This window comes from Anomaloglossus baeobatrachus, chromosome 3 (genome assembly GCF_048569485.1).
Source record: "Anomaloglossus baeobatrachus isolate aAnoBae1 chromosome 3, aAnoBae1.hap1, whole genome shotgun sequence".
Lineage (NCBI taxonomy): Eukaryota > Metazoa > Chordata > Amphibia > Anura > Aromobatidae > Anomaloglossus > Anomaloglossus baeobatrachus.
Window position 1 is genome coordinate 558809441 of NC_134355.1, and position 72089 is coordinate 558881529.

The window sequence follows — 72089 nt, forward strand, 5'->3', positions numbered from 1 at the left end:
GCTATACACCCAATTGTCTGGGTCTCCCAATTAGGAGCGACAAAGAAAAACTACATGGAAGAGTTTGTAAAAAAAAAAAAAAAAAAAAAAAAACGTTTGTGCCGCCATTTTTCTGAGAATCAATTTTTTTTTTCTATCGATTAAGTTTTGTGAGCTCTTGGGGTTTTTTTTTGTGGTGAGCTGATGGTTTTATAACAATTTGGGCTACAGATAACCATTTGATCACTTTTTATTGGATTTTTTTTAGGAAGGTATCGTACACAACTTTTTTCTTCTCAACAGAGTTCAGCTTAATTTAATATTTTAATATATCTGACATACAGATGCTATAGAAATTTTTTTATTTTTATTTCTTTAGTTTTACAGGGCAAAATGGGGTGATTTTAATTTTTATAATTTTTTTTATTTTTTAAAAACTTTTTTTTCCTTTTATTTCTCACTGTATTTGTTATTCCGTTTTGGGGAATTTACACTGCAAACCTTTGAATTGCAGTATACGAGTATAGTGTAAGCCAGCAGCCATGGGGCTTTTGCATGTGCCCTGATGCCATGATAAACCATCAGGCATCTAAATGGTTGAACAGCATTGATCTAAGTATGCTTTCTTCCCTGCAGTTACAGGTAGATGCCAGGTTTGCAACACGGCTGGCACCTGTTACATATTCACCAAGCTCAGCTCCCGGGCCTCCTTCATCCACGCATGTGGACCAAGCTCAGCTCGCAAGCCTCCTCCATGCATGCATTTGGACAAAGCTCTGCTCCTGAGCCTCCTCTATCCACGCATGTGGACCAAGCTCAGCTCCCGAGCATCCTCCGTCCACGCATGTGGACCAATCTCAGTTCCCGAGCCTTCTCTATGCATGCATGTGGACCAAGCAATTCCTGAGCCTCCTCCAGGCACGCACATGGACCAAGCTCAGCTCATGAGCCTTCTCCATGCATGCATGTGGACCAAGCAATTCCTGAGCCTCCTCCAGGCACGCACATGGACCAAGATCAGCTCCTGAGACTCCTCCAGGCATGCATGTGGATCAAGCTCAGCTCCTGAGCCTCCTCCAGGCACACATGTGGACCAAGCTCAGCTCCCGAGCCTCCTTCATCCACGCATGTGGACCAAGCTGAGCTCCCGAGCCTCCTCCGTCCACGCATGTGGACCAAGCTCAGCTCCCGAGCCTCCTCCGTCCACACATGTGGACCAAGCTTAGCTCCCGAGCCTCCTCCGTCCACGCATGTGGACCAAGCTCAGCTCCCGAGCCTCCTCCGTCCACGCATGTGGACCAAGCTCAGCTCCCGAGCCTTCTCCATGCATGCATGTGGACCAAGCAATTCCTGAGCCTTCTCCAGGCACGCACGTGGACCAAGCTCAGCTCCAGAGCCTCCTCCATTCACGTATGTGGACCAAGCTCAGCTCCCGAGCCTCCTCCGTCTATGCATGTGGACCAAGCTCAGCTCCCGAGCCTCCTCCGTCTATGCATGTGGACCAAGCTCAGCTCCCGAGCCTCCTCCGTCCACGCATGTGGATCAATCTCAGATCCCGAGCCTTCTCCATGCATGCATATGGAACAAGCAATTCCTGAGCCTCCTCCAGGCACGCATGTGGACCAAGCTCAGCTCCTGAGACTCCTCCAGGCACGCATGTGGACCAAGCTCAGCTCCTGAGCCTCCTTCTACGCACGCATGTGGACCAAAAGCTCAGCTCCCGAGCCTCCTCCATTCACGCATGTGGACCAAGCTCAGCTCCCAAGCCTCCTCCGTCCACACATGTGGACCAAGCTCAGCTCTCGAGCCTTCTCCATTCATGCATGTGGACCAAGCTCAGCTCCCGAGCCTCCTCCGTCCACACATGTGGACCAAGCTCAGCTCTCGAGCCCTCTCCATTCATGCATGTGGACCAAGCTCAGCTCCCAAGCCTCCTCCGTCCACACATGTGGACCAAGCTCAGCTCCTGAGCCTCCTCCATTCACGCATGTGGACCAAGCTCAGCTCCCAAGCCTCCTCCGTCCACACATGTGGACCAAGCTCAGCTCTCGAGCCTTCTCCATTCATGCATGTGGACCAAGCAATTCCTGAGCCTCCTCCAGGCACGCATATGGACCAAGCTCAGCTCCTGAGTCTCCTCCTCGCACGCATGTGGACCAAGCTCAGCTCCTGAGCCTCCTCCACACGTGGAAACCAACGTGCTTGTGCAGGGTTTTACAGGCTCTTCATTTTTTCTTTACTGCTTGATAGAATAACATAGAAGTCTTTATGAAAAATCTTAATAAAATTATTGTATAGTGAATCCACTAACTTAGTTTGGTCGTGAAGGGGGCAGTAGGACTCAGGGGACCCCCATGCAGAGCTCTATTTAAAATTGATCACAATTTGTAGTAATGAGGGAATCTTTCAGTATTTTATTCTGTCTGTGGTTATGGCAGCAATCTCATTTCATGTCCCTTTTCAGTTAAAGCTAGTGTCTATGTGCTATAGTCAACAATGACATAATCCCGTCAAAATAGTTATTCAAGCTTTCTATATACGTCATGTACAAAAATTAAATTTATACATTATACAAATAGATTGAAAGATTAGGAAACCGCCAATTTCATTATACCTGCTAACAAGTTCAGTGATCATGTAAATGCGGGGGGTTTGATCAGTCAGCTGGGGGGATAGTCTTGTATGGGTTCATAATGCCTTTTGGATCCAGCATTTGCTTAAGCTGCTGCATGATGTGCACCGCTCCTCTGGACTTGCTGTAATAAATATGTTCCCTCTTTTTGAATCCCAGTCCATGCTCAGCACTGATACTGCCATTGTGTTTAGAGGTCCATTCATACACAAAAGGCTCCAGTGCTGACAATAAGGCATCGGTGTGCGACTTTGCGGTAATGTTTAAATGCAAGTTTCCATCACCTGTAGAACAAACATATGAAAATTTTATCACATATCTATACGGATGGCAAATTTTACTACAAATTATAAAACCCCTTTAACTTAAAGATTTGACGCAGTTACCAAATCCCACCAAGAATAACAGATGTTGAATTATCTCCCATCCATTGTCAACACACAAAGACCCAGTATGGCCGCTGCTGACTCCTGTGTAGTGGACCATGGGCCATTAATGCCATATTTTCCTATTCTGTGAGAAGAGTGATGCAGCGACACCCAAAATAATTACCCATTCTGAGAAACAAGCCTTTCATGGATAAAACGTACAGCACTATACAAATTCATAAGGGCATAATGATAAATTTGTGTCACCCTGAGAAGTACTGCAACGAGGTCTCTCACCTAAATGTCCATATCCAATTACAGACTGAGCAGAGGACCCCACACGAGCCCTGGTTTCTTCAACAAGAGTATACAGTTTCTCTACAGGCATTGATAGGTCATACTTGAAGACATAACCATCGTGGGCTAGAGCCTCTGTGATACGTTCCCGGAGGGCCCAGAGGGACTGTGCAAGGAGGAATAAGTGAAGTATGGAGTGAGAAAAAAAGCGAGAGAGTCATTTATTTATCTTATTTTTAAATTAATCTTTGTATTAATTGAGATGGACAAAGCAGTGATGCTTCAACATTATCAGCTTTACAGTAACACCAACTCTTTACCACTAGTTATATAGCACCAGCATATCCCACCGTGGTTCCAATACCAAACAATACCTGCATCTGTCACCTCCAACGGCAGTCGGATGCACAGCACATCTCCATACACTTGGCAACGACCACTACATATTGAACAGATGTTTGCTGTTAATCTCCATACATAGTGTAAACTTGCCCCATCCAGTGGCATTGATAATAGCTGATCAATGAGGGGTGTCTGGTGTAAGACCCCCATCGGTCTGATATTGATGACCCCATACTATGAATGGGTTATCAATATCACAGTAGTGGACTGCTTTCGGTGCTTGCTGTCTGATATGGATACAATTACCGTATTTTTCGCTTTATAAGACGCACTTTTCCTCCCAAAAATTTGGGAGGAAAATGGGGGGTGCGTCTTATAATCCGAATATAGCGGTACCTGGGGGTCCTGTCTGTGCGGCCGGGTACCTGTGCTTGCGTGCAGTGGCAGCCGGGTACCTGTGCTTGCGTGCAGTGGCAGCCGGGTACCCGTGGCTGTGTGCCGGCGGCAGCCGGGTGCTGTGTGCCGGCGGCAGCCGGGTGCTGTGTGCCGGCGGCAGCCGGGTGCTGTGTGCCGGCGGCAGCCGGGTGCTGTGTGCCGGCGGCAGCCGCCCTCACACAGGCACCTGGCTGCCGCCCGCACGCAAGCACAGGTACCCTGCCGCTTGCACGCAGGGTGGGCGGGCAGCGTGCTGGCTGCCACTCTGTGCGTGCGGGGCGGGCGGCTGTGCAGCAAGTTACCCAGTTTGTCCACGGTCCAACTTTCAAATGATGGCGCCGATAAGAGCTCCATCTGCGCACGCGCTGCTCTGGGATTCAGCGCGTGCGCAGATGGAGCCCTGGGATGAGATCCATCTGCGCATGCGCCGCTCCGGGTGCCATCACTTGAATCGGTTTGCTCCACCACTGAGCCGTCGCCGCCGCTGCCACCACAGAGCCGTCGCCGCCACCTCAGAGCCCTCACCGCCGCTGCCACCACAGAGCCCTCACCGCCGCTGCCATCACAGAGCCCTCACCGCCGCTGCCACCACAGAGCCCTCACCGCCGCTGCCACCACTAAACCACCATTTGAACCGGGACCGCGGACACTCTCACTGCACCGGCCTGCTGCACGACTCACCCGCCGCCGCTGCCGCCACCACGGACCCCGCGGCTCCTGCCACCACGGACGCCACCACGGACCCCACGGCTCCTGCCACCACGGATGCCACCGCACCTGCTGCCACCACGGACCCCGCGGCTCCTGCCACCACGGACGCCACCGCGCCTGCCACCACGGACCCGCCGCGCCTGCCAGCACAACCTCCGCCTCCTGTGACCCCGCTTCACCACCACTGCTGCCCCCCTCCGGTAAGAGAACACCGGAGTATAAGACGGACCCCATTTTTCTTTTTTTTTACCTTTATGTCTAAATTTCGGGTGCGTCTTATAATCCGGTGCATCTTATAAAGCGAAAAATACGGTATATGTTTATGGCCACGTATGTGTGGCTCTTTATGTCTAGTGTAAACACACAGATTTAGTTTGGGGTCTTCCCCATCTACAGTTATACATAATATTCCCTACATCTGCCTGTCCTACCCAGCACTGGTTTGTGGCAGCCCTGCTCCCCTACAATATAAGTTCCAAATACTATACTATATATACTATACATCCATATTAACATGACACCTTAGCACCAAGAACCCATGTCTGCTAAGCCCTCTACCCTAACTACACTTCAAACACTCATATGGAACCAGATTATTCTCATTTACTCTATCACGTTACCTCTGGTTCCTATAATGAGATGTGAAGGACCAGGATTGTAGCAATTTTGTTTATGCAAGACCATGCAGCACGATATGGATAAACCATAACTAATCCATATGAAAAACAATATTATATATTTTCCCCTTTAATGCCACAGATAACATGCTATGAGATTACTACTGTACCATTATTTTAGTCTGGTCTGTTGCTACTGTCCCTGAAGTTACAAATCCAGAGTCTATTGCCTTCTCCAGAAATGTATTGAGTTTCTCTTCATCGTGCTTTCCATAGGAGCCAGAGGTTTCTACTAATACGTAGAATGCGTTATCTGCAGTCAGAATATACCAACATCAATCCAATGTCATTTACAGCAGTATCGCCACTGGTCACTAAGTTGCCATTACTGACCTGGTAGAGGGTTAATAAGTTTCAGATGTGTTTGTACCATCCTCATAGACTCCGAATCCATAAACTCACAAGCAGACAGAATCTCTCCCAGGTGATCTCTGCACAGTGTAAATACCTGCAGAACATTACTGAAATTTTCACATCCTAGAGAAGATGACGATAGCCATTACTTGAACAGCCGATTAAAAGTATAAAGCCGGTGAAAAAACAAAAAACATACAACAATGTAGTCAATTTTTTACTTTGCCTGGTCCACTTACAAAAAACAAAAATCCTAGGCCTCATTCACACGTCAGTTCTTCTCATACAAGTGTGTTTCATGGATAACCCTTTTGGCTGTTCGAATGTCTAACGTTTTGTGAAACGATCATTTCACACAAAAATGCAGAGCCATATCTGATCATGATCTGAATGTTGGGTCAATACCGGCAATGCAAGTCTATGGGTCCATGAAATCGCGTAAAAACTTTCTCCAGTTCCGCCCCCATACTATGGAACTTTCTACCACATTAGACTCTCATCTACCATGGAAACCTTCAATGGGAATCCAAAGCAAGAAAGGAACGAGCGGCTTCACTCCCACATCCGTACAAACTTGGATTTATTTCTGAGAAGGGTGTTCATAAAACTAGCAGTGGCGAAGCCGGGTGCGGGCTCCCCAGGACTATGGCTGTTTCGTGCTCAAGCCCGCATCCGGCTTCGCCACTGCTCGTTTTATGCATACCCTGCTCAGAAATAAATCCAAGTTTTTAGGGATGTGGGAGTGAAGCCACTCATTCTTTTCTTGCTTTGAATTTCCTTGGACATTGTCTACTTTTAGAGCGTGCACCTCCCTATACTTGGTGTTTCAATGTGGACCAAAGTTGCTTTTCTACCGCCACTGGAATTATGAAGATAAACCCTAGTAGAGCAGGATTATTCCTTCTTTTGAACCTTCAAAGGGAAGCTGAAGACCCACCTCTTCAGACAAGCCTACAACCTGCAGTAACCCTCAGTCCACTATACCGCTACATAACCAGCTCTGCCCTCACCTACTGTACACTCACCTACTGTACCCTCACCTATGCCTTGTAGACTGTGAGCCCTCGCGGGCAGGGTCCTCTCTCCTCCTGTACCTGTCTGTGCCTTGTATTGTTCATAATTATTGCACTAGTTTTTATTATGTACACCCCTTTTCACTTGTAAAGCGCTATAATAATAATAGTAGTAATGATAATACTACTATTGAAAAAAAAAAAAAGTGAAAAAAATAATAAAAATCATGCAGCACTGAGATGTCATAAGTGTGTGTTGCGATTTTCACAGCCTGTTAGATAGAAGGTGGAGAATTTTTTTTATTTTCATTTTATTAACATACAGGAAAAACTGATAATCAGACAAAACACTGACGACAACTCAGATATAACTGAGGAAACTCAATCAGATTTTCTCATAGATAAGAAAAAACCTGACGTGTATGAAAAAACATGGCAAAATGCAAGAGTGCATCATTACCTGGTCCCTTTTACCTATCAAAAAAAAGGTGAAGTTTCGCTAAAGTTGAAGGCAGACGTTGCCCACTTTCACCAATCCCTTTTGTTAGAGGGTCCTGTGACAATAACCAAATCATTGAGTGTCCCAATCAAAATAATCAGCTGTGATCTTTGTTCATACGGAGCTTTTTAGAAACAGTCGAACACAATTAGTGGAAACTGCATTAGGAGACACTCCTTTTCTACGGAGTTTTTGGGAGACTTTATTTTCTTGTAAAGGTTTTAAATAGTTTTTGGAGAAGTTTTATTTGCAGCCTTTTCACGTGACAGTGCCTAGTTTGGAGCCGCTTCAACAAAAGGACATTTTTATTTTTTCCATTCTCCACAAGACATTTTTCAAAATGTCAGAAAAATAAGAAGCTCAAACTCTTCATTTACACAACATGGATTTCTGATAAGAAAAATACTTGGGAATAGGAGTTTGGAGAAGATTCACATAAATGTGAACTTGGGGTCCTAAAAGTGGAAACGCCAATGTTCCTTCAGGGTAGAGTCTTGTAAATGGAGTTGCAGCCTTTATAAAGTTCAGAAATCCCTAATAGGGAATTTGAAAAAGTTTTTAAATTCTTTTAACCTGTTCACTCCAGGCTTGGTCTCTTGTGAAAGTGAACTATTCAGGATGTTTTTTAGATGAGGATATAGCAGTACAGCTCTATAGACACTTATCTCCCAATTGAATTGATACTTTTTTACATAGATCCAGATCCAATGAGCCAGTTATGAGAAAATCAGTGTAGAAGTCATATATAAATAAGCTTGGAAGTGCAGCGTGCCAGTGCACTTCCAGACAGATTTGTATATGGCTTTTTCCCTACATTTGTTCTGTAGTTATGTTCCTTTGACATGGCATGATCACAGATAACAGTGTTTTGCAGATACCCCAGTTCTATTTAAATTGATCAAAAATTTCTAGACTAAGATCAGTAAATTGATAGAAGCAAACACCTTACCTAGTAGAGCCACATTTACTGAGCTGGGTTTGCGTGGGCACAAAATGGATAAAGCAGTTATGATGCCTATAGTTCCTTCTGAGCCAATGAACAGCTGCTTCAGATCATAGCCCGTGTTGTCTTTGCGCAGAGAGTTGAGACAGTCAAGGACAGTTCCATCAGGAAGGACCTGACAACAGGTAACAAAGGACAAGGAATATAGAAACAGAAAAGAGTAAGGTACCTACTGTATGAAACTCCTCTTAAAATCTCTTACAGCTTCTAGTCCCAAGACTGTCCCTCGTAAGGATCCATATCGCAGAAGTCTGAGGCCACCAGCATTGGTTGCCAGGTTGCCCCCTATGTGACAGCTTCCCTTTGCTCCTAGGTCTAATGGCATGGTGTAACCCCGTTCTCCTAGATATTGGTTCAGTGACTCTAAAACACAGCCTGCCTGGCACACGAGGGCACCTAAAAGATAAATACACAAGACAAATGCTCCATAAATCTTCACATAACACAACCGGCTTTTATTCATACTCCTGGGCCCTTCTTATGTGACCAAGGAGCCTTTTACCCACTTCAGAAACTATGATCTGTGTGCGACGGCCAGCCCCGCTCTAGAATGCTCTACTCTCCCCTTCTCTCTGCAGCCAATATTACATTTTGCATTTTCATTATTTACTCTCCTTTTTTCAAATAGTCATAACTTTTTTGTTTGTGGTTTTGAATGACACCATTTATTTTACGATATAGAGTAAGGAATAAAGAAATAAAAAAAAAATCCACATTAGGTGAAACGGTGAATAAAAAACTCAATTCCTCCACTATTTTTGTCGTTCTATTTTTACGGCATTAATTGTGCAGGAAAAATCACCAGGAAACATGGTGGTGTAATTCAGTACGATTACAGAAATACCAAACATGTACAGTTTTTCTTTTTACTAATTTAATCCCTTAATAATTCTGAATTTTGGAGAACAAACAAAGAAAATAAAAAAAAAAACGTTGTGTGTCTCCATTTTCTAAGACTCGTAACTTCTTGGGATTTCCATCAATGGAGCTGTATGAAAGCTTGTTTTTTGCATGGTGAGTTACTGTTTTTATTTTACAATTTAGGGGTACATACTAGGTTTTGATTGCAGCAACCAAAACTAAAACAATGTTGACGTCATTTTTTCCCTCTAAACAATGTATCGCTCGGCTTCATTATTTTATATTTTGATACATTGGACTTTCCTGGATACCAAATATGTAATTTTTTTTTAACATTTCTTTATTGTTATCTGGGGAAAAAGAAGGTTTCAAATTTTAATATATTTTGTAAAACTTTTTTTTTTCTTCTAATGTTCACTTTGTTACACTTGAACCTGCAATCACTTGTACTATATATACTGCATTATATGCACTACCGCAGTTTTGCTGTTTGTCACAGTAGAGATCACATGACTGACATGGGGGGCGTTCAGCCAGCCCACATCTTTTATAGAAATCCATCAGCTCTATGTGAAGGCGTCAATGGGGGGTGGGGGGATGATCTTCCGAACTAACCCCAACTGGATCGTGGAGCTTATATGCTGCTGTCAGTGATCACTGCTGTTAGAGGCAAATGCCGGCTGTATAATACAGCCGGCATCTGCCCTATGTGGAGCTGGTTTTGTTTCTGAGCCTGCTCTAAGGTCCCTGACGCACTCCATGATGTACCGTATTTTTCGGACCATAAGACGCACTTTTTTCCCCCAAATGTTGGGGGAAAGTTGGGGGTGCGTCTTATGGTCTGACTATAGGGCTGCGGCCGGGAATGAGGGTGCTGCGGTGGAGCGGGTCATCGGGGGCACGAGCAGGCAGCAGCAGCGCCTGCCGTGACCACGTGGGCCCGCTCATTACATATGCACGCCCATCCTCCTGCCCATTTCTCAGCGCAGAAGCCAGCGCTGACAGGTGGGCGGGAGGACAAGCGGGGACGCGCGCATAGTACAGAGCCGGTCTGCATGATCACCCCTGGCAATTACAGCCTGGAGTGATCATGTGTGGCTGTATTCACTGCCCCCCGAGCGTCATCATCAGTGCAGGGTGCAGTGAATCAGTGTACTCACCCAAACCAGTGTGTGGAGCCGTCCCCCTGCAGCACGCGATGTCTTCCTGTCTGTGCTGGTTAGCTGATCTGTGCGATGCTGCAGGGGAACGGCTCCACACACACACAGGTCAGTGGCGCAGAGAGGAAGATGATCGGTGCTGCAGGGAGTGAGGAAAAGGCGAGTATAAACTTCATTTTTTTTTCTCTGTGCTATAGGATACAGGCCATATACCAGGATGGTATATGAGCAGGATGGATGGGGGGTATATGAACAGGATGGGATTATATGAGCAGGATGGATGGGGGTATAGGAACAGGATGGGGGTATAGGAACAGGATGGGGGTACAGGAACAGGATGGGGGTACAGGAACAGGATGGGGGTACAGGAACAGGATGGGGGTACAGGAGCAGGATGGGGGTACAGGAGCAGGATGGGGGTACATGAGCAGGATGGGGGTACATGAGCAGGATGGGGGTATATGAACAGGATGGGGGTATATGAACAGGATGGGGGTATATGAACAGGATGGGGGTATATGAACAGGATGGGGGCATATGAGCAGGATGGGGGTATATGAGCAGGATGGGGGTATATGAGCAGGATGGGGGTATATGATGGGGGTATATGAGCAGGATGGGGGTATATGAACAGGATGGGGGTATATGAGCAGGATGGGGGTATATGAGCAGGATGGGGGTATATGAGCAGGATGGGGGTATATGAGCAGGATGGGGGTATATGAGCAGGATGGGGGTATATGAGCAGGATGGGGGTATATGAGCAGGATGGGGGTATATGAACAGGATGGGGGTATATGAACAGGATGGGGGTATATGAACAGGATGGGGGTATATGAACAGGATGGGGGTATATGAGCAGGATGGGGGTATATGAGCAGGATGGGGGTATATGAGCAGGATGGGGGTATATGAGCAGGATGGGGGTATATGAGCAGGATGGGGGTATATGAGCAGGATGGGGGTATATGAGCAGGATGGGGGTATATGAGCAGGATGGGGGTATATGAGCAGGATGGGGGTATATGAGCAGGATGGGGGTATATGAGCAGGATGGGGGTATATGAGCAGAATGGGGGTATATGATGGGGGTATATGAGCAGGATGGGGGTATATGAGCAGGATGGGGGTATATGAGCAGGATGGGGGTATATGAGCAGGATGGGGGTATATGAGCAGGATGGGGGTATATGAGCAGGATGGGGGTATATGAGCAGGATGGGGGTATATGAGCAGGATGGGGGTATATGAGCAGGATGGGGGTATATGAACAGGATGGGGGTATATGAACAGGATGGGGGTATATGAACAGGATGGGGGTATATGAACAGGATGGGGGTATATGAGCAGGATGGGGGTATATGAGCAGGATGGGGGTATATGAGCAGGATGGGGGTATATGAGCAGGATGGGGATATATGAGCAGGATGGGGGTATATGAGCAGGATGGGGGTATATGAGCAGGATGGGGGTATATGAGCAGGATGGGGGTATATGAGCAGGATGGGGGTATATGAGCAGGATGGGGGTATATGAGCAGGATGGGGGTATATGAGCAGGATGGGGGTATATGAGCAGGATGGGGGTATATGAGCAGGATCATATACAAGGCAGGAGGATCATTACCAGGATGGGGTACCTTAGTAGAGAATTTGGGGACATTACCCCCATAACAGTGTCAGCAGCAGATCCTCGCCCCATAACAGTGTGTTATGACCACTTTTTTTGCCTAAAGTTTTATTTTCCTATTTTCCTCGTCTAAAACCAGGGTGCGTCTTATAGTTCGAAAAATACGGTAATAATACGTGAAGTGTAACGTTAATTCAATTAGATCACGTATGTAACAACCACTTCGTACAATAGAATTTACCTAACAAAATCTCTAAAAATGAAAGATAACAGATCTAAATCACAGTCCTATTTTAGGGATAGTCAAACTGACTGTTCAGAAAGGAATCACTTACCGGAAACATCATCAAAACTGATCACTTGATCCATGAGAGCAGTGGAGAGGAGAATCTCATCAAATACAGGGACACTGCCTCCAACTAAACTTGTATTTCCTCCCTGAGGCGTTACAGCAAGGCCCCTTTCATTACAATACCTGTAGATACAAAAAAAAGGAATAATAATTAGTAATATACTATAAGAAGGTGGAGAAAAAAAAAAACAGATTGCGGGTGCTCCTGTTCTCTCTAAAGAGAGATGTAATCCAAAGCGAGATTAAATTTACATAAAAATACAAACTTTTTAATATACATATGTGTTTTCAGATTACGCCCAACAGGAGACCCTCTGTTTCACCCCCCACCACTTTATCCATTTCTGCCGACACTCCCCACGAAGGAAATTCCTACAGTGTACCAGGCTGGCTGCACCCGCGGGCATCTACTATAGGGTTTTTGGAGGTTTTTTTTGCCAGGTGTGAACCACCTCTACCTTTGGATTCATATATTTTTAATTTACTAAGCTCAGAAAGCGCTCCTCCCTCTTCTTTTTTCATCCCAAGGAAACTCCATATACTATACAACGATAATGAAGTACAGATACATATCAGGCTTTGCTTACAATTCTAAACTTGCTATTTCTTTCATTGCATCACATACGTTCGGTAAAATCTTTGGTTGTACAATATGTGCTAAACACAAAGCTCCAACCTATACACCATATACAGTAGTTCAGCTGTAATTAAAGGGAACCTGTCACATTGAACATACAGTCTGATCTGTGGAGTCCAGTGGGCGGTCCTAATCAGTGATTGACAGCTATCTGCATGCACATTCATACAAGACTGTCAGTCACAGTAGGACCGCCCACGGGATTCATATACATACAGATTCCAGAGATTTCAATTAAAATAAAAATTTACTGAAACTTTACCCCCCAAAATATATATCAGTCTGACCAGCTCCTCCTGCTCTATAACATCCGCCCCACAGATCAGATCTCATTTTCAACATGACCAGTTTCTTTTAACTGGATTTAAATAAAAAGAAATGCTGGGTACGGCCGATTTCACACATCTGACATTGTCGGTCTCAGCACAGTCTGCAGGGTCCAGAGTGGCCGCAGGTCTCCTGACTAGTGATGGACGAACCCCCCCAATGTTCGTGTTTGGGAGACCCGCCCAAGCTTTTTGTAAAGTTCACGTTCGGGTTCTGATATAACGCGAACTTGCGTCCAAACCCCGAACTTGGACTTTACAGTTATGGGATGGGGCAGGGGGTCTGTAAAATAAAGAATATAGTTAATAATAAACATTGTCATTATACTTACAGGTCCCACGACGCGTCCTGCAGACCCGCTCAGCCGCTGTCTCCCGGCAGCTTTTGCTTCCAGGTCCGATCATTAACTTTCGGGAGTATTCACTGCACTGCTCGTCACTTGGCAGTCCTCGGCTGTGTTCGTGGTGACGTCAGGGTTTATTCCAGTCCATGGCTTAGCCATGGATTGAACTTTCACTGTCAGCCTGCTTCTCGCTCTGTTTAGACGCTTGTCTGTACAGAGAGATGAAGCAGAACTGACATTGCTGTACCTGTGGACTACGTCGGACAGAGGATTTTTTTATAATACACATGAAGTCTCTAATGTTTTTTTGTTTTATTTCTAATAAAAAAAATTTTTGTATGTGTTGCGTTTTTCTGTTTACTGTTTACTAGAAATTCATGGTGGCCATCTCTAATTTGGCATGACACCATAAATTTCGGGTTTAGTACCTGCTGAGAATACAAAGCTGGTATTTACCCCTTTATCACTCAGCGTGCCACCATCATCAGGGCCGCCAGACGAGCCGGGTAAAGAACCTGAAAATGGTGCTAAGAAACATTGCGCCATTTCCAGGGGTGGCTGGTTTTAACTGACAGGCGATCAAAATACGGCGGGAGCCCAAGCATTTGTTTTTAATTATTTTTTTAAATAATTAAAAAAAATGAATGGGCTTCCCTGTATTTTGATTGCCAGCCAAGGTAAAGATAGACAGATGGGGGTGGTAGCCCGTAGCCGTCCGCTTTATCTGCACTGAGAATCAAAAATACCGCAGAGCGCTATGTAATTTTTTTATTTATTTTTACACTACTATATGTATGAGGGACTCAAAAGCCAATCTCTGTCACGCAGAATGGGTGTCTGTGATTGGCTGTGGGAGTAACCTGGAATCTGCCCATATATTCTAATATATATAATTCTATGCTAGAATGTATGGGTTGGTTTCAGGTTACTCCAGCATCCAATCACAGATGTCCACTCTGTGACAGAGTCTGTGATTGTCTGTTATTTTAACAGTTAAATAAAACAACAACACAGACAAAAAAATATTTTATTAGAAATAAAACGGAAGATATTTAGGACGCCATCTTTATTACCCCTAAAAAAAACTCCAACGTAGTCCACAGGTGAGTGAGCATCTTCCGCTCTGCTACATCTGTGCGAGGAGTCAAAACACAGGTCTGCTCACGCAGACTCAGCTGAGAGCTGTCAGAGGCTTCACTTGAGTGCACAGCTGAGGTATGCGTATGACATCTGCGAGTCTCGCATCGGTATCACCCGACACGACGCACACTCTCCTGACAGGAGCCCATCAGCTGCATGGAAATACATGCAGCCGACCCGCTCCTGTCAGGAGAGTATGCGCCGTGCCGGGTGATATTGATGTGAGACTCGCACAGTGACAGTCAAAGTTCAATCGAGTCCATGGCTCATGGACTTGGGTGAACCATGACGTCACCGCGAACACAGCCGAAAACTGCGGAGTGATAAGCAGCGCAGCGAATACCACTGCAAATTAATGATTGGACCCGGAAGCAGAAGCGGCCAGGAGAATGAAGCTGAGCGGATCTGCAGGATGTGTTGCGGGACCGGTAAGTATAATCATAATGTTTTTTTTTTACTAATGTGCTTTTTTTTTTTTTTTACAGCCATTGGACCTGAACTGGACCCGAACTGTAACACAAGCTTCCCAGGAAAACTTGTGTTTGGGACCGTATACGAACACTGTGTGTTCGGAACGGACCCCGAACTTTACAGTTCGGGTTCGCCCATCACTACTCCTGACCCAAACTCAGCAGCCTCATATATGCCTAGGATGGTGTTGAAGAGACCAGCAGTCCGGACATCAAGGTACGCTCTCTGTCACAGATAAATATAAAAGACATCTTTTTTTCATATGGCAGTGAGATGCCACTGTTACTGCGAACTTTAGAAACTGAGGCATCATAAAGCTACACCATGTTGTATAAATCCACGCTAGCACCAACCTTCTTCCAGATAAGACAAGAGGAAGTCTTGCAATTCCCACACTGGCCACTAGGCCTAATCGTGTACTTTTCAGTGTACTTCATTTTCTGAATTTTGCAAATTGAGGTTCTGATCTGGCATAAATCCTAAGTCTTATGAAAAGGCTCATTAGAGGGTCACTTTTGACTTTTAGGATTGCTACTTCCAACAGGTGGCACAAGCATTTGTCTATTTCCTCCCTGAAGAGACTATTGTCATTTTCTGAAACTTTTTTTTTTTAAAGGGGATGTCCGGGCTACATTGATAAGTCTGCAGTCACTATGTGACTGCGCACTTATGAATCCTCCCAGCGGATGCAGTGTGAGCTGCGAGGATTTGCCGGCTCCTGAGCCGGGAGCGGCGGTCATGTGGCTGCAATTGTGCGATATGTGGGTTACCGGTCAGAACACGACTAGTGGGTGCTGCATTGCGTGGCAGTACAGTGGGCACGACTTTGTTCTATACATTTGTATAGAGCAAGGCTGTACCCCCTAGTCGGGTTCTGGCCAGGACCATGCATATCGCACAATTGCAGTCAGATGACTGCCATTGACAGGTCAGAAATCGGCAAATCTTCTCAGCGTACGTTGCGTCCACTGGGAGGATTCATAAATCTGCAGTCACATAGCGACTACAAACTTATCACTTTAACCCGGACAACCCCTTTTAAGACTACATTGCTATGTTACCGCAATGAAAATTTGGTGAGTTTTTGATGACGCAGATTTTCCGCAGCATTTCGTCACCTATTAAGTAAATTAGATTACTTGTGCTTTTTCACTGCGTTTTTGAAGGTGTATTTTTAGAGTTTTTGACGTTGCAATTTTTGTATCTTTTGTGTATAATATGTTTTAAATAAAGCTGATTTGTTTTAGATAATTTTTTGAATTTGGCTTTGACAAAACTTTATTGATAGTCATGTGCGGAATACATACGGTACGTTTTTGTGAGATTCCAAATTTTCGGCATCTAATGCATTACTATGGGGAACATCTGCACTAGAACGTTCTGTATCCAGAATACAAACAGACAGGACGCAGATCTGAAACACCGCAGGTCACTACACTGTGACATCAGAGGCACACACTGGGTATGAGACTTGTATAGATCCATCTACTTTGCTGAAACTGTAAGATGCTGTGTTGTTGTTTGGACACAGATAATAGGCAGCGTCAAAACCTCACCAGAAACTTATCCTGGGAACTGAACCCAACGCACAAACAAGCAGTAATGTGTAATAACAGGTAACTATGTGAAAAGCCAAAAATCGAAACACTTACTTCAGGATCTTAGAAACCTCTTGTGTAGTCCGAGGCTTCACCAGCACTTTACTATTTCCTGAAAAATGCACAAAGTATTTATTACAACATAGAAATCCTTCATTACTCACAGGGGTAACAAGCAAATTCTCTACTACAGCTATAAAAATGCTAAAAAGTTATTAACCTCTTCACCCCCTGGAGATTTTTCAATTTTTTTCCTTCCCTTCTTCCCAGAGACATAACTTGTGACGGCTTGTTTTTTTGCGGGACAAGTTGTACTTTTGAACAACACCATTCATTCTGCCCCGTATTATAATAGAAAATAGTCATAAAAAATTCAAGTGCGGTGCAATTTCACATTAGTTTTTTGGGGTTTTTATATTTACCATATTCACTATATGGTAAAACTGCATATCAATTAAAAAAGACTGCTGGAACACCATTGTAAATGTGAACAGGGTGCTAGCCAAAAAATACACAATCTATATAAAAGTGAAAGCTGCACACCAAATTCAGAGAAAAATGGACAAGCATAACTGCTTTATAATACATAAGAAATAAAAAATACAAATAGCCATATGAAAAATTGAAAAAAAATGAAAATGTGACATTGCATAACTGCTGAAGATTATTTGAAAAAGAAAAAAAAAAAAAAAAAAAAAAAGATATTTAGCTAATGTATTGATCAATTAATTACTGCCCAATGACCAACTTCACGGTAATCTCTTATTTATGGGGTCCCTAACCAAATGTTGCCTGCACACAAGCAGGTTTTAATTTGCATATAGAGGCAACATTTGATTAGGGACCCCATAAATAAGAGATTACCGTGAAGTTGGTTATGGGGCAGTAATGAATTGATTAATATATTAGCTAAATATATATTTTTATTTATTTTTTTTCAAATAATCCTCAGCAGTTATGCAATGTCACATTTTCAATTTTTCATATGGCTAATTGTATTTTTCATTCCTTATGTATTATAAAGCAGTTATGCTTGTCCATATTTCTCTGAATTTGGTGTGCAGCTTTCACTTCATATATATGGTAAAACTGACCTGGCATTATGATTCCCCAGGTCGTTACGAGTTCGTCGATAACATACATGTATAGTTTTACTTTTATCTAAGTAGTGAAAAAAAATTAGAAGTTTTTCAAGAAGAATTTACTTTTGGTGCCATTTTCTAAGACCTGAATGGTTTTCATTTTTCGGGATCTGGGGCTCAGTGACTGCTTTTTTTTGCGTCTTAAGCTGACAATCTAATGCAATGTTGCGGCGACCAAAAAAAAAAAAATGTAATCCTGCCGTTTTGATTTTTTCCTTGCTATGCCCTTTACCGATCATATTAATTGATTTCATATTTTGATAGAGCGGGCATTTCTGAACTCTGCAATACCAAATATGTGTACTTTTATTATTTATAGCTTTATTTTCAATGGGGAAAAATGGGGGTGATTTCAACTTTCAGTTTGTTTTTTTTTGTGGGGGGGGGTTCATATTCTTTTAACTTTTGTATGTAGGAAACATCTGTGGGAAGTTCCTAGAAACCTGGTCTACAGCGCCCCCCTGTGGCCAGACGCACAAGGTAACTGATTGAATTGCATACCTGTTGTAAACCATGCTTTATCTGTAACTGTACTCTGACATATGTATATTCCGTAGATTCCCTATTGTATATATTGTAGTTTCTAGTGTGCTTTAGGCTGATTAAATTATATAATTAATCTTGGGCTGTTCTGTTATCTCGATCTTGAATCCCACGTCTGTGTGTTCGGCTAATAGTTACCGTAAATCGGTTGGTGGCAGCGAATTGTGCCAAGGATTATTGTGGGGAGGCCAGTGAGATTCGGGGAGATTTTATATATTCCGCCCGCGGAGGTCGGGGGAATATATACCCTACTCTCACCGGGGACCCTTCAATAATCGGCATAAGTAGTATAGCGGCCTCCTTGCTTATTGGCGGGCAATTCCATAATTGGCCTGACTATAAGAGGGGCGCTAGAGAGCGCGTCACGTGCTCTGTCTGTCGGTCGGGAGGTATAAAAGGAGGGGTGACCCCCACTTGTTACCCCCCGATTGTGACGTACTGGTAGCCAGCGCGGGGGATTTCTGAGTGACCCCCCCGGTGGTTTGTGACATATTGGTGGCATAGCGGTGGGATCGAGATAATAGTGTGTGTGAGTGTGAGACCCATACTCCCAGACACTAAAGACTGCCTGCAGCAGCTGTGGCTGCTGGGGTCTTCAGACTAGCTCAACACTAGAGTGTCAGAGTGCAGATACTGTAAGGTGTGTGGAGGCATCAGGTGTCAGTTCTGTGTCAGTGACCAAAGTCTGCAAGAATGGCTGAGAGCACCAGGAGCAAAGCCAAAGGAATGGCCGATGCTCAGGCCAGAGACGATGAGGAGGTTGTCCACGAGCCCTCCAAGAGCCCGACGCCAGAGAACAGCTCTGCAGAGGACATCGCACAACCTGGCACTGCTGGACAAAATGAGGAGGAGCTCACCCAAGGTTCCTCAACGAGCCAGATGCCAGCCCTCCGCTCTGAAAGGGACAGTGAATCGCCTAGCTCTGCAGCGTGCCGCAGATCACCACGTGCCATTCCGCTCGGATAGCCTTCTTCAAATGGCTATGGCCCTTCTCCAGGCTGGAGACCAGAAGGGCTACAAGGAACTCCTGGCAGAGCGCAGGGCAGAGCGGCAGGCAGCGCGTGACGCTGAGGCTGCGGAGCGGCACGCAGAGCGTGAGGCTGCGGAGCGAGAGCGGCAGGCAGCGCGTGAAGAGCGAGAGCGACAGGCAGACCGTGACTACCAGCTGCAGCTAGCTCAGCTCCGGCCCTCATCAGCCACATGTGACCTTCGAGACACCAAACTTCCAAAGGTCCGTGTTGAGGACTTCCCAGTGCTGGAGAAGGATGGAGACTTGGACTCTTTCTTGACTGCTTTTGAACGGACTTGCTTGCAGCACCATCTGGACAAGGACCAGTGGGCCAAATACCTGACCCCCCGTTTAAGGGGTAAGGCCCTGGATATCCTTGGGGACTTGCCTGCTGAGGCAGATCAGGGCTACGACACCATCAAGCGGGCCCTGATCCAACAGTACAACCTCACTCCAGAGTCCTACCGCAAGAAGTTCCGGAGCCTACAGAAGGGACCAAAGGACTCCTGGGCTGACCACCGGCGGGCACTTGCCCGAGCTGCCGACCACTGGACCCAAGGCCTGCAGCTTTCCACCGGACCGGAGATCCTGGACTTGTTCATCATGGAGCAACTCTTGTGGAACTGCCCTGAGGATCTCCGCCAGTTCATCCGAGACCAGAAGCCAAAGGGGTCCACGGCTACAGCTGCCCTTGCCGATGACTACACCAACAACCGGGCCCCTGAGGCCAGGAGAGCGGCCACCAGCAGCACCTGGAGAGGGGGTAAGATGAATTCTGCGACTGCCCCACCTGCCCCTAGACTGCAGGGGGTGTCCCCCTCAACTCCCCTCTCCAGGCCCGTGGCGGAACCAAGACGGTGCCACCAGTGCAACCTACCTGGACACTTCAAGGCCATGTGCCCTCAGCGTCCCAAGGCCCCGGCTCCGTCCCCGTCCCAAGGGCCGCCCAAGGTGTATTGTGTGGGTGGGGGTGGTGGTAGGTCCCTGGACAGCTTCCAACCTGTCACCGTCGGCCGGTCTGTGACCATAGGACTGCGAGACAGCGCCTCGGAGGTGACTCTGGTGCGGCCTGAGATGGTGTCCCCCCAAGACTTGATCCCTGGAAAAACCCTCGCTGTCTCCGGGATTGGAGGCATTGACCCGGCGCTGCCTGTTGCTGACATTTATGTGGACTGGGGCGCAGGGCGGGGGGTGAGGGAGGTGGGGGTAACTGATCGGATCCCTGCAAACGTGCTACTTGGGACAGATTTGGGGCAGATAACCTCCCAGTTTGGGCCCCAACCAAGGGCTGAACCTTCAGCCAGTACTGACGTGCCTCCGGACAATGTTAATGTGTTATCTATGAATGATGTAAGGGAGGAGGGAGTGAACTCTGATATTTCTGCTTGCATAGACACCATAGACACACACTCAGCTGCAGCTGTGACAGGGGAGGGGGTCAGAGAAAGGTGTGACAATGCCTCTACAAGTAACCAGCCTGTGAGCTGGGATCTGTTGCCCTCTGCAGGGATAAGCAGAGAGCAGGGTGCTGCAGGGGGAGGACCAGTGTGTGGGGTGGGGGCTACCACAGCAAATGTGGGGTCCCCAGAGATTTCACAGCGGGGTTCTGTTGCTGCAGGAGGGGAACAGGCAGGTGAGATTGGGGCCGGTCCAGGAGCGGAAGTGCTCCCAGGTAAGATCTCGGTGCATGGTTCCCCCACAACCGGGGTGTCAGGAAGCCAGGTAGGTCTGCCTGAACCGGCGACTTGGTCAGGAACGGAGGAGGAGCAGGCACGACCCACGGTCGCAGCGGCTGTGGCCGCTGTCACCCGCAGTGGGAGTGCTGGAAGCCAAGGGGCCTCCCAGAGGTCCGATAGCTCTTCCCCTTCTGACCCAGTGGCAGCCGAGTCAGGTGGAGGCCAGGACACAGGTCCCGGGGTACTGACCGAAGATGTGACAGTCTCGTCGATTCTGGCCACATCTAGTCAGGGGTTTCAGGCAGCGTTAGAAGCTGACGACAGCCTGAAAGCTCTTAAGGAGCAGGCGGCACAGCCTCCCTCGGACTCGGACCCGGAGCGAGTGGTCTGGGACCAAGGACGGCTGTACCGGGCCACGGTCCAGCAGGGTTCACCGGAGGCGTGGCCCAGGGACCGACAGTTGGTGGTACCCTATCCGTTCCGGACGGAGTTGTTGCGGATCGCACATGAGATTCCGATGGCCGGACACCTAGGGATCGCTAAGACCAAGGCCAGGTTAAACCAGCATTTCTACTGGCCAAAAATGGGGGCCGATGTGGCTGCCTACTGCCGTTCGTGTGAAACCTGTCAGAGAGTGGGGAAGGCGGGGCCACACCCCAAAGCCCCACTGGTATCTCTGCCAATCATCGATGAGCCTTTCAGGAGGGTGGCTGTGGATCTGGTCGGCCCGCTGGCCATCCCCAGCAGCTCCGGGAAACGCTTCATACTGACGGTAGTGGACTATGCCACCCGGTACCCGGAAGCAGTGGCCTTGTCGTCCATTCGGGCTGACAAGGTGGCCACCGCATTGCTGGAGATTTTCTCCCGAGTGGGTTTTCCCCAGGAAATGCTCACTGACCGGGGGACCCAATTCATGTCCCAGCTGATGGAGGCCCTCTGCAAGCAAGTCCAGGTGCGACATCTGGTGGCCAGCCCGTACCATCCACAGACTAATGGCCTGTGCGAGCGGTTTAATGGCACCTTAAAGCAGATGCTTAAGATGTTGGTCGACTCCCATGGGCGTGACTGGGAGCGGTATCTCCCACACCTGTTATTTGCTTACCGGGAGGTTCCACAGGCCTCAACAGGATTCTCACCGTTTGAGCTCCTGTACGGGCGACGTGTGCGGGGCCCCCTGGCTCTGGTGAAAGAGGCTTGGGAAGGGGATTTGGCCACCCCTGGAGTGTCGGTTATCGAGTATGTCATGCGCTTCCGGGACAAAATGCAGGCCTTGACGCAACTGGTACACGACAATATGGCTCAAGCCCAGGCCGATCAGAAGCGTTGGTACGACCAGAACGCTTGTGAGAGGACCTACCAAGTGGGTCAAGAGGTGTGGGTACTGGTCCCCGTACCACAGGACAAGCTTCAGGCAGCCTGGGAAGGCCCATACCTCGTGTACCAGCAGCTCAACCCTGTAACGTACCTGGTCACCCTGGACCCTGCCCGTGGAAGGCGGAAGCCCTTCCATGTGAACATGATGAAGGCACATCATGAGCGGGAGGCATGTGCGCTCCCCGTGTGCAACCTGCCCGAGGAGGGAGAAGCGGAAACCCTCTTGGATATGCTAGCCCAGGTTAGGGCAGGCGGATCCATTGAGGATGTGGAGGTTGGCCACCAGCTCTTGGAGGACCAACGGTCCCAGCTGTGGGCCACCCTACACCCCTTCCGGGGGTTGTTTACCAACCAGCCCGGAAGGACTGACTTGGCTGTCCATCACGTGGACACTGGGGATCATCCCCCGATCCGGCGTTCAGCATATCGGGTCTCCCTGGAGGTGCAGCAGCACATGCGCCAGGAGATTGACGAGATGCTGAAGCTGGGGGTGATCCAGGCATCCAACAGCGCTTGGGCCTCGCCTGTAGTCCTCGTCCCTAAGAAGGACCGAACCACTCGGTTCTGCGTGGACTACAGGGGGCTCAATGCGGTCACGGTCGCCGATGCGTACCCAATGCCACGCATCGATGACCTGCTCGATCAGTTGGCCGGGGCTCAGTACCTGACCATCATGGATCTGAGCCGGGGATATTGGCAGATCCCCCTGACTCGCAAGGCCAGGGAACGCTCTGCCTTTATTACCCCATTTGGACTGTACGAGTCCACGGTGATGCCATTCGGGATGAGGAATGCCCCTGCCACTTTCCAGCGGATGGTCAACACCCTGCTCAAGGGACTTGAAGGGTACGCGGCCGCGTACCTGGATGACATTGCCGTCTTCAGTCCCACCTGGGAGGACCACCTAGAGCATCTAGCACAGGTGCTCAGGCGGATCCACCGGGCAGGTTTGACCATCAAGCCGGGAAAGTGTCAGCTGGCCATGAGCGAGGTCCAGTACCTCGGTCACCGGGTAGGTGGGAGAACACTGAAGCCCGAGCCTGAGAAAGTGGAAGCCATCGCATCCTGGCCCACCCCCAGGACCAAGAAGCAGGTGATGTCCTTCTTGGGGACCGCTGGGTACTATAGGAGGTTTGTTCCATGCTATAGTAGCCTGGCAAAGCCCTTGACGGACCTCACCAAGAAGAAGCTGCCCTCTGCAGTCGATTGGACAATGGACTGCGAGACAGCCTTCCGGGCCCTAAAGGACGCCCTGTCCAGCCCGCCCGTGCTACAGGCAGCCGACTTCACGCGGCCGTTTGTAGTACAGACCGACGCCAGTGACTTCGGCCTCGGTGCGGTGCTCAGCCAGGTGGACTCTGCGAGCCAAGAGCACCCAGTCTTGTACCTGAGCAGGAAGCTGTTACCAAGGGAAGTTGCCTATTCCACGATGGAGAAGGAGTGCCTGGCCATAGTGTGGGCCCTGCAGCGTCTGCAACCCTATCTATACGGGCGCCACTTCATCGTGGAGACGGACCACAATCCCCTCAGCTGGTTGCACACCGTCTCTGGGACGAATGGGCGATTGTTGCGATGGAGCCTTGCGCTCCAGCAATACAACTTCACCATTCGCCACAAAAGGGGCCGTGACCACGGTAACGCAGACGGGCTGTCCCGACAAGGAGAGGTCGTGGACGGGCGCACGGGGGAACACCGGAGTGTGCTGCCCCCTAGCGCCCTCAAAAGGGGGGAGGTGTGAGGCAAATCCCGGGATATGAAGATGAATTATGACTCCAGTCATAATCCCTCATCACTCCCTGGCAGTGCCCCCTCCCTTCTTGTTCTCAGTGTTCCACTTACACCTCCATGGCCATGTCCTGTGATATGGAAATTAGGTGGCTTGGGGACAATGGACACAGGATGACTCCCTGCCGTGACCCTGTAGTGGGGGCTGCTAGCTAGTTAGCAAGGCTATGGAAATAGCCAGACAGAACGACTCCAGTAAAAAATGGTTCATATCTCGCAAGCCATATTTCCGATAAATATGGCAACCATAAAAATGGTGTCTCCGCATGCGGACGATGCCGGCACACCCTTTTTATGGGAGCAGGACATTGGGAAATGCCCCAGGCGTGATATCAGCCAATGGGGAACTGGCAGACAGGTCATGAGTCCCCTCGTTCTGTAGCTAAATTCATAACTGTCACAATGAGAGCATTGGCGTCCGCCTACGACGCTCCCAGGCAAAGTTATGGCCCATATTCCATGTTGTGGATTGTCCATAACTCAAGCCAGGGGTGGAGCAGTGCTCCCTCTGAGGTCACTAAGGTAGGAGGGGACCTGGATTTGTCCAGGTTGATAACCCTACTTCGGCCATTTTCCAGTGTTCTTTTCGCTGGGGGCACGTGTAGGAAACATCTGTGGGAAGTTCCTAGAAACCTGGTCTACAGCGCCCCCCTGTGGCCAGACGCACAAGGTAACTGATTGAATTGCATACCTGTTGTAAACCATGCTTTATCTGTAACTGTACTCTGACATATGTATATTCCGTAGATTCCCTATTGTATATATTGTAGTTTCTAGTGTGCTTTAGGCTGATTAAATTATATAATTAATCTTGGGCTGTTCTGTTATCTCGATCTTGAATCCCACGTCTGTGTGTTCGGCTAATAGTTACCGTAAATCGGTTGGTGGCAGCGAATTGTGCCAAGGATTATTGTGGGGAGGCCAGTGAGATTCGGGGAGATTTTATATATTCCGCCCGCGGAGGTCGGGGGAATATATACCCTACTCTCACCGGGGACCCTTCAATAATCGGCATAAGTAGTATAGCGGCCTCCTTGCTTATTGGCGGGCAATTCCATAATTGGCCTGACTATAAGAGGGGCGCTAGAGAGCGCGTCACGTGCTCTGTCTGTCGGTCGGGAGGTATAAAGGAGGGGTGACCCCCACTTGTTACCCCCCGATTGTGACGTACTGGTAGCCAGCGCGGGGGATTTCTGAGTGACCCCCCCGGTGGTTTGTGACACTGAATGGTTTTCATTTTTCGGGATCTGGGGCTCAGTGACTGCTTTTTTTTGCGTCTTAAGCTGACAATCTAATGCAATGTTGCGGCGACCAAAAAAAAAAAAAATGTAATCCTGCCGTTTTGATTTTTTCCTTGCTATGCCCTTTACCGATCATATTAATTGATTTCATATTTTGATAGAGCGGGCATTTCTGAACTCTGCAATACCAAATATGTGTACTTTTATTATTTATAGCTTTATTTTCAATGGGGAAAAATGGGGGTGATTTCAACTTTCAGTTTGTTTTTTTTTGTGGGGGGGGGTTCATATTCTTTTAACTTTTGTTAAAAAAAAAAATAAAATAAAAATATGCAAATAAACCCCCCAAAAACTAAGTTCAAATCACCCCACTTTTGCTTCATTGAAAACAAAACAAACAAAAAAAAAAAAACACGTTTGGTATCGCCGCATCAAAATATAAAATTAGTTAATCTGATTGGTAAACGGTGGAGTGAAAAATGAAATTAACACCAGAATTACGGTACTTTTCTTGGTTGCTGCAACATTGCATTAAAAAGTAATACCAGGCCATCAAAACATCACATCTACCCCAAAAATGATATAATTAAAATAGTCCGCTTTTTTTCACTATTTAGATAAGAGTAAAACTATACATGTTTTATATCGCAAACTTGTACTGACCTGGGGAATAAGATTCTCAGGACAGTTTTACCATATAGTGAACAATGTAAATAAAAAAAACCTGAAAATCGTGAAATTGCACTCTTTTTTGCAATTTGACGCACTTAGAATTTTTTTTCCCATTCTCCAGTACAATATGTGGTAAAATGAACGGTGTCCTTCAAAAGAATAACTCGTCCGCAAAAAAACAAGCCCTCATCACTAAATTACCAGAAAAAATTAAAAAAGTTATGGCTCTTGGAAGAAGGGGAGGAAAAAAACGAAAACGAAAAATTGCCCCGGGGGTGATGGGGTTAAGGAACATCTCTAGCCGGCTTTAAGGATAGAAGCATCTATCTTTGACCTCTATCACAAGTCTGTGCTTTTAACGCACATGTGTGACTGTCCATGGGGCAGGTCAGTAGGTTTGTCCGTGTGTATGTTCTCTGTGTGCTAATCGTGTGACATACGGACAGCTTGAGCTGGTATACTTACCTCTCTCTGGTGCTGCTGTATGTGGCACTGCTATTACTTCCGGGTCCACGTTGAGTGCAGTGAATATGCATGAGCAGGACCAGGAAGCAACAGCAGAGGCAGAGACAGCCAAGTGAAGGGAATTTTGTTTACTTACCGTAAATTCCTTTTCTTCTAGCTCCTATTGGGAGACCCAGACAATTGGGTGTATAGCTTCTGCCTCCAGAGGCCACACAAAGTATTACACTTTAAAAAGTGTAACCCCTCCCCTCTGCCTATACACCCTCCCGTGCATCACGGGCTCCTCAGTTTTGGTGCAAAAGCAGGAAGGAGGAAACTTATAAATTGGTCTAAGGTAAATGCAATCCGAAGGATGTTCGGAGAAATGAAAACCATGAACCAAAAGAACCATTCAACATGAACAACATGTGTACACAAAAGAACAAACAGCCCGAAGGGAACAGGGGCGGGTGCTGGGTCTCCCAATAGGAGCTAGAAGAAGGTAAGTAAACAAATTCCCTTCTTCTTTGTCGCTCCATTGGGAGACCCAGACAATTGGGACGTCCAAAAGCAGTCCCTGGGTGGGTAAAAGAATACCTCAATAAAAAGAGCCGAAAACCGGCCCCCTCTTACAGGTGGGCCACCGCCGCCTGAAGGACTCGCCTACCTAGACTGGCGTCTGCCGAAGCATAGGTATGCACTTGATAGTGTTTCGTGAAAGTGTGCAGACTAGACCACGTAGCTGCCTGACACACCTGCTGAGCCGTAGCCCGGTGCCGCAATGCCCAGGACGCACCCACGGCTCTGGTAGAATGGGCTTTCAGCCCCAAAGGAAGCGGAAGCCCAGAAGAACGGTAGGCTTCAAGAATCGGTTCCTTGATCCACCGAGCCAAGGTTGACTTGGAAGCCTGCGAACCCTTACGCTGGCCAGCGACAAGGACAGAGCGCATCTGAACGACGCAGGGGCGCCGTGCGAGACACGTAGTGTCGGAGTGCTCTCACTAGATCTAAGGAGTGCAAATCCTTTTCACATTGGTGAATTGGATTAGGGCAAAATGAAGGTAAGGAGATATCCTGATTGAGATGAAAAGGAGATACCACCTTAGGGAGAAATTCCGGAACAGGACGCAGAACCACCTTATCCTGGTGAAAAACCAGGAAGGGGGCTTTGCATGACAGCGCTGCCAGCTCCGACACTCTACGGAGCGATGTAACTGCCACTAGAAATGCCACCTTCTGAGAAAGACGTGATAAAAGAGACATCCCGCAGCGGCTCGAAAGGTGGTTTCTGAAGAGCCGTTAGCACCCTGTTAAGGTCCCAGGGTTCCAGCGGACGCTTGTAAGGTGGGACTATGTGGCAAACTCCCTGCAGGAACGTGCGGACCTGCGGAAGCCTGGCCAGACGCTTTTGAAAAAATACGGATAGCGCCGATACTTGTCCCTTGAGAGAACAGAGAGACAATCCCTTGTCCATTCCGGATTGAAGGAATGAAAGAAAAGTGGGTAAGGCAAAAGGCCAGGGAGTAAAACCCTTATCAGAGCACCAGGATAAGAAGATCCTCCAAGACCTGTGATAGATCTTGGCGGACGTTGGTTTCCTGGCCTGTCTCATGGTGGCAATGACATCATGAGATAACCCTGAGGATGCTAGGAGCCAGGACTCAATGGCCACACAGTCAGGTTGAGGGCCACAGAATTCAGATGGAAAAACGGCCCTTGTGACAGCAAGTCTGGGCGGTCTGGGAGCGCCCACGGTTGACCCACCGTGAGATGCCACAGATCCGGGTACCATGACCACCTCGGCCAATCTGGGGCGACGAGAATGGCGCGACGACAGTCGGACCTGATTTTGCGCAGCACTCTGGGCAGCATCGCCAGAGGAGGAAATACATAAGGCAGTCGAAACTGCGACCAATCCTGAACTAATGCGTCCGCCGCCAGAGCTCTGTGATCTTGAGACCGGGCCATGAATGCCGGGACTTTGTTGTTGTGCCGTGACGCCATGAGATCGACGTCCGGCGTTCCCCAGCGGCGACAGATCTCTCGAAACACGTCTGGGTGAAGAGACCATTCCCCCGCGTCCATGCCCTGACGACTGAGAAAATCTGCTTCCCAGTTTTCTACGCCCGGGATGTGAACTGCGGAGATGGTGGAAGCTGTGGCTTCCACCCACTGCAGAATCCGTCGGACTTCCTGGAAGGCTTGACGACTGCGAGTGCCGCCTTGGTGGTTGATGTATGCGACGGCAGTGGCGTTGTCCGACTGGATCCGGATCTGCCTGCCCTCCAGCCACCGATGAAAGGCCAATAGGGCTAGATACACTGCCCTTATCTCCAGAACATTGATCTGAAGGGAAGACTCTATCGGAGTCCAGGTTCCCTGAGCCCTGTGGTGGAGAAAAACCGCCCCCCACCCTGATAGGCTCGCGTCTGTGGTGACCACAGCCCAGGTTGGGGGTAGGAAGGATTTTCCCTGCAACAGAGAGTTGGGAAGGAGCCACCACTGAAGAGACGTCTTGGTTGCAAGGGAAAGAGAGACCTTCCTGTCGAGGGAAGTCGACCTCCTGTCCCATTTGCGGAGAATGTCCCACTGGAGTGGCCGCAGATGGAATTGCGCGAAGGGCACTGCCTCCATCGCTGCCACCATCTTCCCCAGGAAGTGCATGAGGCGCCTCAAGGGGTGTGACTGACCCCGAAGAAGAGATTGCACCCCTGCCTGCAGAGAAAGCTGTTTGTCCAGCGGTAGCATGACTACCGCTGACTGAGTATGAAACTCCATCCCAAGGTACGTCAGTGATTGGGTCGGTGTCAACTTGGATTTTGGGAAGTTGATGATCCACCCGAACTGCTGGAGAGTCGCCAGAGCGACGGAAAGACTGTTTTGACACGCCATCTGAGAGGGTGCCCTGACCAGAAGATCGTCTAAGTAGGGAATCACCGAGTGGCCCTGAGAGTGTAGGACCGCCACAACAGATGCCATGACCTTTGTGAACACCCGTGGGGCTGTCGCCAGGCCGAAAGGCAATGCCACGAACTGAAGGTGTTCGTCCTCGATGGCGAAACGCAAAAAGCGTTGATGTTCGGATGCGATCGGCACATGGAGATAAGCATCCTTGATGTCGATCGATGCTAGGAAGTCTCCTTGTGACATCGAAGCGATGACCGAGCGGAGAGATTCCATCCAAAACCGTCTGGTGCTCACATGTCTGTTGAGTAGTTTTAGGTCCAGAACGGGACGGAACGAGCCGTCCTTCTTTGGCACCACAAACAAGTTGGAGTAAAAGCCGCGACCATGTTCCTGGGGGGGAACAGGGATCACAACTCCTTCTGTCTTCAGAGCGTTCACCGCCTGAAAAAGTGCATCGGCTCGCTCGGGGGGCGGAGAGGTTCTGAAGAAACGAGTCGGGGGACGAGAGCTGAACTCTATCCTGTAACCGTGAGACAGAATGTCTCTCACCTATCGGTCTTGAACATGTGGCCACCAGGCGTCGCAAAAGCGGGAGAGCCTGCCACCGACCGAGGATGCGGTTCGGGGATGCCGAGAGTCATGAAGAGGCCGCCTTGGAGGCATTGCCTCCGGTGGGTTTTTGGGGGCGTGACTTCGCCCGCCACACATAGGAGTTCCTCTGGCCTTTCTCCGGCCTGCTGGACGAAGAGGATTGAGGCTTGGCGGAGGGACGAAAGGACCGAAACCTCGATTGTATTTTCCGTTGCTGAGGTCTCTTCGGTTTGGACTGGGGTAAGAAGGAGTCCTTTCCCTTGGATTCCTTAATAATCTCATCCAATCGTTCGCCAAACAAGCGGTCGCCAGAAAACGGCAAACCGGTTAAGAACCTCTTGGAAGCCGAGTCTGCCTTCCATTCGCGCAGCCACATGGCCCTGCGGACTGCCACAGAGTTAGCGGATGCCACCGCTGTACGGCTAGCAGAGTCTAGAACTGCGTTCATGGCGTAGGAAGAAAAGGCTGATGCCTGAGAAGTCAAAGACGCAACCTGCAGAGCAGAATTACGTGTGACCGCATTAATCTCAGCCAGACAAGCTGAGATAGCTTGGAGTGCCCACACGGCTGCAAAAGCCGGGGCAAAAGACGCGCCCGTGGCTTCATAGATGGATTTCACCAGGAGCTCTATCTGCCTGTCAGTGGCATCCTTTAGCGATGAGCCATCTGCAACCGATACCACAGATCTAGCCGCCAATCTAGAGACTGGGGGATCCACCTTGGGACATTGAGCCCAACCCTTAACAACGTCAGAGGGGAAGGGGTAACGTGTGTCAGTAAGGCGCTTGTCCGGAACCGCTCTGGGCTTCTGGACAGCATCTCTGAAGTTAGAGTGATCGAAAAACGCACTCCGTGTACGTTTGGGGAACCGAAACTGGTGTTTCTCCTGCTGAGAAGTCGACTCCTCTACAGGTGGCGGCGGGGGAGATATATCTAACACCTGGTTGATGGACGAGATAAGGTCATTTACTATGGCGTCCCCTTCAGGTGTATCAAGATTGAGAGCAACGTCAGGGTCAGAGCCCTGAGCTGCGACGTCCGCCTCGTCCTCCAGAGAGTCCTCAAGCTGGGAACCCGAGCAGCGTGAAGAAGTCAGGGAAGATTCCCAGCGGGCCCGCTTAGCCGGTCTGGGACTGTGGTCCGGGCAGGAGTCCTCCACGTGAGACCTAGGGCCCCCCCTGGGAACGCGTTGCGGCGCGGACAGAGAGGGGCCTGGAGGCGACGATCCAACAGGGCTAGGGGCCTGTGTAAGGACCGGTCTGGACTGTAAAGCTTCAAGCAGCTTGGCAGACCATTTGTCCATAGACTGAGCCATGAATTGTGAGAGTGACTCAGAGAGTTTTTCAGCAAAAACGGCAAACTCTGTCCCTGCCGCCTGGACAGGGAGAGCAGGGGGGTCTGCCTGAGCCGAGGGGCCCCCTAGTGACCGAGGCTCCGGCTGAGCAAGCAAAACAGGGGTTGAGCATTGCTCACAGTGAGGGTAGGTGGAACCCGCAGGTAACTTAGCCGCACAAGAGGTACAGGTCGCAAAATAACCCTGTGCCTTGGCACCCTTGCTCCTTGTGGACGACATGCTGTTGTCTCCTAGGAGAGTGATCACTGAGGGTATATGGGAAAGGGTATACAGCCCGACCGAACAGAAATATATAAATATATAGTATCTATTCCGGCACCCTAAGGGGACCAGCACCGGGTGACCGGTGTGGCTTACCGACCGCTAAAAAGCGGGGCGTGTGTCCTCCAGATTCCCTGCCTTAGGTCTCCCAGTGTTGCAGAGCTCTTTCCTGGAAACCCTCCACCGGCAGAATGCCAAACAAAATGGCTGCCGGAGCTCTCTGGGGAGGAGTGGGGCCGTGGGCGGCGCTAGAAAAGTGCGGGAATCTGGAGTCCCCACAGTGATCAGTGAGGGGGGAGGAAACATACAGGATGCTCCGGCCCTCACATCCGACGTCAGGTCGGCAGTCCCGCCCTTACCCCTGATAGACAGGCCCGGGGGCGGGAGTTTTGCTACTAGGCCGCAATTGAAGCCGGGGACTAAATTTAAGACCGCGGCCGACAAGCAGGCGCGGTCGGCGCGGAAGTCCGCCGGCCGTCACAAATAAGCAGCTGCTGCAGCGTCCGGGATGAAGGCGCGCCATGCACAGCCCCCATGGGGACACAGAGTACCTTAGTGATGCAGGGCCCGGTCCCTGAGGATAAACAGACTCCTGTCCGACAGATTCCCACAGGGGCTGCGGAGGGAGCACGGTCCCAGTGAATGGATGACCGCTCAGGATCCCACTTCTCCCAGAGCCGCTAAGGGATGGTGAAGGAGATGGCATGAGGCTCCGGCCTTTGTACCCGCAATGGGTACCTCAACCTTAACAGCACCGCCGACGTAGTGGGGTGAGAAAGGAACATGCCGGGGGCCCCGTGGGGGCCCACTTTTCTTCCAACCGATTAACTAAAATGAGAATGCATGAGTGGATGTGTGCCTCCTTCAACACAAAGCATAAAACTGAGGAGCCCGTGATGCACGGGAGGGTGTATAGGCAGAAGGGAGGGGTTACACTTTTTAAAGTGTAATACTTTGTGTGGCCTCCGGAGGCAGAAGCTATACACCCAATTGTCTGGGTCTCCCAATGGAGCGACAAAGAAATAAAAACTTTAAGGAACAGGTGTTTTCTCTGGTACGTGTCACACGGATCATATATCAGTGTGCAGTCCTTGTGACACGTCCTGTCAGCAGAAAACGGACATGTCGCCGTGTGAAAACATGGACGTGTGCACAAACCCATTGAATTTGATGGGTCTATGTGTGTCCGTGTCTCCGGTATGTGTTGAAATGGACACCACACCTACCGGACACACGGACGTGTGAAGGAGACCATAGGGACACAGTCATGTGGCAGACATATTGCAAGTACGGTAATTCTGTAATGATCTTATTAATGGGTTAGTACACAGGAGCGGCAATGTGGCATCACTGTTGGACTGGAGTTGTGGAGACTTTGTGGACATTAGATGTTTTACCGAAATGCTGCTCCATATTTATCTCCTTTAAAGCATAATTTAAAAAACTAAAAAAATCTCACCTCTCACTGTTCGTAACCAGTCAATATTATGAAATTTCAAGTCACCTTCATCTGTGAAAACTCTACCAGGGATTATTTTCTGAAAGTGAAGGATATCTTCTACTGAGACTTCCGTGAAAGGCAGTCGGGACACTTTGTACCTTTCTGCAGTGAGTGGTGGGTCCTTTGCTTGACTCATGAATCTATTGCTCAACATTAAGGGGGTCTGCCCCCATCGTGGCTCACCCAGTTGAAGGATCCTCATTGCATCCCATAATTTTCTTGAACCCACCTTTAGGCCAAAATAGCTCATGTTTAACCTGTAAGAAATGCACACCAATAATCACTTAGTACACTCTTTAAGGATTATTTCCATTTTCAACAATGAATATCGTTGTAAATAAAATCAATTTTGAAATGTAATTCTTACAACAGCGTCACCTCAGTGGTTAGGCCATATAGAAAAGTAGGAAATAATGATCAAGGGTTATTCCCATATTGATATTGTCAGTTAGACCTTGTAAATAAAAGCAATTTGGAAATGTACTGCTTATTAAGATTTTCAACCATACTGAGATCTTAACACTTGCTTTGTTTATCGCTTGTTCCATTCGGGTATGTGCCCACGATCAGGACTTACTACGCCCTGGACGCAGCGGGTACTGACCTGTGGGTCCCCGAGTCTTCTCCGCAGGAGACTGCAGCGGCTTGTACCCATGATCAGGGTTCAGTGCGGTGCGGTCTCTTGCTTGTGTTCTCCCAACGAAGGACGCATGTGAATCAGCAGCAAACAATTGACATGCTGCGGTCTGGAAAGACGCTCCGCAGGTCAATGTTTGCTGCAGAAAAAACAAGCACAGTGGGCAGGAGATATCTAGAAATCCCGTCCATTATGCTTATACTGTACAACAGCGTTTTGGACGCAGCTGAAGCATGCTACATCCAAAACGCTGCAAACACTGACCGTGGGTACGCAGCCTCAGAGACCGTCCACCACTGGACTGCATCGCAGCACAACATGTGCTGTGCTTACAACTTATTTTCTATTAAAGGGGTATTCCAATCTCCATGATCCTATCCCAATATGTAGTAGGTGTGATAATATTAGCAAACACCTCCAAATAGAAATGCAGTATAATTCTCCTGATTCACTATGTTGCTTACCTCATGTTCAGGGCATTGCAGGACCTTAGGTATCCATGGTTATAACCACGCATATAGTCACAGTTAGTTGCTAGTAATCATAACCATGGATACCCAAGGTCCTGCAATGCCTTGAATATAAGGTAAGCAAGATAGTGAATCAGGAGATCTATACTATATTTCTAATTGGAGGGATTTGCTAATATTATTATTGCACCTACTACATATTAAAATAGGATCTTGGAGATGGGAATATCCCTGTAATCTTTTGCTCACGGTTGTGAATCTGGCCAAGATTGGTGGAGCGTGCCGTTACCTCTGAATTTTGGACAGCTTCATCGCATTTCTTACAAGCTAGTCAGCAGCGATTGTTGGTCTCCTAGGCAACAAGTAAAAAGTGTTAACTCAAGAATGGCTTCAAATTGTAATAAGCTGTAAATTGCAAAAGTACCATACAACAATATCCATCTGTGAAGATGGAAATAACCAAAGGGAAACTTATGTCAAAAATCGCTATTAACCTGCTAATATGGGGTTAATCTGCAAGTTGATAGTGTTCTAGAAGTGTCCTCTGTCGCCACACTGAATCCAGATACCAAGAGGAAATTATCTTTATTCTTCCCGGCAGCCTCCAGCTTTCAGTCAGAGGCGCGGCCGGAGGAGTTTCAGTCACTACTCAGTACACAGTGTGTTGCAGCTTTAACCACATCCCCGGTTCAGCATTGCATCAACATCACATAGAGCTGTACTCCTCCGCAGTTAGGGACAAACCATCCCCCTTTTACTAGTCTGTCATCATTACACTCACTGCTCATCGGAACAATTTTTATCGGTAAATCATAAAAATGATGAAACTAATTTAAAATTTGTGTTTTAAGTTCCACGATTTTTTAAAAACCTCCAAATGGCTGTCAGTGAATGGAAACTTTTATTTACTTTTAGAGACTGAAACATGGCTTTACCACATCTGCTGACAAACATGCATGGTTCAGGAGTGACATGTGGATTTTGCTCTGTAAGGCCACGTGCACACGCTGAGTATTTGGTGATTATTTTTTACTTCAGTATTTGTAAGGACACATGCACACACTGAGTATTTGGTGAGTTTTTATCTCACTACAGTTTTTGTAAGGAGAACAAGAACAGAAGGTCCGCAGCTAGAAACCAAGTCCCTGGGCAGCAGCGCTCACCCCGAGAGGTTATATGGCAGTAACAAACAACACATCCTGAAACCAAAGCTGTCCCACCGCAAGGCTGACCCCGACGCAGCTCACCGACCTCGCATGCTCACCTGAGTATTTGGCGAGTTTTTTACCTCATTACAAGGCCTTACAAATACTGAGGTAAAAACTCACCAAATACTCAGTGTGTGCATGGGGCCTGAATCATCTCTAGCGCAGCAATCTTCGCATGTCCTCAAGTTTATACTTTCTTTGCCAGTATATGACTGAGTTAGGCCCTGTGCGCACACTGCGTTTTTGCTGCAGAAATTTCTTGAGAAAAAAGAGAATTTTGTTTACTTACCGTAAATTCTTTTTCTTATAGTTCCGACATGGGAGACCCAAACCATGGGTGTATAGCTACTGCCTCCGGAGGACACACAAAGTACTACACTCAAACGTGTAGCTCCTCCCTCCGGCTATATACACCCCCTGGATGACAATCTACCCAGTTCAGTGCAAAAGCTGAAGGAGGACATCCACCCATAAGTAGAGAAAGAGTAAAACTCGGAAAGACCAGAACTCTGTCTACTAACAACAGCCAGTGAAACACACGGAACAAAAAACTGCCAACAGGCAACAGGGAGGGTGCTGGGTCTCCCATGTCGGAACTATAAGAAAAAGAATTTACGGTAAGTAAACAAAATTCTCTTTTTCTTTATCGTTCCTTATGGGAGACCCAAACCATGGGACGTTCCAAAGCAGTCCATGGGCGGGAAATAAACCAACTGAGAAGTAGGCAAAACCTAACTTCACAAATGGGCGACAGCCACCTGAAGAATGCATCTGCCCAAGCTCGCATCTGCCGAAGCATGAGCATGCACCTGGTAGTGCTTCGAAAAAGTGTGCAGACTGGACCATGTGGCAGCCTGACAAACCTGCTGAGCCGTAGCCTTGTGCCTGAAAGCCCAGGAGGCACCGACAGCTCTGGTCGAGTGCGCTTTAATCCCCGGCGGGGGAGGCACCTGAGAACACTGGTAGGCATCGGAGATAGCCGACCTGATCCAACGAGCTAGAGTCGGTTTAGAAGCAGCGAGACCCTTGCGCTGACCAGTGGTTAGCACAAAAAGAGATGTGCACCGCCTAAAAACAGACACATAGATTCGGAGCGCCCGCACCAAATCTAAGGAGTGCAACGCCTTGTCAAAGCGATGCACCGGGGCCGGACAAAGAGAAGGCAATGAAATGTCCTGGTTAAGGTGGAAAGGAGACACCACCTTAGGGAGAAAGTCCGGAGTCGGACGAAGAACCACCTTGTCTTGGTGAAACACCAAAAAGGGGGATTCTGAAGAGAGCGCAGCCAAATCCGAAACTCTCCTGAGAGAAGTTATGGCTACTAGAAAAACAACTTTCTGTGAAAGTCTAGACAAGGGAACTTCCCTGAGAGGCTCAAAGGGGGGTTTCTGTAAGGCCGTGAGGACCAGATTAAGGTCCCAGGGATCCAAGGGCCGCCGGTAAGGAGGAATGATGTGAGATGCGCCCTGCATGAAGGTGCGCACCTGAGCCAGTCGGGCGATACGCCGCTGGAAGAATACCGACAGAGCCGACACCTGTCCCTTAAGGGAATTGAGGGACAGTCCTAGCTGTAGACCGGACTGTAGAAAAGACAGGATGGTCGGCAAGGAGAACGGCCAAGGGGCATGGCCGGACGAACGACACCAGGACAGGAAAATTTTCCAAGTCCTGTGGTAAATCTTGGCCGAGGAAGACTTCCGAGCCTGAGTCATGGTGGAGATGACCTCAGAGGGAATGCCTGAAGCCGTCAGGATCCAGGACTCAAGAGCCACGCCGTCAATCTGAGAGCCGCAGAATTCTGGCGGAAGAACGGACCTTGAGAGAGAAGGTCTGGGCGGTCCGGGAGACGCCACGGCACCTCTACGGACAGACGGAGCAGGTCTGGGTACCACGCTCGCCTGGGCCAGTCCGGAGCAATGAGCATGACTCGACGGCCCTCCATTCTGATCTTGCGCAGAACCCTGGGCAAGAGCGCTAGAGGGGGAAACACATAGGCCAGACGGAACTGAGACCAATCTTGAACCAGTGCGTCTGCTGCGAAGGCTTGAGGATCGTGGGAGCGAGCCACGTAAACCGGAACCTTGTTGTTGTGCCGGGATGCCATTAGATCCACTTCCGGAGTGCCCCACTTGCGGCAGAATGATTTGAACACTGACGGATGCAGGGCCCACTCGCCGCCGTCTACGGTTTGACGGCTGAGATAATCGGCCTCCCAGTTTTCTACGCCTGGGATGTGGACTGCAGATATGGTGGACTTGGAGTCCTCCGTCCACTGGAGGATTCGTTGAACCTCCAGCATCGCCAGACGGCTGTGAGTCCCGCCCTGGTGATTGATGTAGGCAACCGCTGTCGCGTTGTCTGACTGGTTGCTTGCCCACCAACAGGTGGTGAAAGGCTAGGAGAGCTAGAAACACAGCTCTGATCTCCAGCACATTGATTGAGAGAGCTGATTCGGACGAAGTCCAAGTGCCCTGTGCTCGGTGATGGAGAAATACTGCTCCCCAACCGGAGAGACTGGCATCCGTGGTGAGGATTACCCAGGACGGAGTCAGGAAGGAGCGTCCCTGTGACAGAGAGAGGGGCCGAAGCCACCACTGAAGAGAGCTCCTGGTTTGTGGCGACAGAGCCACCAGCCTGTGCAAGGAAGAGATCCGCTTGTCCCAACAGCGGAGGATGTCCAGCTGCAGGGGACGCAGATGGAACTGAGCAAAGGGAACCGCTTCCATTGACGCCACCATCTGACCCAGCACCCGCATGAGGTGTCTGATGGAATGACGGCGGTGCCTCAGCAGAGAGCGTACCGCCAGACGAAGAGACTGCTGTTTGACTAAGGGCAGCTTCACAAGTGCCGGCAGAGTCTCGAATTGCATCCCTAGGTACTCGAGTTTCTGGGTTGGAATCAGAGTGGACTTGGGCAAATTGACAAGCCACCCGAACTGGACTAGAATGGCGAGAGTGAGCGAGACACTCCGCTGGCAGTCTGCACTGGATGAGGCCTTGACTAGAAGGTCGTCCAGGTAAGGAATCACTGCCAACCCCTGGAGGTGCAGGACCGCAACCACTGCTGCCATGACCTTGGTGAATACTCGAGGGGCCGTGGCTAGGCCGAAGGGGAGAGCCACGAATTGGAAATGTTCCTCTCCGATTGCAAAGCGTAGCCAACGCTGGTGCGAAACCGCAATAGGAACATGCAGATAGGCATCTCTGATGTCGATGGATGCCAGAAAATCTCCTTGGGTCATTGAGGCAATGACCGATCTCAGAGATTCCATGCGAAAGTGCCGCACCTGAACGTGCTTGTTGAGAAGCTTGAGATCCAGGATGGGCCGGAGGAAGGAACCGTCCTTTTTGGGGACTAGAAAGAGGTTTGAGTAGAAACCGCTGAACCGTTCCCGGGCGGGAACCGGAACAATTACACCGTTGGCCTGCAGGGATGCCACGGCCTGAGAGAAGGCGGCGGCTTTGGAGCAGGGGGGGTGGACAGAAAAAATCTGTTTGGCGGGCTGGAAGAAAATTCTATCCTGTAGCCGTGGGAGATGATATCCCGCACCCACTGATCGGAGACGTGTTGAAACCACACGTCGCCAAAGTGGGAGAGCCTGCCACCGACCAAGGACGTTGCTGGCGTAGCCAGATAGTCAAGAGGAGGCTGCCTTAGTGGCAGCGGCTCCTCCGGCCTTTTGAGGACGCGGCTTTGCGCGCCAGTTGGGTTTACGATCCTTGGCTGCGGTAGTGGACGAGGTCGAGGGCTTAGAGGCTGACCAGTTAGAGGAACGAAAGGAATGAAAATTCGATTGGTTCCTGCTCTGGACCGGTTTCCTGGCCTTAGTTTGCGGCAAGGAAGTACTCTTTCCGCCAGTAGCTTCCTTAATTATGTCATCCAGCTGTTCTCCAAACAGCCGGGACCCAGCAAAAGGGAGACTCGCAAGGTACTTCTTAGAGGAAGCTTCTGCTTTCCACTCTCGAAGCCACAAGATCCTGCGGATCGCGAGGGAGTTAGCGGAGGCCACCGCCGTGCGGTGAGAAGCCTCCAGGATGGCAGACATGGCGTAGGATGCAAAAGCCGAAGCTTGAGAAGTTAAGGCATCCATCTCAGGAATAGAGTCCCTGGTGAGTGAATGCATCTCCGCCAGAGAGGCAGAGACTGCCTTAAGAGCCCATACTGCCGCAAAAGACGGGGAGAACGAGGCTCCTGCCGCCTCATATACAGACTTGGCCAGAAGGTCAACCTGGCGGTCAGTGGGATTTTTAAGAGAAGTGCCATCAGCCACAGCTACGACTGTGCGGGCTGAGATTCTGGACACCGGAGGGTCTACCTTTGGGGACTGGGCCCATTCCTTAACCACCTCTGGTGGAAAAGGAAAACGGTCATCTGAACTACGCTTCAGAAAGCGTTTGTCAGGACAGGCCCTGGGCTTGTTAACAGTGGTCTGAAAGCTGGAGTGGTTAAAAAACATACTTTTAGCTTTCTTAGGTGAGGTAAACTGGTGTACCTCTACCAGAGAGGTTTGTTCCTCTGACTCTGGTGGGTTGAGGTTCAGAACGGAGTTAATGGACGCAATCAAGTCACTAACATCCGCATCACCCTCAGACAAATCAATGGGGTACATAGAAGTAGCGTCTGAGCCCACAGTAAACGAATCCCCCTCGCCCTGCACGTCGGCACGTGAATCAGAGCCGTGGGACGAGGGAGGAGAAGGGTCCCTACGTCTCCGTTTAGGGGGACTGGGACCTAGAACATGCTCTGAGGGCTCCGCAGAGCTCTGAGCAGCAGAGACACTCTGAGGGGGGGGCTGATGCATAGACAGCAGTGTCCGGGACAGCTGCCCCATGGAGTCGGCAAAAGACTGGGAAATAGCTTGTGAAAAAGATGCTACCCAAGCCGGGGGCTCAGCTACCAGGGCCGGAGCAGCCGAGGGGACCCCTGAGGAGGCTCTAGGCTGAGACACAACCATATTAGCACAGGCATCACAATGTGGGAATGTGCTCGGCTCTGGCAGAATGCGCTTACATGCAGTGCATATAGCGTACATGTTTGCAGCCATGCTCCGGGTGACAGACATGCTGCTGATGGGGGGGCTCTGCAGCAATAAAACACTCCTGTAGAATGCCTGAAAGTGTATATATAAAGCCCACAACCAGAGGTTGTGGCTTACCACACCACTCTCTGTGTGCCCTCCGGATTCCACAGCTCCAAGTCCCAGTGAAGCGACAGCTTTCCCAAAACAGCAACAGCTGCAGCTCCCAGCGCCGTCCAGTGTAAGAACGCTGAGAAAATGGCGCTGGGAGGAGGAGGGGGGGCGTGTATAAGCCCAGGAGCGGGAAAAACGGAGGGCAGAGAGATACAGGACGAGGTACAGGGGAGGGCACATCTCTCCAGAGAGGAGAGTCCTCCCCTCTGCTGGCCGGGCGGTGGGCGGCGCAGTATGCAAAACATGCAGGGAGCCGAAAACGAAACTAGGCCCAAACTGAAGCCGGGGCCTAGATTTCAAAACGCGGCCGAGCAGCAGGCACCCTCGGCGCGGTTCTCAGAGGAAACTCCCAGAACCGGCCGAAATTTACAGTAAAGTTACAACACATACTGTCCCCCAAATAAAAGTACCCGGGACCCCTGAAAAACGTCTCAATACTTAGCTCTTGAGACGCAGGGCCATGTCCCGGGAGAGGGGGGGGTAAACGCTCCTTCCAGCAGGGACCAGACAGGGCTGCGGATGAAGCCGGCCTCCTGCAAGCAGAGAGGACCGTGATGGCTCCCACTTCAAACAGAGCCTCGACAGAGGATGCGAAGGAGCTCGGCATGTGAAGGCTCCAGCCTTATTAAAGTCAACCTTAACAGCACCCCGCAGAGTGGGGCGTGAAGGGACATGCCGGGAGTCCAGACTGGACCCGCTTTTCTTCCAAATCTTTAAAAATAAAAATGAAAAATATCAGAGAATGCAAGTGTGTGTGACCTCCTGAAACACAAAGCAATGAACTGGGTAGATTGTCATCCAGGGGGTGTATATAGCCGGAGGGAGGAGCTACACGTTTGAGTGTAGTACTTTGTGTGTCCTCCGGAGGCAGTAGCTATACACCCATGGTTTGGGTCTCCCATAAGGAACGATAAAGAAATGGTTGTAACCTTTCTGCAGACATTCCCCAGCAAAACCTATGGAAAAGAAAATAGCTGTGCGCACACTGCGTTTTTTTTTCTCAAGAACATTCTTTCTGCGGAATTTCTTGAGAAAAAGAATGAGCATGTCACTTCTTTTCTCCAGGTCCCTGCGTTTTTTGCCATAGATAATGGTAAAATAACGCAGGGAACAACCTGCGGAAAAAAACTCACTAAAAACACAGCAAAAACGCATCGAAAACACATGCGTTATTGGTGCATTTTTTTGAACGCAGGTGCGCTAATCTTTCACTCAAGAAATTTGAGAAAAATCCTTTTTCTAGTGTGCACAGGGCCTAAAACCCAAGTGTGCTATCCTATACTTTCATTTTATACATCATATTCGCTTTTAGCCTTTGTGCGCACGCTGCAGATTTGGTAAAGAAATTTTCTGCACGAAATCTGCACCTTCTGGCAGAAAAACGCACCAGAAAACGCATGCGTATTTGGTGCCATGTGTTAGTTTTTAAAGAAGTCAATGGGTGTAAGGGCTACAAAAAGCAGGAAAAAAAACAACAACAATTGACATGCTGCAGATATTTTTTTTTACTTGCAGATTTGGTACAGAAAATAAAGCAACATGCGCACAACACTTCAGAACTCTCACTGACTTTTCTGGCATGAAGAGAGATGCGACGCCCTGGGCAAGCCAGGGGTCACAGGTCACAACATCACATGCACCCCACATTCCCTGCAGGTACATCTAAGCTAACCCAAAATCCTTGTTGCCTTCCTCTAGGGGCTCATGTCCACACCAGGGGGTGGGCCAAGCGGTTGGCTCCGCCCACCGATGAGTACACAGCCCTGGAGGCGGGAAGAACCAGGCAGAACAGAGAACAGTTAGGGAAGTGAACGAAGAAGGAAGTGAAGTGGTAGAGGAGCTAAAGAGAGAAGCTGAAGTGACAGAAAAGTGAGAGTAGTAAAGCCTGAAGTTGGTCCGGGTGTGTGCCCCGGACTGAGACAGCAAGGTCAGCAGACGGCGGTGATAGTCTGCAGGGGGACTGCTTGGAGGTTGCTGAAAGGACCGTGGACGGGTGGTGACCCGGCGGTACCGGAGCAGTATACGAAGAACAGTCAGCACCAGGGCAGGGGCCTTTCGGATCCCGGCAAGGCTAGGAGTCGCCATAATTTGCCAAATCCGTCAGTGAAGGGGACCTCTGTCTCCTAACAACCAAGTCCCGATTGAAGGCAACAGTCCGACCGTGAAGGGGAGACACCGCCAAGGCACCAGTTTCCCAGGGCCAGCGCCTGCGGGCAAAGTAGGGCTCCTTCGGCCCAGATTGAAGCCGAGGAGTGGGTAACCGGTGGGAACCCATCGCTACCAAAAAGACTTTACATAGGTGCAGGGAAGAGACAGTCACCGCTAACTGCAGGGAACCACAGGACCGTAAGCCGTCCGAGGGACCCGTCCAACCAGCAGTTTGTTTACCGAGAACTGTGTCGTGTTTACTGGCTGAGTGAGTACCTCCGTGCCGTGCGGTACAGCGCTGCCCCTGCACCTCCACAGGCCCCATACCCGCCTGTCCACCATACCAACCCCATCACTGGGCCCCGGGAGCACCAAAACCCCTACCCACGGAGGGGCAAATCAACAACTGGCTGTTCCATACCATCACTCCCGGGCTCCCCAGGGCTCCCCAGACAGAGCAGCGGTGGTGTCCACTTAATCACCACAACCGTGGGTGGCGTCACGGACAATAAACTATCCCAAATCCCAACCCCCTTTCACTCACGGGCGAAGAGCGCCGCTCGAGTCCCCGGGATCCGGCCCATCGCTCGAGCCACCGAGCAGCAGCAGCAGGCCGCAGCGGCAGCCGGACCCGAGCAGTGGGAGAGCGCGGCGTCCCCTCCTCCGCCCGCGACAGAGACATGCAAACTTGGGCCACAAACTGCACCAACAAACGCACAGTGTGCACAAGGCCTTACACCATCTTATCACTGCCGGACAGTTACCACCGTATTTTGCACCCAATGCTTTTGCGTGCATTTTATGGCTCATTTTAGTCACAACTCTTTCTATATATTTTTAAAACTGTTTAGATTGCTTAAATTTGCAACAACAATTTTATCTGGTAAGACTACGTCTACACACTGCAGTTTGTGAACAACAAAACTGCACCATCCGGCAGAAAAACACATCTTGTGGCCAAAAAAAAATACATAAAAAAAAAAAGTACGCAGGGGGCCTAATCTCTGGAGCAGGCTCCTACACTGGCACTTACATTTGTGGGGTGAAATCCACAGGAAAGCGGCTCATAACACAAAAAAGCAAAATCAGCAGCACAGATATGTATGTGTGAATACGCCTTATGAACAACTGATAATCTAACGTATTTATACAGAGCATATTAATCCCATCTGACACTGGATTTCCTTGTCCCTTAATCCCAGGTTACTTATGACATTTGCAGGCGTCTCAGCTTTTCACTAATCATTCATTAAATGACCAGTGATTATGAAACTGCAGCCAACCTCTATCTGAGGATCTGCAGTCCTACATGTACCAGCCATCCTCTGTGCTGCCATTACCAGCCCTCCATCCATTATGTCAGCATGCACTGCACACAAGGGAGACTGAAGACAACTTCAGTTAATTAGGGCAAAACCAATTAAAATCCCAATTCGCACACAGCCAGGCCTGGAGTACCTGCTCTCTGCCTTCTCTAACTGCTCTGTCGCTCTCCGCCTTCCTGTTTGAGATGTAATTCTGCTCCCTCTACTGTTGAAAAGAAGGATAACCTTGACTATTACTGAGGTGGCCATCTTTGTTAAGGGCAAGCTAGCCAATTCCTTTACATTATGATTTCAAGAAAATTGTTTAATTAAAAAAGGCACTCTGCTACTCTGCTATAGGAGAAAATATAAAAATACATTTTTGTCACATTAAAACATAGTTGATTTTTTTAAAATGTCCTAAAGGCATTTTCCAGTACTTTACAACAGAGGGCCTCTCTTTGGACGGGTTCACATGGCTGTTCTAAAATAGCCATATCCGCCAATTCCAGCCATGACTGGCTCATTCACACAGCACAGGCACGCCGGGTATTATTGGATCAGTGATCTGTGATAACCCTCAATATTTGATTATTTACGACTTTAAGTGCTCCTGTCAATCAGCTGTTTGAAAATAACATCCACAAGTGCCACATCTCCATCTCATAGTTTCCAACCACCTGATCCTTAAAGAATTATTCCCATCTCCAAGATACTATCCCAATATGTAGTAGGCATAATATTAATTATTATTATTATTATTAATAAATATTAGCAAATACCTCCAATTAGAAATATAGTATAGTTCTTCTGATATACCCATGTCTCTTACCTCATGTGCAGGGCATTGCAGCTTAGGTATCTGTTACGCCCTGGACTAGCCAGGTAGTCACAAACATAACATCACACACACCCCCTCCCCTGGATAGTTAACAACAGTCAAACAAAATCCTTGTTGCCTCCTCCAGGGTCTGATGTCCACACCAGGTGGGGCGGAGCCAGGTGGTTGGCCCCACCCACCGAGGAGTTCACAGGCCTGGAGGCGGGAAAAAGCAGTCAGTTCAGTTTTGGAGTTGAAAGTGACAGGAGAAAAACTGTTAGTGTCTGGGTCGGAGCCCAGGCACTGTCAGCAAGGTCGGGAGATGGTGGTGGTCTGCAGGAGTTGGCGCAGGTCAGCGGAACCGTAGGACCGGGGACGGGCGGTGGCCTGCCGGTACCGAGCTGGGGAGTAGATCTGAACCAATCACAAAGGCAGGGCCATCAGACCCAGACCACGCTAGGAGCCGCCGACAACGGTCAAATCAGATAGTGACCGGGAACTCAGGGGTTCCCTCACACCCAAGACCCGATTGAAGGCAACCGTCCACACAGTGAAGATAAAAAGCCACTGCCATAGGCTAGAGATCCAAGGGCCAGCGCCTGCGGGCAAAACGGGCTCCTTTGGTACATACACGCCGGGGAGCGGACTACCAGTGGGAAACCATCGGAGTCAATACATTCTACAGCGGTGCAGGGAAAGACAGCCACCATCACCTGTCCAGGGAGAGCAAAGACACTGCAGCCAGCTGCGGGACCCGTTCTTCCAGCCGTTTGGTTTACCAGAGACTCTGTGAATCTGTGTCTGAGTGAGTAAAACAGTGCCATCCGGAACTGCGCCGTGCTGCCTCTGCACCCCAGCTACCCTGCCTCCCCGTACCACCACCGGGTCCCGGGATCACCAACCCCTGCCCACGGAGGGGGAACCAACATCCTAGCTGCTCCCTGCCATCGCTCCCGGGATCCCCGTCACCAGCAGCGGTGGTGACCATTATCACCACGACCCGTGGGTGGCGTCATGAACTATCTCCCCAAACAAACCACCCCCTTTTCACTCGTGGGCGAGGAGCGCTGCTCGAGTCCCCGGGTCCGGCCCACCGCTCGAGCCACCGAGCAGCAGCAGCCCCGGACCCGAGCGTAGCGATCGCGGCCCCTCCACCCGCGACATATCCATGGTTACATCCACTCATATAATGACAGTTTGTTAGTTAGTTGCTTGAGGTCGTAGCCATAGATAGCTGAGCTCTTATGCCCTGCACATGAGGTGAGAGGCATGGCTACATCTGGAGAACTATACTACCTTTCTAACTGGAGGTATTTGCTAATCTTCTTATTACACCTACTACATATTGGGATAGGATCTTGGAGATAGGAATACCCCTTTAAGCATACCTCCCAACTCTTACAGAATTGAAAGAGGGACAAACTGTGCTGCACGCTCTGCGACAATTTTTGACCATTCCCCTAACAACATCCCCAAGCCAGACCCATTTACCATTTCTTTCTACCCTTGCAGGAGGTGGTCAGGTCAGAGGGGGCACGGTAGCGGTGAGTGACTTTCAGCAGCTGCCCAGGACCCGGGCCATAGACCCAAATCCAGGACTGTCCTGTTGTTCACTCAGGAAGATTGGAATCTATTAATTTTTCTGTCCATTCGTTCATAGTTGTAGCATCCCATATATTTTAATTTTTACCCAAGCTTCAGCATATAAGGTCTTTCTTTTTTTCTTTTTGTATGCCTAAGGCCCCCTTCACATCTCTGCATAAAACAAGCACGTGTTGTGCTGTCCATTTTGGACAGCCTTGTGTCATCCGTGTGCTGTTCGTATGTTCGTGTGACACTTCTGTGTGACCGGTGCTGGAAAAAAATACATAATATTGAAATTAACGTTTTTTTACTTGTAAAAGATGTGCAAATCCATAAAAATGATAGATAAATGTTGATAGATAGGATATAAATAGTTAAATAGCTTGTACAGCTAATTAGCAGGGTTAAATAATTTTAGAAAAAAAAAAGTGGGGTTCCCCCTAATTTTCATAACCAGCATAAGTACACCAGCAGCTGCAACTCTCAGCTGCCCCTTGCCTGCTTTTTTAATTATTTGAACAAATAAATTAAACAGTGTATGTTCCCTGCCATTTTTTTTTACTTAAAAATCAGCCAAGAGACAGCAAACAACTGGGGGCTGATATTTTTAGGGTGGGAAGGGCCATGGTTATTTAGCCCTACCCAACCTAAAAATGGCAACCCGCATCGCCCCAGAGGTCGCACGCCTATTAGATGCTCCAAATCCGGCACCGTACTTGGCTCTTCCCGGTGCATGGTGCGGTGGCAAACAGGGTAATATATGGGGCTTATGCCAGCTGGCATCAAGCCGTGGCACTAGTAGTGGGTAGGCGTCTATCAGAAATATAAAATCAAATATTTTATTTAAAGAAAGACTCCCGACTATAGCCCTTGTTCACTACTTTATTAAAAAATGCATTTAGAAAAAAAAAAAAAACAAAAGTCCACTGACATTCCTCAAAAGCGAATCTGAAAGGCATAAAGAGAGATTACTAACGTAATAAAGACAAAAGACACCCTCATTCACCAACTTACCGTATTTTTCGGATTATAGCACGCACTTTTCGTCCCTAAAATTTGGGAAGAAAATGAGGAGTGCGTCTTAAAATCCGGATGTGGTGGAGAGGGGTCAGAGGAAGCAGGGGTGATGCTGTGCACTGCAGCTGCTGCTTTGTGCTGGGGCTGTGGACGCTGCTCTGTGTGGTGCGGCTGTGTGCGGCAGGCGTTGAGGTACGAGCCATTTTGAAGATGTCGGTGGTGAGGGCCTCAAATAATGGCACCCAGAGTCGGCGTGTGCGCAGATAGAGCTCTCGGCTCAAGCTCTTATCTGCGCACATGCCGCCTCTGGCCCCTTGATGTCCCAGCCGCGGACTTAAGGAAAATGGAGCCTGGAGGTGGCGCGTGCGCAAATGAAATCTCGGCTTGTCATTAAAATGACTCCGGCCGCAATTTCTTTGAAGCCCGCACCACCGGCATCTTCAGAATGGCCCATGCCTTACTGCCCGCAGCGAGCACCAGCACAGAGCGGCACCCACTGCCCCAGGACAGAGCAGTGCCCACAGTGAGCCCCCCCCCCGCACTGCCCGCATCATCGCCATACTCCAGACCAGTCCCTGCCTCCTGTACCCCACCCCTCGGACCCCATTTTTTTCCCCTATTCTCTAACTTTGGGGTGCGTCTTCTAAAATGAAAAATACAATACTTCCCTGCAAAAACCTTAATCCAAGATACACAATCCAAGGTAATCCAAAAGGGGGTCCCCCACAGCATTCCAAGACTCACTGTCCCAGCCAATGATAAACAAATCATTCCTCACTGACAGGGAGAGCAGTCACCGCAGGCCCACACACTATTCTATGTGAGAACCACTGCAGTGAACTAAGATCACCTCATTGGGTCATATAAATGTGTCTTGTTCAGTTTTGCACCTGTTCAGATTACGTGTTGGGAGTGCCATCAGTTTAGGGGGGGGGGGAAGAGAGTTATCTAGATTAGGCCAGTTTCACATTTGCGTCGTTTTGACGGAAACGAAATCCAGCACGGATGCAGTGCAGTTCATTTATTTACAGTGGAAGAACGACACCATGTGGACACATGCGGTTGTGTATGAAGCACACAACCACATGGTGTCACGCTTCCACTGTAAATAAATGAACTGTACTGCATCTGTGCTGGATTTCGTTTCCGTGAAAATGACGCAAATGTGAAACCGGCCTTATGGAGTCATGCCCTCTGACTATGCACCCCTCCCCCATTAGCCACAGGGGATTTTATTCTCTCGTAGCAGGATACTACTTGCCCATACACATGGAGGTTTTTGACCCAGAGGAGCGTTAAGAGTAGGTACCCAGTATACGAGATATGCCCTCTGGCAGATATACAAATGACCATTTTAGTATGCTAAATGTCTCAAATTTTCCTTGATTTTCTGAAAGGGAAGGTTTTGCGTTTTTTAATTTTTGTATTAATAATAGTGATTATGGAATCAATTATTTTTATTACAAAATTAAAATTCATTGTTCATTTAGTTTTTATTTTTCCTGAAAGACTGGGGGCTGCCATCTTGGAGTAACAACAGTTACTCACCTCAAATATCACAGCTCTCTGTGCATTGGATCTGATAGTTGGCATCCGACCCTATTCTGTAATACTGAGAGCTCCCGGCTGTGAGCTGGACACGCCCCCTAGGCTGTCCAGCTTACAGCTCTGAGAGGAGACTGCCGCCATCTTTGTGGAGCCCACAGCGTATACTGTGTGCTGCACTTTCCTAGTCACCAGCTCGGGATGGGGTGAGTACTGGTGCCGGGCAACGGTGATTGTACCCTAACTGATCCTGGTGTGCTGCCCCCACACTCCGCTTATCACTCCCCCCCTCCCCTGCGTGTGCTCACCTCAGGCCTCCACGCTACACAGCTCCTCACTGCTCTGTGCTGTGATCGCTGACGGGAGGAACAGACACCAGGCTGACAAGACAGGCTGTCGGTGGCGCAGGTCTGACGTGAGAGCATGCGGCTGGGAGCGCTGATTGCGGTATGATATCTGTAGTGCAGTGCCAGGGTCAGGCTGCAGACCACCCCTCCTTGCTGCATGTCACCCCTCCTTGCCGCTTGTCACCTCAGACCTCCGATCCCGGCCGTCAGCTACTCTTGCCAGCCTGGTGTCTTGGAAGTTCTTCCTCTCAGAGCACAGTATATCACCGGGAAGGAACAACCACGGGAAGGGCAGTCTCCAGTCAAGGAGACCACCTATGCCAAACATGGTATCCATCCACAGACAGCCGTTTCGGGGTATTTGCCCCTCATCAGTGTGGAGTAGGAATCTGACTAGTGGGACATTGCCTAGTAAAAGACTATGTGAGCAAGGATGGTTGACCTTAGGGAGATCAACATCCACCACTGCGGAGACACCATCACGTGTTTCTCAACGCAGTGATTCTAGAGCAATGCCCCCTGGGAAATATTCAAAACAAGAAGGCCTGCGGAGACACCATCACATGTTTCTCAACGCTGGCAGGAAACTAGCCAGGTCTTTCACCGGGAAGGAACCACGGGAAGGGCAGTCTGCAGTCAAGGAGACCACCTATGCCAAACATGGTATCCATCCACAGACAGCCGTTTCGGGGTATTTGCCTCTCATCAGTGTGGAGTAGGAATCTGGCTAGTGGGACATTGCCTAGTAAAAGACTATGTGAGCAAGGATGGTTGACCTTAGGGAGATCAACATCCACCACTGCGGAGACACCATCACGTGTTTCTCAACGCAGTGATTCTAGAGCAATGCCCCCTGGGAAATATTCAAAACAAGAAGGCCTGCGGAGACACCATCACATGTTTCTCAACGCTGGCAGGAAACTAGCCTTGTCTTTCACCGGGAAGGAACAACCACGGGAAGGGAAGTCTCCAGTCAAGGAGACCACCTATGCCAAACATGGTATCCATCCACAGACAGCCGTTTCGGGGTATTTGCCTCTCATCAGTGTGGAGTAGGAATCTGGCTAGTGGGACATTGCCTAGTAAAAGACTATGTGAGCAAGGATGGTTGACCTTAGGGAGATCAACATCCACCACTGCGGAGACACCATCACGTGTTTCTCAACGCAGTGATTCTAGAGCAATGCCCCCTGGGAAATATTCAAAACAAGAAGGCCTGCGGAGACACCATCACATGTTTCTCAACGCTGGCAGGAAACTAGCCTTGTCTTTCACCGGGAAGGAACAACCACGGGAAGGGAAGTCTCCAGTCAAGGAGACCACCTAGGCCAAACATGGTATCCATCCACAGACAGCCGTTTCGGGGTATTTGCCCCTCATCATGATGAGGGGGAAATACCCCGAAACGGCTGTCTGTGGATGGATACCATGTTTGGCATAGGTGGTCTCCTTGACTGGAGACTGCCCTTCCTGTGGTTGTTCCTTCCCGCTGAAAGACCTGGCTAGTTTCCTGCCAGCGTTGAGAAACATGTGATGGTGTCTCCGCAGGCCTTCTTGTTTTGAATATTTCCCAGGGGGCATTGCTCTAGAATCACTGCGTTGAGAAACACGTGATGGTGTCTCCGCAGTGGTGGATGTTGATCTCCCTAAGGTCAACCATCCTTGCTCACAGAGTACAGTATATGGGGGCACAGTATTCAATAGAGCACAGTATATGGGGGCAGAGTATATGGGGCATAGAATACAGTGGGGCACAGTATATTAGGGTACAGGTATATATCGGGGCACAGTATGTGGGGGGTCACAGGAAAATGGGGTCACAGTATATGGGGCATAGTATACAGTGGAGCAGTATGCCAGCCGTCCTTGGTGACACTTTAGACATATCAGGATCACTTTGCAGACCCCAACAAAATGGCTCTGCACTGTGATCCTAAATTTCTTCCTCCCTTATCCTTTTGGAAACACTCAGAAGGTGAGGGGGAGCTGTGACATCACACACAGGAGAGAAGATTCCATGCACTTTTACTGCAGTTGTAAGGTGAGCTAGTTCTACAGTAGGAAATAAGCAGCTGTTCCCCTTAGTATTTAAGGGTGGGAAATATCAAACTTTTAAAAATATATATATTTTGCTCAATTAAAAACAAATATTTAAATAAAACATTAATACTTTACATTTTTTCAGTTATTGAATTGTTTTTGGTTTTTTTGACGACGCCTTCCCTTTAACCCCTTCACGACCTTGGACGGATCTATCCGTCCAGGATCGTGTCCCGTTAAGCCCCGCCCCCTGCCGCGGGCAGGCGGCGTGGATCGGCACACATATCAGCTGTTTTCAACAGCTGACATGTGTGCCTGCTAGCCGCGGGTGGAATCGCTTCCACCCGCGGCCATTAACCCCTTAAATCTTGCTGCCAAAGTCTGGCAGCAAGATTTAAATGCGCGCGGCCATGTTTGTTACTTACCGCCGCCCCCACCGGAAGTCACGTGTGTTATCACGTGACTATCGGTGGTTGCCATCGTAGCACAGGGTCATGTGATGACGCCTGCTGCTATGATCTTTCACTTTCATTTTCCCTCGGCCGAGAGCAGAGGGAAAACCAAAGTGAGTGAATCTGCTGATTACAGCGGTATTGCTGTGATCAGCAGATAGCGATCAGCGATCGGATTGCTGATTGCTATAGCCCCCTAGGGGGACTAGTAAAATAAAAAAAGTAAAAAAAAAGTTTTAAAAAATTAAAAAAAAAAAAAAAAAACTAAAAAAGTTCAAATCACCCCCCTTTCCCCCCATTGAAAATTAAAGGGTTAAAAAATAAATAAATATACACATATTTGGTATCGCCGCGTTCAGAAATGCCCGATCTATCAAAATATAAAATCAATTATTCTGATTGGTAAACGGCGTAGTGGCAAAAAAATTCCAAACGCCAAAATTACGTTTTTTGGTCGCCGCAAGTTTTACGCAAAATGCAATAACAGGCGATCAAAACGTAGCATCTGCGCAAAAATGGTACCATTATAAACGTCAGCTCGAGACGCAAAAAATAAGCCATCACTGAGCCATAGATCCCAAAAAATAAGACCGCTACGTGTTTCGGAAAATGGCGCAAAACGTGCGCCACTTTTATTGGACAAACTTGTGAATTTTTTTTAACCCCTTAGATACAAGTAAACCTATACATGTTTGGTGTCTACAAACTCGCACCGACCTGAGGCATCACACCCACACATCAGTTTTACCATATAGTGAACACCGTGAATAAAATATCCCAAAAACTATTGTACGATCCCACTTTTTTTGCAATTTTTCCGCACTTGGAATTTTTTTCCAGTTTTCCAGTACACTATATGGTAAAACTTATGATTTCATTTAAAAGTACAACTCGTCCCGCAAAAAACAAGCCCTCATATGGCAAGATTGACGGAATAATAAAAAAGTTACGGCTCTTGGAAGAAAAGGAGCAAAAAACAAAAACGCAAAAACGGAAAGTGCCCGGGGGCTGAAGGGGTTAAAGTAGTAATGCATATCTATATTCTTACATTCATGGTTTGCATACTTTAGCATTTGAGATTAAAAATGTCCTATTTTTTGTTATGTCATGTTCAGTTTTGCTCCTGTTCAGACTGCATGTTTGGAGTAGTGTCAGTTTTTTTTTTTTATATATAGAATTGTTGGTGGCATGTGAAATATGTTCTACTGAAGCCCTGGTTCCTTATATACTATATAGTGCCTAATAGTACAGTACGACTGTGTACACATTGCCTTGTACGTTGTAATGCTAATCAATAAAGGTTTGTGACAAAGCTGCATTCTGTACAGCCACCTCTCGCTCCATAAGATCAGATACTAGTTCCAAGCGCTGTCTTTGCAGGCCACCAGGATCAGAGGTGGCAGCACCATAGGGATATAAAAATAATATTAGACATACTGTAAAATGTAAAGGCCTATTTGTGTTCCAACAAAATGCTCTGGTTTGGTACCAAACACACTGGCCTATTCTTCAGTAGAAGTAATTTCTGCAGGACACATGGAATTGAGTAGTAATGACACCTCTGTATAGCCTGCTTTACACGCTTCAATAGATCTTTCAATCAGTCGTCGGGGTCAAGTGACGCACATCCGGCATTGTTCGTGACGTATTTGCGTGTGACACCTACGTGCGATCAAGATTGAACGCCAATACAGTGATCGCATACACGTCGTTTATTCCTCATACATTGGACGTTTTGTTGTACGAACCTAGTCAATTGAAACGTGTGACAACCATCATGCGGTTTTGCAAATCCAACTTTTATACGTCAGAAGCTGTGCGGGTGTGTTGTTGAATGTCAAGTTTTCACGCCCATCCCCATACATTTAAATAATCGCACTTGCGTTACGGTTTAATCTCTCTTTAAATGGCATCCTGCAATGCCTTGAAACACTGCCATGATTCATAAACATTATTAAAATCAAGCCATTACCTAGCAAGTTACAAAAACAAGAATGACAATTCCAAGAAAAAAAAAATTTGCAATTTTAACGCACGTGCGATATTTTTATAGTGGGTTTCCAGATTAAGCCTTTAATAGTCTTGAATGCAACGCACATAGTTCTGGTGTATTTTATAAAACAAAAAAATAACGTAATTGTGTCAATTGATGGCTGTAATTTAAATTTTAAAAAAAAAAGGGAGCACAATGCATACGTCAGAAAACACATGATCTAAAAGATCGCACACAATATTGATCAATTACAAAAAGACTACTAACGCACGTGTGACAGCAAATAAACGACCTACGTGCGATCTCATTAAATCGCATATGCGACCTGGGCGTCACATCGCATACGAGATCGCACACCTAATTGTAAGGTGTAAAGCTGGCTTATGAAACCTGGATGTATACAATGAGGTGCCATGCTCCTTTACGAAAGCCCTATTACAGCTTTGTGCAATCAGGCCTATTCCTGCGACTGTGGGGTCATTAAAAAAAATAACGGAGAAAAAAAAAGCATAAACAATTCTATGTTAACACAAATTCAGACACAATACCAGAAAATGCTTTATTTATGAATGACAGATTCAACAAGATTAAATAAAATATACAACAATCTAGCTGGTCAAAATCCTTCAATAATTATCAGCCTTCAATAGTGATCTGTGCAGTAATTTGATTACATCTTTATAAAAGGGAAAATAGAAACTTATTTAAATTGGGGGGGGGGGGACATATCACCAATGGAGGCTGGGTCCACACCAACATTATACGGCTTAGGGAACGCTGACATCAGCGTGAAAAACGGACGAGTGCAATGCGAGAAAATCTCGCATTGCACTCTGACCAATGTTAGTCAATGAGTGAGAGCAGTTGGTCAGCCTTGGCAACATGCTGGGATTTTCTGCTAGAGCCGTATCCCTCGCACCCATTCAAGTGAATGGGTGTGAGAGAAACATCGGACTGCACTCAGATGTTATCCCAGTGTAGTACAATATACGCACAGGCTGACAATGGAGGAGATGGGAGGATTGACCCCTCCCTCTCCTCCGCAGCGCCCGCCCTCAGCTTCACAGCTGTGACCCGATTGCAAGATCAGACCACAGTCGCATGACACTCGGCTCACGCTCGCAGCAGAGCCTGAGCCGGGGGTCATTAGCATATCGCATCTGATGCTCTTGTATCGGATGCCATACGCTCGTGTGAGTCCTGCCTTATGCTCAGACTGCAAGTCTCCATGTCAGCAGCTTTAGAAAATGGATAGTTCACATCAGGAGGCTCGAAGTCTGTGAACAGACCGCATAGCGTGCTTGTGTAAAGACAGCCTAAAGGGTATGTCTCCAAGATCAGGGTTTGGTGTGCTGCAGTCTTTTTCTTTGTTTTCCCTGCGGAGAACACTTGCGTCTTCACAGCAAAGAATTGACATATGGTAGCTCCTAGATAGTCAGACTCAAAAATAGGCATATTTAAAGCCAGGTTCGGACAAACTGATATTCATTCAGAAGTCCGATGCAACATGGATGATCCATATGGGACCTGGGTTTCATTTTTTACCCATAGACTTGGATGAGTGGGTCTCATCCATACTACAGAAGACAATAACGCATGCTGCGAATTAGTGAAATATAATGCTAACACAGACAGCACATGGACATAATATTCTCATCTGAAAAAGCCCTTACATGTACATATTAATGCAGATTTGCAAATGAATCAGTAAAAGAAAAGATATGTTGATTTTTCTTGGGCATAAAATTACGGTTTATGTAAAGTCAACTATATTATTGTGATTCCTGAAAACCTAAAAACTACCTAAGATCTTGTAATTCTCTTTCATTATCTGCTGTGCTAAGAGCATTGTAATGAAAGGTTTGGTCGGACCTTGCAGTCTGTATTTTTAAGCTAAAGCCATTTCTTTCTAAAGAGACAGAAATAAGATGTTTTACATATTTTTTATTTCACATTGTGAAACATATGTTAAAGCCAGGAGTGCAAAGTACTCTTGTGCTTTTATCAGTTATTTTTCCTTTGACAAGGTTTCTCCAACTTTAAAAGGTAATAATATTTCTGCATAAATTTAATCTAAAACTACCTAGCATTTTTCACACAAGTCCAAAGATTACAAAAACAAATTAGTCAAAACATATTAACCATACATTTATTTTTAGAAAAAAAGAGAATTTTGTTTACTTACCGTAAATTCTTTTTCTTATAGTTCCGACATGGGAGACCCAGACCATGGGGTGTATAGCTTCTGCCTCCGGAGGACACACAAAGTACTACACTCAAACATGTAGCTCCTCCCTCCGGGCTATATACACCCCCTGGATGACAATCTAACCAGTTCAGTGCAAAAGCTGAAGGAGGACATCCACCCATAAGTAGAGATAGAGTAAAACTCGGAAAGACCGGAACTCTGTCTACTAACAACAGCCGGTGAAACACACGGAACAAAAAACTGCCAACAGGCAACAGAGAGGGTGCTGGGTCTCCCATGTCGGAACTATAAGAAAAAGAATTTACGGTAAGTAAACAAAATTCTCTTTTTCTTCATCGTTCCTTATGGGAGACCCAGACCATGGGACGTTCCAAAGCAGTCCATGGGTGGGAAATAAACCAAACTGAGAAGTAGGCAAAACCTAACTTCACAAATGGGAGACAGCCGCCTGAAGAATGCATCTGCCCAAGCTCGCATCTGCCGAAGCATGAGCATGCACTTGGTAGTGCTTCGAAAAAGTGTGCAGACTGGACCACGTGGCAGCCTGACAAACCTGCTGAGCCGTAGCCTGGTGCCTGAAAGCCCAGGAGGCACCGACAGCTCTGGTCGAGTGCGCCTTAATCCCTGGCGGGGGAGGCACCTGAGAACACTGGTAGGCATCGGTGATAGCCGACCTGATCCAACGAGCTAGGGTCGGTTTAGAAGCAGCGAGACCCTTGCGCTGACCAGTGGTTAGCACAAAAAGTGAGGTGCACCGCCTAAAAACGGCGGTGCGTGACACATAGATTCGGAGCGCCCGCACCAAATCTAAGGAATGCAACGCCTTCTCAAAGCGATGCACAGGGGCCGGACAAAGAGAAGGCAATGAAATGTCCTGGTTAAGGTGGAAAGGAGACACCACCTTAGGGAGAAAGTCCGGAGTCGGACGAAGAACCACCTTGTCTTGGTAAAACACCAAAAAGGGGGATTCCGAAGAGAGCGCAGCCAAATCAGAAACTCTCCTGAGAGAAGTTATGGCTACTAGAAAAACAACTTTCTGTGAAAGTCTAAACAAAGGAACCTCCCTGAGAGGCTCAAAGGGGGGTTTCTGTAAGGCCGTGAGGACCAGATTAAGGTCCCAGGGATCCAAGGGCCGCCGGTAAGGAGGAATGATGTGAGATGCGCCCTGCATGAAGGTGCGCACCTGAGCCAGTCGGGCGATACGCCGCTGGAACAATACCAACAGAGCCGACACCTGTCCCTTGAGGGAATTGAGGGACAGTCCTAGCTGTAGACCGGACTGTAGAAAAGACAGGATGGTCGGCAAGGAGAGCAGCCAAGGAGCATGGTCGGAAGAGCGACACCAGGACAGGAAAATCCTCCAAGTCCTGTGGTAAATCTTGGCCGAGGAAGACTTCCGAGCCTGAGTCATAGTGGAGATGACCTCAGAGGGAATGCCTGAAGCCGTCAGGATCCAGGACTCAAGAGCCACGCCGTCAATCTGAGAGCCGCAGAATTCTGGCGGAAGAACGGACCTTGAGAGAGAAGGTCTGGGCGGTCCGGGAGGTGCTACGGACAGACGGAGCAGGTCTGGGTACCAAGCTCGCCTGGGCCAGTCCGGAGCAATGATTATGACTCGACGGCCCTCCATTCCGATCTTGCGCAGAACCCTGGGCAAGAGAGCTAGAGGGGGAAACACATAGGCCAGACGGAACTGAGACCAATCTTGAACCAGTGCGTCCGCTGCGAAGGCCTGAGGATCGTGGGAGCGAGCCACGTAAACCGGAACCTTGTTGTTGTGCCGGGATGCCATTAGATCCACTTCCGGAGTGCCCCACTTGCGGCAGATTGATCTGAACACTGACGGATGCAGGGCCCACTCGCCGCTGTCCACGGTTTGACGGCTGAGATAATCGGCCTCCCAGTTTTCCACGCCTGGAATGTGGACTGCAGATATGGTGGACTTGGAGTCCTCCGTCCACTGGAGGATTCGTTGAACCTCCAACATCGCCAGACGGCTGTGAGTCCCGCCCTGGTGATTGATGTAGGCAACCGCTGTCGCGTTGTCCGACTGAACTCGAATGTGCCTGCCCGCAAACAGGTGGTGAAAGGCTAGGAGAGCTAGAAACACAGCTCTGATCTCCAGCACATTGATCGAGAGGGCTGATTCGGACGGAGTCCAAGTGCCCTGTGCTCGGTGATGGAGAAATACTGCTCCCCAACCGGAGAGGCTGGCATCCGTGGTGAGGATCACCCAGGACGGAGTCAGGAAGGAGCGTCCCTGTGACAGAGAGAGGGGCCGAAGCCACCACTGAAGGGAGCTCCTGGTCTGTGACGACAGAGCCACCAGCCTGTGCAAGGAAGAGATCCGCTTGTCCCAACAGCGGAGAATGTCCAGCTGCAGGGGACGCAGATGGCACTGGGCAAAGGGAACCGCTTCCATTGACGCCACCATCTGACCTAGCACCTGCATGAGGTGTCTGATGGAATGACGGCGGTGCCTCAGCAGACAGCGCACCGCCAGACGAAGGGACTGCTGTTTGACTAAGGGCAACTTGACAAGTGCCGGCAGAGTCTCGAATTGCATCCCTAGGTAAAGAAGCACCTGGGTCGGGGTCAGAGTGGACTTCGGCAGGTTGACAAGCCACCCGAACTGAACGAGCGTGGCGAGAGTGAGTGAGACACTCCGCTGGCAGTCTGCACTGGATGAGGCCTTGACTAGAAGGTCGTCCAGGTAAGGAATCACTGCCAACCCCTGGAGGTGCAGAACCGCAACCACTGCTGCCATGACCTTGGTGAATACTCGAGGGGCCGTGGCTAAGCCGAAGGGGAGAGCCACGAATTGGAAATGTTCCTCTCCGATTGCAAAGCGTAGCAAACGCTGGTGTGAAACCGCAATAGGCACATGCAGATAGGCATCTCTGATGTCGATGGATGCCAGAAAATCTCCTTGGGTCATTGAGGCAATGACCGATCTCAGAGATTCCATGCGAAAGTGCCGCACCTGAACATGCTTGTTGAGAAGCTTGAGATCCAGGATGGGCCGGAAGGAACCGTCCTTCTTGGGGACTAGAAAGAGGTTTGAGTAGAAACCGCTGAACCGTTCCCGGGCGGGAACCGGAACAATTACACCGTTGGCCTGCAGGGATGCCACGGCCTGAGAGAAGGCAGCGGCTTTGGAGCAGGGGGGGGGGGGGTGGACAGAAAAAATCTGTTTGGCGGGCTGGAAGAAAATTCTATCCTGTAGCCGTGGGAGATGATATCTCGCACCCACTGATCGGAGACGTGTTGCAACCACACGTCGCCAAAGTGGGAGAGCCTGCCACCGACCAAGGACATTGCTGGCGCAGCCAGATAGTCAAGAGGAGGCTGCCTTAGTGGCAGCGGCTCCTCCGGACTTTTGAGGACGCGGCTTCGCGCGCCAGTTGGGTTTACGATCCTTGGCTGCGGTAGTGGACGAGGTCGAGGGCTTAGAGGATGACCAGTTAGAGGAACGAAAGGAACGAAACCTCGATTGGTTCCTGCCCTGGACAGGTTTCCTGGTTTTAGTTTGTGGCAAGGAAGTACTCTTCCCGCCAGTAGCTTCCTTAATTATTTCATCAAGTTGTTCACCAAACAGCCGGGACCCAGCAAAAGGGAGACTCGCAAGGTACTTCTTAGAGGAAGCGTCTGCTTTCCACTTTCGAAGCCACAAGATCCTGCGGATCGCGAGGGAGTTAGCGGAGGCCACCGCCGTGCGGTGAGAAGCCTCCAGGATGGCAGACATGGCGTAGGATGAAAAAGCCGAAGCTTGAGAAGTTAAGGCATCCATCTCAGGTATAGAGTCCCTGGTGAGTGAATGTATCTCCGCCAGAGAGGCAGAGACTGCCTTAAGAGCCCACACTGCCGCAAAAGACGGGGAGAACGAGGCTCCTGCTGCCTCATATACAGACTTGGCCAGAAGGTCAACCTGGCGGTCAGTGGGATCCTTAAGAGAAGTGCCATCAGCCACAGCTACGACTGTGCGGGCTGAGATTCTGGACACCGGAGGGTCTACCTTTGGAGACTGGGCCCATTCCTTAACCACCTCTGGTGGAAAGGGAAAACTGTCATCAGAACTACGCTTTGGAAAGCGTTTGTCAGGACAGGCCCTGGGCTTGGTAACAGTGGTCTGAAAACTGGAGTGGTTAAAAAACATACTCCTAGCTCTCTTAGGTGAGGTAAACTGGTGTATCTCTACCAGAGAGGCTTGTTCCTCTGACTCTGGTGGGTTGAGGTTCAGTACGGAGTTAATGGACGCAATCAAGTCACTAACATCCGCATCACCCTCGTACATAGAGGTAGCGTCTGAGCCCACAGTAAACGAATCCTCCTCGCCCTGCACCTCGGCTCGTGAATCAGAGCCGTGGGACGAGGAAGGAGAAGGGTCCCTGCGTCTCCGTTTAGGGGGACGGGGTCCTAGGACATGCTCTGAGAGCTCTGCAGAGCTCGGAGCAGCAGAGGCACCCTGAGAAGAGGGCTGATGCATGGTCAGCAGTGTCCGGGACAGCTGCCCCATGGAGTCAGCAAAAGACTGGGAAATAGCTTTGGAAAAGGATGCTACCCAAGCCGGGGGTTCAGCCACCGGGGCCGGAGCAGCCGGAGGGACCCCTGAGGAGGCTCCAGGCTGAGACACAACCATGTTAGCACAGGCATCACAATTTGGGTATGTGCTTGGCTCTGGCAGAATGAGCTTACATGCAGTGCATATAGCGTACAGCTTAGCAGTCTTCTTGCTCCGGGTGACAGACATGCTGCTGAGGTGGAAGCTCTGCAGTAAGAATACACTCGTATAGAATGTCCTGAGAGTGTATAATAAAGCCCACAACCAGAGGTTGTTGCTTACCAGACCGCTCTCTGTGTGCCCTCCGGATTCCACAGCTCGGACCCCCAGTAAAGCGTCAGACTTCCTAGAAAGCAGCAGGTTCAGCAGCCAGCGCCGATCAGTGTGATAAACGCTGAGAAAATGGCGCTGGGAGGAGGAGGGGGGGCGGAGATTAGCCCAAGAGCGGGAAACCGGAGGGCTAAGGAGAGATGCAGGGGAGGGAAACATCTCCTCAGAGAGGAGTGTCCTCCCCTCTGCTGGATGGCCGGTGGGCGGCGCCACTCTATTCCCCTGCATGAATGACATGCAGAGGAAGATGAAACCGAAACTAGGCCCAAACAGAAGCCGGGGCCTAGATTTTAACATGCGGCCGACGAGCAGGCACCTTCGGCGCGGTTCTCAGGGGAAACCCCCAGAACCGGCCGGAATTTACAGTAAAGATAAAAAACATACTTTCCCCCTAATAAAAGTACCCGGGACCCCTGAAAAACGTCTCAATACTTAGCTTTTGAGACGCAGGGCCAGTCCCTGAGGGGGGGTTAAACGCTCCTTCCAGCAGGAACCAGACAGGGCTGCGGATGGAGACCGGTCTCCTGCAAGCAGAGAGGACCGAGACGGCTCCCACTTCAAACCAGAGCCTCTCAGAGGATGTTGAAGGAGCGCGGCATGTGAAGGCTCCAGCCTTGTAAAGTCAACCTTAACAGCGCCGCCGACACAGTGGGGTGAGAAGGGACATGCCGGGAGTCCAGACTGGACCCGCTTTTCTTCCAAATCTTTAAAATCAAAATAAAAATGAAAAAAATCAGAGAATGCATGTGTGTGTGTGACCTCCTGAACACAAAGCATTGAACTGGTTAGATTGTCATCCAGGGGGTGTATATAGCCCGGAGGGAGGAGCTACATGTTTGAGTGTAGTACTTTGTGTGTCCTCCGGAGGCAGAAGCTATACACCCCATGGTCTGGGTCTCCCATAAGGAACGATGAAGAAAAAATATTCTGACAGGTTTGAGAGCGGCAAAAGTATATAAATCTTTAGGATTATAGATAATTTGAACATTAAATTAAAGTCTGGTGATCGATTTTAGGCCGAAGTCACACTTACAAGTGACTCGCGCGAGTCTCGCAACGGCATCATCCGGCACAGCCTGCCGCTCTCCGGACAGGAGCGTCTCAGCTGCATAGAAATACATGCAGCCAACCAGCTCCTGTCAGGAGAGTGCGGCCGTGCCGGGGTGACTCCTGCCTGATTTAAAGAACAGGAATCTATCAAAGTCTATTCTTCACAACACTCCATTACCCTCCCCAGGAGTGATCCACCCGACAAAGATCAAGCCAGAAGCAAGGTATATAATAATCTCCAAGGTCCCAAAAAAAAAATCCCAAGGCAACCTCTAAACAACTAAAGACATTGCTCAAATTCATGAGTCTACTATAAAGGGTGCTTTACACGCTGCAACATCGCTAGCGATTGCTAGTGATGTCGCGAGCGATAGCACCCGCCCCCGTCGTTCCAGCGATATGTGGTGATCGCTGCCGTAGCGAACATTATCGCTACGGCAGCGTCACACGCACATGCCTGGTCAGCGACGTCGCTGTGACCGCCGAACAATCCCTCCCTCAAGGGGGAGGTGCGTTCCGCGTCATAGCGACGTCACTAAGCGGCCGGCCAATAGAAGCGGAGGGGCGGAGATGAGCGGGACGTAACATCCTGCCCACCTCCTTCCTTCCGCATTGCTGGTGGACGCAGGTAAGGAGATGTTAGTCGTTCCTGCGGTGTCACACATAGCGATGTGTGATGCCGCAGGAACGATTAACAACATCGTACCTGTGGCAGCAGCGATATTATGGAAAGGAGCAACGTGTCAACGATCACCGTTTTTGAACGATTTTGCGATCGTTGCTCCTTGGTGTCACACGCTGCGATGTCGCTACCGGCGCCGGATGTGCATCACTAACGACGTGACCCTCGACGATATATCGGTAGCGATGTCGCAGCGTGTAAAGCACCCTTAAGGAGGACATTGAAAAACAATGGTGTGCATTGTAGGATTGCAAGAAGTCCACTGCTCACTACCACAAAGATTATTGCTGCCTGGAAGCAGTTTGCAAAAGATCATATGGACAGCTATTGAAACAATATTTTATGGACAGATTAAACGAACGTATATGTAAGCCTTATATTGGTCTCAGTGAGAAATGAAGAGGTTCATAGGCGAAAACGCTGGGCACTGTTCAAGCAGTAACACTGGAGGCTCCGTTAAACCATCACCGATAAAAAGGCATCAAACGCTACATTTCACAGATGGTTAATACCTTCAGCAGCCAGGCAAAACAAAAAAAAAAAAGCAAAAACACATGCAAAATGCAATGAAAAAAGATGAAAAGGCACTCACCGGTGAAGCTGTACAAAAATCCTTTATTGGAAAGCGTATATTTGGTATCGCCGCGTTCAGAAATGCCCGATCTATCAAAATATAAAATCAATTATTCTGATTGGTAAACGGCGTAGTGGCAAAAAAATTCCAAACGCCAAAATTACGTTTTTTGGTCGCCGCAAGTTTTACGCAAAATGCAATAACAGGCGATCAAAACGTAGCATCTGCGCAAAAATGGTACCATTATAAACGTCAGCTCGAGACGCAAAAAATAAGCCATCACTGAGCCATAGATCCCAAAAAATAAGACCGCTACGTGTTTCGGAAAATGGCGCAAAACGTGCGCCACTTTTATTGGACAAACTTGTGAATTTTTTTTAACCCCTTAGATACAAGTAAACCTATACATGTTTGGTGTCTACAAACTCGCACCGACCTGAGGCATCACACCCACACATCAGTTTTACCATATAGTGAACACCGTGAATAAAATATCCCAAAAACTATTGTACGATCCCACTTTTTTTGCAATTTTTCCGCACTTGGAATTTTTTTCCAGTTTTCCAGTACACTATATGGTAAAACTTATGATTTCATTTAAAAGTACAACTCGTCCCGCAAAAAACAAGCCCTCATATGGCAAGATTGACGGAATAATAAAAAAGTTACGGCTCTTGGAAGAAAAGGAGCAAAAAACAAAAACGCAAAAACGGAAAGTGCCCGGGGGCTGAAGGGGTTAAAGTAGTAATGCATATCTATATTCTTACATTCATGGTTTGCATACTTTAGCATTTGAGATTAAAAATGTCCTATTTTTTGTTATGTCATGTTCAGTTTTGCTCCTGTTCAGACTGCATGTTTGGAGTAGTGTCAGTTTTTTTTTTTTATATATAGAATTGTTGGTGGCATGTGAAATATGTTCTACTGAAGCCCTGGTTCCTTATATACTATATAGTGCCTAATAGTACAGTACGACTGTGTACACATTGCCTTGTACGTTGTAATGCTAATCAATAAAGGTTTGTGACAAAGCTGCATTCTGTACAGCCACCTCTCGCTCCATAAGATCAGATACTAGTTCCAAGCGCTGTCTTTGCAGGCCACCAGGATCAGAGGTGGCAGCACCATAGGGATATAAAAATAATATTAGACATACTGTAAAATGTAAAGGCCTATTTGTGTTCCAACAAAATGCTCTGGTTTGGTACCAAACACACTGGCCTATTCTTCAGTAGAAGTAATTTCTGCAGGACACATGGAATTGAGTAGTAATGACACCTCTGTATAGCCTGCTTTACACGCTTCAATAGATCTTTCAATCAGTCGTCGGGGTCAAGTGACGCACATCCGGCATTGTTCGTGACGTATTTGCGTGTGACACCTACGTGCGATCAAGATTGAACGCCAATACAGTGATCGCATACACGTCGTTTATTCCTCATACATTGGACGTTTTGTTGTACGAACCTAGTCAATTGAAACGTGTGACAACCATCATGCGGTTTTGCAAATCCAACTTTTATACGTCAGAAGCTGTGCGGGTGTGTTGTTGAATGTCAAGTTTTCACGCCCATCCCCATACATTTAAATAATCGCACTTGCGTTACGGTTTAATCTCTCTTTAAATGGCATCCTGCAATGCCTTGAAACACTGCCATGATTCATAAACATTATTAAAATCAAGCCATTACCTAGCAAGTTACAAAAACAAGAATGACAATTCCAAGAAAAAAAAAATTTGCAATTTTAACGCACGTGCGATATTTTTATAGTGGGTTTCCAGATTAAGCCTTTAATAGTCTTGAATGCAACGCACATAGTTCTGGTGTATTTTATAAAACAAAAAAATAACGTAATTGTGTCAATTGATGGCTGTAATTTAAATTTTAAAAAAAAAAGGGAGCACAATGCATACGTCAGAAAACACATGATCTAAAAGATCGCACACAATATTGATCAATTACAAAAAGACTACTAACGCACGTGTGACAGCAAATAAACGACCTACGTGCGATCTCATTAAATCGCATATGCGACCTGGGCGTCACATCGCATACGAGATCGCACACCTAATTGTAAGGTGTAAAGCTGGCTTATGAAACCTGGATGTATACAATGAGGTGCCATGCTCCTTTACGAAAGCCCTATTACAGCTTTGTGCAATCAGGCCTATTCCTGCGACTGTGGGGTCATTAAAAAAAATAACGGAGAAAAAAAAAGCATAAACAATTCTATGTTAACACAAATTCAGACACAATACCAGAAAATGCTTTATTTATGAATGACAGATTCAACAAGATTAAATAAAATATACAACAATCTAGCTGGTCAAAATCCTTCAATAATTATCAGCCTTCAATAGTGATCTGTGCAGTAATTTGATTACATCTTTATAAAAGGGAAAATAGAAACTTATTTAAATTGGGGGGGGGGGACATATCACCAATGGAGGCTGGGTCCACACCAACATTATACGGCTTAGGGAACGCTGACATCAGCGTGAAAAACGGACGAGTGCAATGCGAGAAAATCTCGCATTGCACTCTGACCAATGTTAGTCAATGAGTGAGAGCAGTTGGTCAGCCTTGGCAACATGCTGGGATTTTCTGCTAGAGCCGTATCCCTCGCACCCATTCAAGTGAATGGGTGTGAGAGAAACATCGGACTGCACTCAGATGTTATCCCAGTGTAGTACAATATACGCACAGGCTGACAATGGAGGAGATGGGAGGATTGACCCCTCCCTCTCCTCCGCAGCGCCCGCCCTCAGCTTCACAGCTGTGACCCGATTGCAAGATCAGACCACAGTCGCATGACACTCGGCTCACGCTCGCAGCAGAGCCTGAGCCGGGGGTCATTAGCATATCGCATCTGATGCTCTTGTATCGGATGCCATACGCTCGTGTGAGTCCTGCCTTATGCTCAGACTGCAAGTCTCCATGTCAGCAGCCTTAGAAAATGGATAGTTCACATCAGGAGGCTCGAAGTCTGTGAACAGACCGCATAGCGTGCTTGTGTAAAGACAGCCTAAAGGGTATGTCTCCAAGATCAGGGTTTGGTGTGCTGCAGTCTTTTTCTTTGTTTTCCCTGCGGAGAACACTTGCGTCTTCACAGCAAAGAATTGACATATGGTAGCTCCTAGATAGTCAGACTCAAAAATAGGCATATTTAAAGCCAGGTTCGGACAAACTGATATTCATTCAGAAGTCCGATGCAACATGGATGATCCATATGGGACCTGGGTTTCATTTTTTACCCATAGACTTGGATGAGTGGGTCTCATCCATACTACAGAAGACAATAACGCATGCTGCGAATTAGTGAAATATAATGCTAACACAGACAGCACATGGACATAATATTCTCATCTGAAAAAGCCCTTACATGTACATATTAATGCAGATTTGCAAATGAATCAGTAAAAGAAAAGATATGTTGATTTTTCTTGGGCATAAAATTACGGTTTATGTAAAGTCAACTATATTATTGTGATTCCTGAAAACCTAAAAACTACCTAAGATCTTGTAATTCTCTTTCATTATCTGCTGTGCTAAGAGCATTGTAATGAAAGGTTTGGTCGGACCTTGCAGTCTGTATTTTTAAGCTAAAGCCATTTCTTTCTAAAGAGACAGAAATAAGATGTTTTACATATTTTTTATTTCACATTGTGAAACATATGTTAAAGCCAGGAGTGCAAAGTACTCTTGTGCTTTTATCAGTTATTTTTCCTTTGACAAGGTTTCTCCAACTTTAAAAGGTAATAATATTTCTGCATAAATTTAATCTAAAACTACCTAGCATTTTTCACACAAGTCCAAAGATTACAAAAACAAATTAGTCAAAACATATTAACCATACATTTATTTTTAGAAAAAAAGAGAATTTTGTTTACTTACCGTAAATTCTTTTTCTTATAGTTCCGACATGGGAGACCCAGACCATGGGGTGTATAGCTTCTGCCTCCGGAGGACACACAAAGTACTACACTCAAACATGTAGCTCCTCCCTCCGGGCTATATACACCCCCTGGATGACAATCTAACCAGTTCAGTGCAAAAGCTGAAGGAGGACATCCACCCATAAGTAGAGATAGAGTAAAACTCGGAAAGACCGGAACTCTGTCTACTAACAACAGCCGGTGAAACACACGGAACAAAAAACTGCCAACAGGCAACAGAGAGGGTGCTGGGTCTCCCATGTCGGAACTATAAGAAAAAGAATTTACGGTAAGTAAACAAAATTCTCTTTTTCTTCATCGTTCCTTATGGGAGACCCAGACCATGGGACGTTCCAAAGCAGTCCATGGGTGGGAAATAAACCAAACTGAGAAGTAGGCAAAACCTAACTTCACAAATGGGAGACAGCCGCCTGAAGAATGCATCTGCCCAAGCTCGCATCTGCCGAAGCATGAGCATGCACTTGGTAGTGCTTCGAAAAAGTGTGCAGACTGGACCACGTGGCAGCCTGACAAACCTGCTGAGCCGTAGCCTGGTGCCTGAAAGCCCAGGAGGCACAGACAGCTCTGGTCGAGTGCGCCTTAATCCCTGGCGGGGGAGGCACCTGAGAACACTGGTAGGCATCGGTGATAGCCGACCTGATCCAACGAGCTAGGGTCGGTTTAGAAGCAGCGAGACCCTTGCGCTGACCAGTGGTTAGCACAAAAAGTGAGGTGCACCGCCTAAAAACGGCGGTGCGTGACACATAGATTCGGAGCGCCCGCACCAAATCTAAGGAATGCAACGCCTTCTCAAAGCGATGCACAGGGGCCGGACAAAGAGAAGGCAATGAAATGTCCTGGTTAAGGTGGAAAGGAGACACCACCTTAGGGAGAAAGTCCGGAGTCGGACGAAGAACCACCTTGTCTTGGTGAAACACCAAAAAGGGGGATTCCGAAGAGAGCGCAGCCAAATCAGAAACTCTCCTGAGAGAAGTTATGGCTACTAGAAAAACAACTTTCTGTGAAAGTCTAAACAAAGGAACCTCCCTGAGAGGCTCAAAGGGGGGTTTCTGTAAGGCCGTGAGGACCAGATTAAGGTCCCAGGGATCCAAGGGCCGCCGGTAAGGAGGAATGATGTGAGATGCGCCCTGCATGAAGGTGCGCACCTGAGCCAGTCGGGCGATACGCCGCTGGAACAATACCAACAGAGCCGACACCTGTCCCTTGAGGGAATTGAGGGACAGTCCTAGCTGTAGACCGGACTGTAGAAAAGACAGGATGGTCGGCAAGGAGAGCAGCCAAGGAGCATGGTCGGAAGAGCGACACCAGGACAGGAAAATCCTCCAAGTCCTGTGGTAAATCTTGGCCGAGGAAGACTTCCGAGCCTGAGTCATAGTGGAGATGACCTCAGAGGGAATGCCTGAAGCCGTCAGGATCCAGGACTCAAGAGCCACGCCGTCAATCTGAGAGCCGCAGAATTCTGGCGGAAGAACGGACCTTGAGAGAGAAGGTCTGGGCGGTCCGGGAGGTGCTACGGACAGACGGAGCAGGTCTGGGTACCAAGCTCGCCTGGGCCAGTCCGGAGCAATGATTATGACTCGACGGCCCTCCATTCCGATCTTGCGCAGAACCCTGGGCAAGAGAGCTAGAGGGGGAAACACATAGGCCAGACGGAACTGAGACCAATCTTGAACCAGTGCGTCCGCTGCGAAGGCCTGAGGATCGTGGGAGCGAGCCACGTAAACCGGAACCTTGTTGTTGTGCCGGGATGCCATTAGATCCACTTCCGGAGTGCCCCACTTGCGGCAGATTGATCTGAACACTGACGGATGCAGGGCCCACTCGCCGCTGTCCACGGTTTGACGGCTGAGATAATCGGCCTCCCAGTTTTCCACGCCTGGGATGTGGACTGCAGATATGGTGGACTTGGAGTCCTCCGTCCACTGGAGGATTCGTTGAACCTCCAACATCGCCAGACGGCTGTGAGTCCCGCCCTGGTGATTGATGTAGGCAACCGCTGTCACGTTGTCCGACTGAACTCGAATGTGCCTGCCCGCTAACAGGTGGTGAAAGGCTAGGAGAGCTAGAAACACAGCTCTGATCTCCAGCACATTGATCGAGAGGGCTGATTCGGACGGAGTCCAAGTGCCCTGTGCTCGGTGATGGAGAAATACTGCTCCCCAACCGGAGAGGCTGGCATCCGTGGTGAGGATCACCCAGGACGGAGTCAGGAAGGAGCGTCCCTGTGACAGAGAGAGGGGCCGAAGCCACCACTGAAGGGAGCTCCTGGTCTGTGACGACAGAGCCACCAGCCTGTGCAAGGAAGAGATCCGCTTGTCCCAACAGCGGAGAATGTCCAGCTGCAGAAGACGCAGATGGAACTGGGCAAAGGGAACCGCTTCCATTGACGCCACCATCTGACCTAGCACCTGCATGAGGTGTCTGATGGAATGACGGCGGTGCCTCAGCAGAGAGCGCACCGCCAGACGAAGGGACTGCTGTTTGACTAAGGGCAACTTGACAAGTGCCGGCAGAGTCTCGAATTGCATCCCTAGGTAAAGAAGCACCTGGGTCGGGGTCAGAGTGGACTTCGGCAGGTTGACAAGCCACCCGAACTGAACGAGCGTGGCGAGAGTGAGTGAGACACTCCGCTGGCAGTCTGCACTGGATGAGGCCTTGACTAGAAGGTCGTCCAGGTAAGGAATCACTGCCAACCCCTGGAGGTGCAGAACCGCAACCACTGCTGCCATGACCTTGGTGAATACTCGAGGGGCCGTGGCTAAGCCGAAGGGGAGAGCCACGAATTGGAAATGTTCCTCTCCGATTGCAAAGCGTAGCAAACGCTGGTGTGAAACCGCAATAGGCACATGCAGATAGGCATCTCTGATGTCGATGGATGCCAGAAAATCTCCTTGGGTCATTGAGGCAATGACCGATCTCAGAGATTCCATGCGAAAGTGCCGCACCTGAACATGCTTGTTGAGAAGCTTGAGATCCAGGATGGGCCGGAAGGAACCGTCCTTCTTGGGGACTAGAAAGAGGTTTGAGTAGAAACCGCTGAACCGTTCCCGGTTCAATTACACCGTTGGCCTGCAGGGATGCCACGGCCTGAGAGAAGGCGGCGGCTTTGGAGCGGGGGGGGGGGTGGACAGAAAAAATCTGTTTGGCGGGCTGGAAGAAAATTCTATCCTGTAGCCGTGGGAGATGATATCTCGCACCCACTGATCGGAGACGTGTTGCAACCACACGTCGCCAAAGTGGGAGAGCCTGCCACCGACCAAGGACATTGCTGGCGCAGCCAGATAGTCAAGAGGAGGCTGCCTTAGTGGCAGCGGCTCCTCCGGACTTTTGAGGACGCGGCTTCGCGCGCCAGTTGGGTTTACGATCCTTGGCTGCGGTAGTGGACGAGGTCGAGGGCTTAGAGGATGACCAGTTAGAGGAACGAAAGGAACGAAACCTCGATTGGTTCCTGCCCTGGACAGGTTTCCTGGTTTTAGTTTGTGGCAAGGAAGTACTCTTCCCGCCAGTAGCTTCCTTAATTATTTCATCAAGTTGTTCACCAAACAGCCGGGACCCAGCAAAAGGGAGACTCGCAAGGTACTTCTTAGAGGAAGCGTCTGCTTTCCACTTTCGAAGCCACAAGATCCTGCGGATCGCGAGGGAGTTAGCGGAGGCCACCGCCGTGCGGTGAGAAGCCTCCAGGATGGCAGACATGGCGTAGGATGAAAAAGCCGAAGCTTGAGAAGTTAAGGCATCCATCTCAGGTATAGAGTCCCTGGTGAGTGAATGTATCTCCGCCAGAGAGGCAGAGACTGCCTTAAGAGCCCACACTGCCGCAAAAGACGGGGAGAACGAGGCTCCTGCTGCCTCATATACAGACTTGGCCAGAAGGTCAACCTGGCGGTCAGTGGGATCCTTAAGAGAAGTGCCATCAGCCACAGCTACGACTGTGCGGGCTGAGATTCTGGACACCGGAGGGTCTACCTTTGGAGACTGGGCCCATTCCTTAACCACCTCTGGTGGAAAGGGAAAACTGTCATCAGAACTACGCTTTGGAAAGCGTTTGTCAGGACAGGCCCTGGGCTTGGTAACAGTGGTCTGAAAACTGGAGTGGTTAAAAAACATACTCCTAGCTCTCTTAGGTGAGGTAAACTGGTGTATCTCTACCAGAGAGGCTTGTTCCTCTGACTCTGGTGGGTTGAGGTTCAGTACGGAGTTAATGGACGCAATCAAGTCACTAACATCCGCATCACCCTCGTACATAGAGGTAGCGTCTGAGCCCACAGTAAACGAATCCTCCTCGCCCTGCACCTCGGCTCGTGAATCAGAGCCGTGGGACGAGGAAGGAGAAGGGTCCCTGCGTCTCCGTTTAGGGGGACGGGGTCCTAGGACATGCTCTGAGAGCTCTGCAGAGCTCGGAGCAGCAGAGGCACCCTGAGAAGAGGGCTGATGCATGGTCAGCAGTGTCCGGGACAGCTGCCCCATGGAGTCAGCAAAAGACTGGGAAATAGCTTTGGAAAAGGATGCTACCCAAGCCGGGGGTTCAGCCACCGGGGCCGGAGCAGCCGGAGGGACCCCTGAGGAGGCTCCAGGCTGAGACACAACCATGTTAGCACAGGCATCACAATTTGGGTATGTGCTTGGCTCTGGCAGAATGAGCT

At 48.8% G+C, this 72089-nt stretch overlaps 1 protein-coding gene across 2 annotated transcripts; it reads right to left on the minus strand.

The window, feature by feature from the left end:
• Positions 1 to 1222: 1222 nt before the first annotated feature.
• D2HGDH (D-2-hydroxyglutarate dehydrogenase) lies at positions 1223 to 44494 on the minus strand. 2 transcript variants are annotated; one of them, XM_075338639.1, is made up of 11 exons: positions 44442 to 44457; positions 34725 to 34787; positions 33287 to 33585; positions 16883 to 16940; positions 12296 to 12435; positions 8513 to 8706; positions 8257 to 8425; positions 5775 to 5918; positions 5552 to 5694; positions 3277 to 3442; positions 1223 to 2895 (listed from the first exon to the last, which is right to left on the minus strand). In XM_075338639.1, the coding sequence occupies exons 2-11, from the start codon at positions 34745 to 34747 to the stop codon at positions 2636 to 2638; spliced, it is 1596 nt and encodes a 531-aa protein (XP_075194754.1). In that variant the 5' UTR covers positions 34748 to 34787; positions 44442 to 44457; the 3' UTR covers positions 1223 to 2635. The 2 variants fall into 2 exon arrangements, with proteins under 2 accessions (XP_075194754.1, XP_075194755.1); XM_075338640.1 differs by lacking the exon at positions 34725 to 34787 and having other exon boundaries at positions 44442 to 44494.
• Positions 44495 to 72089: the final 27595 nt, after the last annotated feature.

What these genes read in the sequence shown, in the direction of transcription:
- D2HGDH (XM_075338639.1), bottom strand. Translation starts at nt 34,747, where the DNA reads ATGAAGCTGTCCAAAATTCAGAG. An exon ending in CAGTCTTGGGACTAGAAGCT is followed by an intron (nt 8,426 to 8,512) that starts GTAAGAGATTTT and finishes ACCTGTTGTCAG; the next exon opens with GTCCTTCCTGATGGAACTGT. An exon ending in AATTGGATATGGACATTTAG is followed by an intron (nt 2,896 to 3,276) that starts GTGAGAGACCTC and finishes TTTGTTCTACAG; the next exon opens with GTGATGGAAACTTGCATTTA.